The sequence below is a fragment of the Ciconia boyciana genome, chromosome 4 (assembly GCF_034638445.1).
Source record: "Ciconia boyciana chromosome 4, ASM3463844v1, whole genome shotgun sequence".
Lineage (NCBI taxonomy): Eukaryota > Metazoa > Chordata > Aves > Ciconiiformes > Ciconiidae > Ciconia > Ciconia boyciana.
Genome location: NC_132937.1, coordinates 15320619 through 15392707, shown reverse-complemented (window position 1 = coordinate 15392707; position 72089 = coordinate 15320619). Strand labels below are relative to the sequence as shown.

At 40.4% G+C, this 72089-nt stretch overlaps 1 protein-coding gene across 3 annotated transcripts; it reads right to left on the bottom strand.

Moving 5' to 3' along the window:
* Positions 1-17578: 17578 nt before the first annotated feature.
* On the bottom strand, positions 17579-70073 carry SMAD2 (SMAD family member 2). Of its 3 annotated transcripts, none has more exons than XM_072859082.1 (11): positions 70022-70073; positions 58071-58363; positions 33586-33675; positions 32271-32464; positions 31650-31784; positions 28445-28519; positions 26565-26618; positions 25285-25497; positions 23368-23505; positions 23054-23198; positions 17579-19500 (listed from the first exon to the last, which is right to left on the bottom strand). In XM_072859082.1, the coding sequence occupies exons 2-11, from the start codon at positions 58304-58306 to the stop codon at positions 19377-19379; spliced, it is 1404 nt and encodes a 467-aa protein (XP_072715183.1). In that variant the 5' UTR covers positions 58307-58363; positions 70022-70073; the 3' UTR covers positions 17579-19376. The 3 variants fall into 3 exon arrangements, with proteins under 3 accessions (XP_072715183.1, XP_072715184.1, XP_072715185.1); XM_072859083.1 differs by lacking the exon at positions 70022-70073 and adding an exon at positions 65476-65579; XM_072859084.1 differs by lacking the exon at positions 33586-33675.
* Between the last annotated feature and the right edge of the window lie 2016 nt (positions 70074-72089).

Sequence of the window (72089 nt, the reverse complement as noted above, 5' to 3'; positions counted from 1 at the left end):
GTTGAGCTTATTTTATCCTTCCAGTTTGCTGCATGCATTAGGTGAGCCCCAGCACAAGGGAGAAGGTTGAAAAGAAACCAGAAGGTAGAGGTGGGCAGAGACCAGCCCATGGCAAGGAGGTAGACAGGGAGGATTTAGGGATATCAGGAGGACCACAGGGACCTCCCCCAGCCCTGGCAGCATTCAGGGCTGTGAGACCCTATAAGCACTGGCAGCAGCTCAGGTCTGCAGGAGCAGGGAGATGGTTTTGTGTTCCACCTAATTAGGGTGGCTAGATCCACCTGAAATGTGTGCTGGCTCTTTCATGTGCCCATTCACCCTTTAACTCCTTTCCAAAGTGGTCTCTTGTGTCTTAAGACCCATCTTATTGTGTTTGGTCTGGCAGAGTGGAAAATTTAATTTTGAACTAATTAGTTTCTAAGTTGCCGAATATCCTCAAATTACCGGGCATCACCTTTCCCAAAGGGAGAGAACAACATAACTTACATGTATCCAACATTTGACACTGCTAGAGTCAAGAGCACGGAAACAAAGGATCCCAAATTGCTTATTGTCTTGGCTCAAAGGTCGAGAGTCATTTGTGACAAAGCTCTAATTAATAGTTTATTACCGGTAATCACTATAGTATCTTTTGTTAACATTTAATATTATTAGCTAAAGGTTTGCTTTGAATGCAGAATAAGGTTATCTTTGAAATCAACTTGTTTGGCTTTCCTTGGTCTTCAAACAAGGCTGCCCTCCAGCCCATCGCTGCCGTGTTCCCTGAGCATAGGCCTATTGGTGTCAGCAGCTTTTCACCTGACACCAAATCATTAACATGCTGTTGCTCTGATTACTTGGTCACTGAAAGGTCATATGGATATAAACACTATCTTCCAATTATTTGGATAAATGGGCCAGTAATCATGCCAGCTCTTTAAATAAAAAAATCAAGACCAGCCAGCTCTTTAAAGCTAACAACAGCAGCAATCACCATCCAAATTTGGTATCCCAAGTTCATCTAACATCTGGGTTACCCTACCAGCATGTAATAGTTTTCAAAAGATTACGCTGGAGTTTTTTTTCCTTCTTGCTTTTTTTCCTTCAGTCCTCTGAAAGACACCAAAAGGAGACACCAGACATTGGGGTATGGACACAGCACCTGCCTTTGGGATGACAACAAGCCTCCACCCCATGGCTAGTTTTGGAAGAGGCTTTAGGAAGTGGCACCCCATTTTCATGGCACCAGCCCAAAGCATCCTCTCTCCTGGCTGGTGATCTGAGCCGATAGCAATGGTGGAGACACCCTAACGTGTCTCCACCTTAGGGATTTGGGGAGGGAAGGGGCAGGAGGGGCTTTGCACTGAGCAGCATGGCACCCAGTGGATGCTTTTTACCTTCTTTATGTCTCTGCATAGTCATTTAAGAGTTTAAGGCACTTACAGATGAGCATTATATATAACAGGTTGGTGGCGATGCTGCGATTCCCATTTGAGACCTCCTGCCATCATCACAGCATGTTGTGCAAGAAGTCAGGTGGGAAGAGGCTGGGCTGAGCAGGCTTGGGAGGCAGCCCCTGCCCCAGAGACCTTTCCTATGCTAAAAAAAAGTTCCAACCTCCCCATCGCTGCCTTGATGCCATTCCTGCATGTGAGATCTGCACAGGGCAAGAGAAGAGAAAAGTTATTTTAAGAAAAAAAAAAACCAACATCACACTGTGCTCCCCCCACCTCTCCTTTTTCATGCAACTTCATCTCCTCACCTCTTGCCACAATATCTATTTGCTTAGTGCTGAATATGCCACAAGGTCTCAGTGACAACACTAATCACTGCAGATGTACAGCAGATTTTTCCATTTGCTGGCAACTGAAAAAAATAACATAACTGGGGAAAAAAATAGGAAAAAAAGAGCAAAAAGTATTAGTAAGTTTAGGAGTTAAATTGGGGGTCAAACTTTTTTCAACTGGAGCATTTAAAAGTATATTTTTCCCCAACAGAATTAAATTCAAAATAAAAAATATTTTTAATAGAAAGAGTTATTTTGCTTTGAGAGTGTTCCTTTGAGAAATTCCCTAAAGCTTTTGTTAAACCCCCCCTCCTGTGATCCAAACAGTTTGGCAGAACAGATGCTAAAAATCAAAGAATTGGGGTTATCCATCAACAAGAGTTTCAGTTAAGGAAGTTACCCCAGGTTTCCTTTAATGCAACATGCCATGGATGGCTGCATCTTCACGGCACATGGGAGGACTCACGTCCTTGCCCGTACTGGCAAGCCCTGGGAAGATGCTGGTGGTATGGACAGAAAATGCCATTTGAGCTATGCAGAAAGGTGCTTGCTCCAAATGGCAGTCACTGGTGGGTCTCACCCCTTTCCCTGAGATGTGCTTTGATACCAAGACTTCTCCTGCTATTGACAACTTCTGTCCCTTGTAAAACATCTCCCTAGCTTTGCTTCAGGAGCTCTCACACTTGAGCACCCTATGGTAAGCTCCCAAATTCCCCGTTAAATCCATCCATGTCCCATTCTCACTCTGCTCCTGACATGTCTGGCCACCGTCAGAAGTAGTGCCCATGGCTGAAGGGTCCATGTCTGGATCCAGCACCGCTTGCAGGGGCAACCACGGACACCCAGCCTGCAGCCATACCATCACAGCCCTCGCCACCTGGTTTTCAGAGATGCTGCCACATGGAAGAAGCGATCCTCCGAGCATGCTGGGCACTTCACGCTGCTCATTGCATCATGGCATCCCCAAGAGTGGTACCTGAAACCTGCGTGGCCTTTTTCTCTCCAGTAGTGCACAGAGATGCTGTTGGTGAGCTCTCCCTGGGGACAGAGGACATCGTCTTTCACCTTGGGAAGGCCACATCACCAAACCACACTCCATATTTCAGAAATCCCCAGTGCACATTCAGCACCAGACAGACAGCTAGGCTGGCCACCACTCACCCATTCCCCATTCTCTGCTGCCATCAGGTGGATATTTGATTTTATTCAGGTTAAAGCTGCAAAATCCCAGTGTGTTTTCCCTGGGTTTAACCATCTTGGCCACAGGCAGGAGATTCCCTGGCCTTTGGTCATGCAGGCAAAGCCATGGGAGTCTGGAGACATGGAAGTGTCCCTGATAGTTTTCCCCTTCCCAGGAACAAGCTGATTTTCGTCACGTCAGAGAGCGTGGCAAGACCCAACAGGCAGCACTGTTGGGTCTTGGTCTTGTCTCTAAGTCAGTGGTCTGGATCCAACCCCACCTGGTTGACTGGCATTATTTATTGCTCCTCTTAGCCATGCCATCAGCATCTCCCTTGCAAATTCCACCCCAGGAGGGGCAAGGTGTTAAGCAGTGGCAGGATTTAGCACTAGCACCCACCTTGGCATGAGCCCAGGGCCTAGAGATTTGCTGCACATGCTTGTTCAGGATGCAGCAGTCTCCAGCATGGATGCCCAAGACAACACAGGGCAGGGTTCATGTCAAGCAGGGCACCACAGCCTTTTGGAGATCTTCTGGTGCCAAATGCACTGGAAGTGAAGTTGCTGGCAGAGAAAGAAAAGCAATGCACATCTTGATTTCCCAGCTAGCTTTACTCAGATAATCCAGCAGCCAAAATCTGCCACAGACAAGGTCCACTCCTAACTAATACCACAAGTGCATCTTCTTCGTGATTCGCCCTCCCACATGACTTCTGAGAATTGCTTCAAACTGCAGCATTTGTAAAAGATTTTGGAATTGTTTTGCACTTCCCATGGAAAGCAGTAGCTAATTTAAAAGGTGTAAATCACCATTTTCAATGCCACAGCAGCAGCACCAAAAGCCCAGAGTATTATCTCAGTACTGAAATTTGAACAGATAGCATGCTTGTACAGAAAAACTTTGGTAGTTTGATGGAGGAGTCAACCAGTCTGATCCTGCTGAGACCCAGGATGCTGCCAAGATGTTTGGTGCTGATGCAGTATGATATGAAGTGTTGCCTATAACATGGACCAATGTGTTATTTTTGTACAGTAGTTAGCAACAACAATCCCAACTCATTCACTAACCTTGCACAGGGCTGTACAAAAGTGCTACATGTGCTGCTTCCCCATCACCACTGAGCATCCGCCTCTGGTGCTTTATTCCTGGATCTTCCATTGCATTTCAACCCTTTCCATCACAGAGGAAGTCCCCAAGGAGAGTTTTCCCACCCATCACATCTCCTCTTGCTAGGCTGCATGCTCGCTCCCTGGCCGGCCAGTAGATACTGGTTCACCAGTGGTGGACCTAACAGAAGAGAAATATCAAGCTCACTTTGCAGCAGGGTAGTGGTGTGGATCTTCCTTCTAGGTGGCCCTAGAAGATCCTACAAGGCTGAGAATCCTCTGTTGAATGTGACAAACTGGCGAGTAGGTTCAAAAGGCAATGGGAGGTGAGAGCCTGGACACAGCGCAGGCACAATTGTGCAAACTGAAAAACTGCAGGAGACATTTTCAAGTTAGGCAGAAAAAGCACAAAGCAGAAAATCAGGATATTGAAGAAGGTATCTTAATTTTTCCCAGTAGATTTTGATCATCTACGAGTCACGAAGCACTTATCTTCCCATTTTGGTGGAAAGAGGAGGTAGGAAAACAGAATCACAGAATCATATAGGTTGGAAAAGACCTTTAAGATGATAGAATCCAACCGTAGACCATGTAGACTAAACAAAGTGACCATGGTGCAGGAGCCAGCACCACTTCTTGAAGCACCAGCATCTGCTGAGCCACAAGCAGAGCGTGGCAAAGGCAACGGGAGAGAGAAAGAGAGAAGCAGCCACAGAAGCTGGCTCCTACTTTCTGGGTATACAAAGTGCTCATGGCCTGAAAGTCCTCTGTCAGCTCCTATTTTCCTTCTGCCCCTAAAGTAAATAGGATGCTCAGGCAGTGACAAAAGACTACCAGCAGAAAGCAAGGTTAAAAAAAGCAATAATTCAGCCAGTTAACTGCCATCATTGTTCCTTCCTATCTCTGCATTCTTGATAAACATTCATAACAAGATTTTACTGCTCTGTTCCCTGGAGCAGTCTATTAGTCTGTTATTCAACATGCACTACCAGTTGAAGCTGAGGTCCCACAATACAATATCCCTTAAGATGATCTCCTTTGCATTCGCTATGATGTAATTATGCTAATTATCCAGCCAGCTTTAATATCCTCATATTTTCCAGGATGTTTATGATCAAACCTGTTCCTTTAATTTACTTTCCCTGCCATCGGAGCCAGGGTGCTTTGATGCGCTCTGCTACATGTACGTCTCTGCAGGCTGTTACAGATTGTCAAGGCCACAGGGAGCTTAGACATAACTGTCCCAGCTGACAATAATTTTTTAAAAAATTCACTTCTAACTAGCATTTAGCTAATGTTTGATGGCTTCTCCCATCTAAAACATTATGCTGATAATGCCCATGCATTTCAAGGTTTCATCTTTTTTTTTTTTTTGTAGTGTAGTAAATTTCCCAGGAAACCTTCACATATTTACCCTTCCACTTGCAATGAACGCCCTGCCTGTTAGATTAACATTTATCTGTGGAAAAAAAAACCCACAACAACCTAGAAATTTTGGAGGCCAGATCCTTACAGCTAGTATAAAACCAGTGCACATTACAAAACTGATGCAGTGACTAAGAAGCTGGCCTTTCAATGTCTGGAATGAATTGCTTTAAGTAATACATATGAAAAATATAATTTGACATAAAAATTTAATTACCTTCCCAACAGCCTGAAATACAGCATGGTTCAAACCCTACCAGAGTGGATGATAGAAAGTCCTTCTCACTCAATGAGTATTAGCTTACTTAGGAATATTTTCTTTCATGTTTATAAAGCTTCAGTGCAAATGCTCTGCAGAATATGGTTTCATTAGCTTTTTCATTTCAAGTTTTGCTGTGTGCTGCTTTTTAAAAAATAAAATAAAATCTGAATTTTCATAGCTTGTACCACAAATTTTTCTCCCCATTAAATGTGATTTAAATACCAAGAACAGTTGGCCATAATCATAACAAAATAACCAAACATGACCCAGATCCCTTTTACAGAGGGTTTTTTGGTGTGCATCATTTCCATAAATTCCTGGTGTGTGTGGTGGCCTTTAGTACTTTGTAATTTGAAAGCGTTTTCACAAATCATTTCCTGTTTTTTTCCCCCCCATCCGTTACTGTTTAGCTGAATTGCCTCATATCACTATGTGAGAAAAATTATGTTCTTTGTAATTTTTATAGATTTATTCATGGGCTGTCAGAGGGTTTGCATTGCAAGTTCTGTGGCTCCTTGCAACAACCCCAGTGCAGCTCTGGAGACATGGAAATGGTGTGGTGACTTCTGCAGAGCCCAGACCAGCACCAGAACTACCCACAACTCAGTGCATGGATGGATGAAGGTCCATCACACCTCTCATTTTCCCTCATACAGAAACACAACTCCAGAAGACTCTGTGCAAGCAGATGGGAAGAGGCTAACCAGCACGCACATTCCCTACGTACAGTTGTTTCACTTACACTGGATCTTATTTTCAAGTGACAATCTCCACCTAATCCCAGCCATTTCCCTATGCCGTTAATTCAAAGGGCAAAGGGTCAGTCCTCCACGCCAAACGCAACCACAAAGCTGCTCAGCCCAACATTGCATCTGCCCTCAAGGCTTCAGAGACAGGACGCTGCTTGGGGAGATACGGAAGATGACACACCAGGCATGAAGGAGCACCTCAGCTCCTTCAACTTGAACAAGAGGATCTGGCAGCTGAGCCCGGCGGTGGAGGCACCTCAGCAATATGGCAGCAAGCCTCAACACACCCTCCTCGATTTTGCTTGGAATTGCCAAATTCTTACCTTGTAGCAACAGGTGCCAATGACCCACCAGAAAGACCTTCAAATGGGAGAACTTTCTTGACACGATGGGTGTGAAAAAGCGAGCCTTAGAGGTGTGAGGCTTGGGGAAGGAAACAAGATTAATCTCTTGGCTGAATTAGACACAGTCTTAGAGAAAAATGCGGATAGACTCTGAAGGAACACTCTTCCCTTGAGAGCTAAGCTGTGTCAGCCATGAGGAGTCACATTTCCCCTGTCCTCCCACCACAGGCTAAGAAAGCAGATGAAGGAAACAGATGCCCAACCCACAACCAGGCACAGGGACAGAAGGGACCTTAACAGAGCCAAGGGGGAAACCCAGGCTGCTGGCTCCACTGGGTATCCCAAAATAGTCAGAAGCTGTAACACGGAGATGGGGAGATTCAATTAGCTGCTCCTAGGAGACCCTCTCTCCACTATCTCTGACCTCAGGGGAAGAGGAGTTAGCAAGCAAAGAGACCTGTAGGGCATTCCAGCTGTGAGGAGCAGCATTTTAGAATCAGGATGAATCATGTGGGCAAATCTCTGTCTCAGGAGGTCAGAGAATAGCCCGGATGGACTTCAGGGACCTCAACAGTCTTTACCAGATTGTGATACAAAGACTGCCTCCAACCTGCTTCACTGACCAGAATCATTAGAGCATCATCCTGTCTTCAGAGCTTCACAGAGAAATAGCAAAGCTCAGGAGATCAGGAGAGTTCAGCTATGCAATCTGAAACACCTGAGAAAGACCCTGGGCACAAACCTACTCAAAAGCAGAAGCATCAATGTTTCCTGGTCACATGGGAAATAAGCAGGCTGGGTTTATTTACATTGGGCTAACTCCATATCACATGCCCTTGAAATAATTTCAAAATAGATCTCCTACTGGGGAGGGGGGAGAGCAAAACTCCACTCAATTCATCTCCTAGAGCGTTCAAGGACAAGCAGGAGGGGAGCTGCCAAGACAAGCAAATCCTGTTGTCTTTACACCAAACCCACAGGGAAATCGGGACTGCCTGACAGAGGAAAAGGTAATCTTTTTGATATAGCAAACAGTGGTTGACAGACCAGAAAGCTTTGCATGAATGCCTTTTAAAACAGCCCAGAGCTTTAAGGCATGAATGTGAAATTTCTGTGTCTACCAGGACTATACCAAGGCTACTGAAGTTGCCTGTATGAGCTACTCCAACCAGAAAAGATGGTGTTTGCTAACACTAACCTGGGGGGAGACAGGCTTTTGTTCCCAACCACTGAACGAGTCTTGCCACAGCATGAATGGTGACCAGGTTGTTGTGGGAAAGTCTGGCAGGAGAGTAAAGAGAGTGCAGCTCCATCTGGGAACACCTGAAGCGAAGCTTATATATGAAACCTCATGTGAAGAACAAAGACCATGTGCCCAAGAGCGACAGACACCATCTGACCATGGTGGTTGGCTGGGACATCTACTGCAGAATCACATTTAGCATAGTGGAAACCTTGCCCATAGGAAGTCAAGGTTGCCTTCCTAGGGAGTCACAAGATGCTCTAACAAACTCCATGCTCACAATAATACATGATTCGAATCAAGCTTAGCACCTACATGAGACCACAAGGTCTTAACTGCAACCACTGTAGGATGTCTTTGAAACATGTTTTTGTGGCCTTTTTCCAGATTCTAGCTGTCCTAGCCTTTGAGACACCTAGGGTTTTGCAGAAACCATCTGGAGAGGGGAAAATTACACCTCTTAATAACGCAGACCAAGAGATTGCTTCCTCAAGTTGTAAGGTAATGAGGCTGGAGAGTTAAATAATAGCATAGCAGAGAATTTTTGGAAGAGAGTCCTGTTGTTAGGAGGTAGGGAGAAGAGTGAAAACCATGAAGGGGTTTAGAAGTGGCCTGAATTCATACAACAGCTTTGAGAAAGAGAAATGCTCACATCCAAACAGAAGTTATTGTGCCATATTAACAACAGCTGGAGGAGCTTTAGAACCAAATGCCCACCCTATGTGGAGAGACTCAGATCATTTTCACGTTATATGGGAAAGGAAAATTCAAAGTGAGAAATGTTCAGTGGAAGACTTGTCAGAAAAATTTAATTTTGAAATAGCTGGAGACACATGGTGTGACATAAGCTCAGGGAGGTTCCCTGGCTGGAAAGATGACCAGGGACCAACTTGTCTGCTTTGCTTTTATTCAACAGTCCCATATAATCAACACTTTTCCATGTAACATTTCATCTCCATCAAAAGTGCCTGGCTTTTTTTTTTTTTCCTTTTTTTTTTAATCCAAAGCTAACAAAATTTGGTGGCTTCCTTTTGTGTAGATTGAAAACTATCATCCAGCACTGTTCAACAAAGGCTTTCTTGATATTATAAGTTTCTTAAAACACTGTAATCACAGGTACCCCCTGTTTTGTTTTTTGTTTAAGAGTAGTAATTTTCAAAGGATTCAGTTATTCTCAATGCAACACTAAACCAAGGTGCTAACTTGCTTTTGTTCTTTCACACTTCTTCACTCTTACAAGGAACAGGTTATATTTAAAACCCTGCTAGCTGTGAAACAGCATGTGTCACTGGTCATTCTCACCCACCTTCTCTGTGAGGCGAGAAGTACACACATTATCTATCAGATCGCTTTGGAAACATGCATTGGGTTGATGCCTAAGGTCAAATGAGCTTGTCTTACATAAGGAATCAAGGTCAGTGAGGGTCCCCAGGCCTTGTGCAAAGTAGCTTTACCCTTACAGTGAGCAAGGACAGCTTGTAGTAGCATCACATCTGCAAATTCCAAGACTACTAAGAACAAAAATAGTCGGTCAACTGATGTACAACTAGTTTCATAAATATCAACACCTGTTTCTCATTATTTTGCCTCTGAAGAAGATACTTTCCTATTTCAGCTGATCAGAAGGCCAACCCCATCTTGAGTTACAGTCTGGTCACAGTACCTCCACCACTGCCTCATTAACTAAGGACAAGAGAGCCACCCTGATGGGTCTCATTGGGCTGAAACCAGACCAATGCCACAAGCCAAAGGAAGGGGGACACAAAGCAAAACACATCTCTGTAGTCATATACAAGTCACTTCAAAGTTTCCATGACTCAGAGCTATGGGCTGCCAAAGGTGGTACCCTGTCAAAAAAATATTGTGGCTTAGTGAAATCAGCCTGAGGCTGGAAGGCAGGAAGATGTGGGTTTTAATGCTGGTTCTGCTGCTGCACCATTGGGTAACGGCAACCAAAAAATTCCCTAGGAGTTTAAACTTACTTGACAGTACGTAGGGTTGACACACACAAGTACCTGAGGACTCCAGCAAAACAAGGGCATAAAATACTACCCACTGACTGTACCTATCTGCTTTCCATCTTTACATAGATACCATTCATCATACTCTAACTCTGCCTCCCTTGGCACTTCTCCACACAAACTTTTAACAGATCATTTTCCCCCTACTCCTCCATAGCTGTGGAGGTTTGACGCCCGCGTCGAGAGAACCTGATGCCTCTGCTGTATAAAACAACCCATGCAAGCACCTTTTAAGGGAGTGAGGCTGAGAAAGAGATCTCCTGCTTTTAACTTCTGAAACTATGATCCTGTTACCTCTATCATATTCAATATCAGTATTTCATCCCTTTTTAATCTTCACACTTAATTATTTATTTTCTGTGGAAAAGAGGCTCTAAGGGACTTGGCTTGTGATTGAGCTGACATTGCCTTGACCACATGGATAACAAGAACACAAGATACAAAAAAAGATCCCAGACAGCTCAGTGAAAGGCCAGGTTTCATCAATGCCAGCTAGTGCACAGGACATTTAAGAACATCAAAAGAGGAGGAATAGCTCCTGTACACCTCAAAAGGCACATCTTAGAAATCATCAGTTTTGGAATTAGCTCAATCATGGCTGGGGAAAAAGGTGTCATACCCAGAGCTCCATGGCTGTAGACATGCCAATATTAGCATCTGATACATGAATTTTGGTTTGAACTGGAACCGCCACTTAAAAATCCCATGACACGGGAAGAAGTCCACCAATTCCTCCCTGCTCCCCCATTGTTTTAATCCCGCTACATGTTCTCTTAACTAGATGTCCTTCAATGATTGGGCCTAATATTGAATAAATACAAATGCATTTCAATACCTAGCTAACTCTTTAAGCTGGCTTTTGAAAGGGTCCTAGCAAATTTAGCCTACCAGCAGCTTCTGAAAGCAGACTGGAGCTCCTCAAGCCAGCATCTGAACCACAGTCAAAAAAGTCAGTTAATCCATTGCCATCTGTCTTTATTTTGTCAGCCACCCTGTTGGACATAACAGACGGAACATTAGCAATCAGTGTGGCCAGTGCTACCTACTGCAGGGCTAATTAACAGCACATTAGTTCTTCTAAACATATCCAGATCTTTTGACAGCACCAGACACAGGGAGGGGAGGTGGGGAAGGCACGAGGAGAAGCATCTTTGCTTACCCTAGGTCAGAGATTCAACTTCCCAAAACCCTGCTCATCCTCCCAATGTCATGATAAATCATTCTTTCTGCTCACTTAAGTGCCTCAGCTCTCAGAGCACGTCCAGGGGAAGCACTGGCTACAAACAGATCCCGCAACTTCACAGTCGCCTTTTGGTTCCCTAACAAGGACAACGCTCAAGGGTTTTGACTCCAAATAGCATCCGCTCAAGTGTAAACTAGCCACAGCTCTACTGACAGCAGGTAGAGCTCAGAGAGAACACACAAATTATGGTCATTGTCACATAATTATGGTATTACAGCAGCAGAAAAGCCTCCTGTTAGTCCCCCTTGATTTCAACTAGATGATCAGAAATAAGGTCCCAAGAAGGTACATGTGAACACACACATGAGAAATGGGACTACTGAGCTTTAGCTTGTGCCCTTGGGATGGTACCAAGATCAGAACTGCCTTCCCAGATGCACTGAATTAATTTCTTACATCACACAAAAGTAATAATTCAACTGATGGCTGACCTGTTTTCAAGTGTCTTCACTGGAGACAGGACACCTTTGCCATACTGTTTGTCAGCCAAACAAAACTACACAGAACAATGGCGTCTGTTGACACAGCAAACTAAAAATATAATGCACATTTGTGATCAACTGTCCTACACTTGAAATTAAGCCTCTTCGAGCTTAACTCCAACTAGGCTTCGGTCCATCAGCTAGGCAAGTTTCACCCCAGTGCTCCCAAGCCAAACACAATTAAAATATTTAGACTGTTACTTGCACACTAATTCCTTTCCTACCTCCCCCCCTTACTTAAGGAGATAACTTTGAAGCTGTCCCATCCCCCCCAATATGACTTCCTGCTGTTGGCAAATAAGCATTTTGGAAAAAAATCCTCTTTAATATTCTTCCTCAGGGTCTCAGAAGAGCATAGTGTTTTCTCCACATTTAACAAGCACAGCTGCTGTTTGTCATGCAAAAATCCACTAACTTTGGATTTCAGCATTTTTAGAACAAAATCAGGAGACAAAGAAGTGTTGCAGAGTTTCAGTAAGTCAGACTCTCTGCTAAGTCCCTAAAAAAATCCCCCCTCCCAAAAACCCACAACAAAACACCTTCACTTCACAGGATATGTACTATTTGCTAAGGAGCACTTGAACACTCCCAAGAACTGTCCAAACATTCTCATTAAAGAAAAAAGCAAAATTGTCTTCTCCAGAATCAAAATTAATTTAGATACTGCAGCAAACCTCTTCCCACAGAGGCTGAGGGCTTTTTATTACTATTTATTTCTTTGTAAGACTGCTTCTCCTTGTGGTCAGGTAACAGTCTCTTCCATTCAGTGCCAGGCTGTGTCAGTTCTTCAGTCTTGAACTCAAGTTGCTTCTCAAGGGACTACATTGAGTCTCAGCTTTGACAATAACAGAGATGCAAAACTAGATCTGTGCTCCCCTCAGCCCAATTTCCATTAAGCCTGCTCCTGTGCTCCAACAACTCTTTCAGTGCTGTAAGAAAAGGAAAACTAGTTTTATGATCTTTAACTAGCAGATACATATCAAGAGCGTTCAGACAACTGGTAAGGGTGCTTTTGTGACCGTGTATCACTGCTGAAGCTGAGCATCAGCCACTCTTTTCAGCTCCACCACTTTTCCTGTTCTACCAAACCTCAGCATTTCTCAGCCCTGGCTCTTCGCCCATTTTAATTTCCTATGCTGCTCAAACCTCAAAGCCTGAGTACATTATGAAGATATTTTCCCTCACATCAGTGTTGCTAATAGCTGTGGTTTTTCCTCCCATTGGACTCTCAGGCTTCTGAAGCTGTAAAAGAAAAAGACAGTGTACTTGTCTAGAAGGGGATTATTGTTCCTAGATTAAAATTATCATTTCCAAGGCTTAACTACAAAAAGAGGAGAGAGGGTTTATGTTGGCATATGAACGTACACCTCAGTGATATATATGCAACTTTTCTGTAAACCAGAATCCTGTTAGGTGTATCTAGTCTGGGGGTGGATGCGCTCCAGCACAACCATGGTCCTTCCCAACCCACAGCCTGCCTCAGTGCTCGACAGTCCTCCCATACATCTGAGACCACTTAGCTCCTCAGATACATGACAGTCGTCATACAAAACAATTTCATTTGTTCCCCACCACAAATCTAGGTTTTTTTCAGATTCTCCTCTACCAAACTCAATGCTCTTTGCTATTCAGCAGACTGCTTACAAAAATACGTGGCAACTAATTCTGAAGTCCTTTCTCCATCTTAGACAGCAGTCTGGGTAGTGAACATTATTCAGCCTTCAAGCGGACTCTGTTGAGCTCTTATGCATCTACACTGGCAGCAGAGACAAGCCCAAGTTTCATCTGCCTTTGCTAGCTTTGGAACCAAGCATGTAAGGAAGCACAGTACAGATGCACAGCACAACTTGGCTCAGGTCCGTAAGAAATTTCACTAGGACCTGTACCTGAGCTAACCCCTCTGAAAGTACACAGTCCTTCTCCACAAATTTCAGCACTGCCTGCGCCACTGTTTTGTGGCAAGATAAATTCTGCTTTTCTCAGAGCTTCAGTAGGATCAAGTCTTGCTCCTCTCCCAAGAAGCCTGCCTCTACTGCTTGAGGCTTTTTTTTTTTTTTAAACCACAGGCTCCATCAGTGACTCCACAGGAAAAAAAATACACCAACACCCAGCTGTGAAAGCCCTGGGGAGTTCACGCTGAATAACCTCCACCCAAATCTCAGCAGCTTAAGCGCATCTTCTTCTCAGCTTCACTTTGTGAATCCTACAGATCAACTCTTCAAGGACATGCAACACAAACAGAAGAGACAGGACTTCTGAAGTGTTTCTAAACTCATCGTGCAATGGTTTTATTTCGAAGTAATTCATGCACCTAGACAACCTAAGCTTACCTCTATACTATTCCCTATCCAACTGTTTTGTATCTCTGAAGAGTTTGGAGCATATGACAATTAACCCTGCGGAGCATGCAATTCCCTGCTCCAGAGTATGGCTCTACATCTTGACTTGCCTCTACTCCAGCTTCCTTGTAAACTGGATGCATGCTTGAGGCTCCAGCCTCCCTGTCTTGTTACTCCTTGATCAAAAGGTGACCAACTGCCTAGACACCTCCTCTCAAAGATTAAATAAGAACTGATGGACAGCACCCACCCCTTTACCCGAAGATAAACTGCAACTGCTGGCAACCTAAGTTTAATGATGTTCTATGCTTGGTGCCACAACAGTTGTTCTTGGAATTTTACTTCAAAATGAAAAGGCAAGTAAGTAAGACTTTAAAGCAAAGATAAGTTTTAAAATCAAATGGAAGTTGCAGCCTCAGGTGCACACTGCCCACAAGCTCAATTAATTCAAGAGGCATACATAAATTTTTTACGATACCTTACTACAGCTTTAGACAAGCAAATAGCTAGATGCTGTTAACACAGAAAAATCAAGAGTGACAGAACCTTTGTTTCAACTTTCACTGTTCCAAAATAGAATAAAAAAAAACAGTAGGGCTGGAACATGTATGTCCATTGCCACTTTGGATCCTATTCTAAAAGGAACAGAACAAGCAACTGGGCTTTACTGAATCCATTCTGACTAGATCTTCTACATGGGGGAAAAGGATCAAGAGCATCAAGGTCTGAAGTCTTTACATATCTATTATTTATCATTCATTTTTCTTCTGCCAACTAACTAGATTTAATCCTGATTACAGTTAATGAAACAACAGATAATGTAACAGACTGTTCTCAGCTTTGAAGCCTTGATTCTAGTTTTTGTAGCTGTGACAATCTAGTACTAGAAACTTACTCCACAAACTGTGCTTTCCCAAGAGAAGAAACAGCAACCTTACTTGGAGAATTTTTTACAGAAGAGATGGAAAAGAGGACCAACATGACTGAAGGTTATTTTTAAATGGCCTCCTTTAATACAGTTTATGATGGTTATTTACTAGCCAAGCTTAAGTGGTCAGGAAAACACACATTTCATTAATATTTTCTTAATAGTAATAAACTTTCAGGCCAGCTGCAATTTAATTCCCTGATCAGGTCCTTCTAGAAGCATTTTGTAATACAGCTGGCATGATATTTGCAATATGTGTAATTCTTCTAACGAAGACAGTACCTCACTGACTCTTCAGAGCTAGCATTGAAGCTTCAGTGTCCCCAAAATTAGGTTATAGTCGAACTTGTTTTGGTAAAAGGAACACTGCTTCACACTCAAGTAAAACACTATGTGGGTGGAGTATAGTGAAATCCTGTATTTCACAATATTTTAACTCAAAAACCAGCTGCAGTACAAATTTCAGTTTGCAACGCTAAAAAAAGCTGTAACCACAACGAAGTATGACAAGTTTGAAGGTTAAAACAAAACACAGTTCACTGTGCCAACAGTACAGATGATTATCAAGCCCCCAAACGTCACACCCTCCCACTTCAACATGAAAAGTTGGACACATAAAAATAAAAAGCTTAGTGAAGTACAGTAGTTGTGATTTCTAGTTTTTACTGTGTAAATTAATTTAAAGCTATTATTCCTGAACATCTAAGCTGACTACTTTGATAGCACCCGAGAACTTTAAGGCAGATATTCATACTTACTTTATGCATTTATATCAGGCACCTCAACCAACAGCCTAGGCTCTCTACCAGAGAGCAATTCAGAGCCCCAAATTCACTTTACCTCTCCCTACTGATTCTATGGGGAGTCTGAAGTTAAACTATTTGCATTGTCTGCCTGCAATCAGTCTCAAGGAGGTTAAGTTCTGATTGAACACAACATCCTGAATAAGAACAAGAAAACACCACAGCTCTCACCATGTTCTAGATTTGTATAACAGCACCTGGAAGCCAAACGACTCTAAGCAAGATGCTAAAGTAACAGCAGAAATTCCTGTTGCAGAGAGCTTCCCCACCTAGATAGGAAACACGCACAAAGGAAGGGAGAAATACACAGAGGTGATGTTCTGCTATCAGTTCTTACAGTTTAAAGGTGCAAGACTCCAAGCATTTGACATTGCTCTTGAAGCCCCAGCCCTGGCACTGCAAGAACTCCTATACGAAATTGGGTTTTTCTTTGGAGGGAGGAGGGTTCTGAAATGTCAGCTCAGTGCATCCAAGCTGCTAAAAAGCAACTCAAAAACAATTTTTAGGCTCAGGTGTTCACACCAACTACCTGATTTTTGATTACTTGGCTTTGGCAGTACTATGAAAATCAAGCTCAGACAGGGCTAGTGACAAGAGAGAGATCAGAACCCAGGCACAAGGTATCTCAGTCCAAATTAAGGCAACAGTTACAGAGTTTTTCCAGCTTCATGATACAGATAAGCAGCTAGCTACCTATACTTAAAGTATCTCCAGTTGCGTACTCCCTGCTTGGTAAGTATTTTATTTAACAAAACAGCTGCATCAAAAAAAAAAAATTCACTTTTCATTTGTACTTTGGCCATCAGTACTTTGACTGGCAGAAGAGAAGAGGGATGAAGTCACATTCCTTATGTACCACAGGCATTCCACACTAAGATGTGCAGGCACTGGTCAGATTTTGAGGAAGAGCAGAACAGCAGTGGAATAAGTCAGAAGGGCACTGGATTAAGAAACAGGAGTAAGTTAAAGTTACTCAAGAACTGCCAAAGGCATTTAAATGAAATACAGCCAAGAAAACATTTTGAATGCAGGTAAGTTCCCTTGTTCCACTAAGCTGTGGCTGAAACAGTAATGGCAGAAGAGAATATTTTAGTGGTACTAACAGAAGACAAAAAAAGTGGCTTCTACACAGACTGAGATGGTCTTGCACACAGGCAGCACCACAGGTCCACACAATGTCTGCAGCGTCCTTGTACACTGCTTGGAAGCGCACACCAAAAAAAGGTACAGTCAAGGTTGCCACAGTGTTCCAGGCAAAGCAAGTAATGTCGCCATAAATGAAAGAACACATACAGAAATCCACAGTAAGGAGAGTACAGAATTAGGTCACCCAACTGATTCAAGTTACAACCTGCTCATAAATGCAATGGAGTCTTTCACCCAGACAAGTTGCTCTTATCTAGCTGTTTCAGAGGTGAAAGTAAACATCTGAGCTAGTAGGATGTAATTTGATTGTGACAGAAAAAAGCAACTGCTTTAATAAACTTGATCTGGCGTAGAAGTCTGTATCATTAAACACACACAGATGCAGAACCTCCACGACAGCTGTATAAGAAGAGGAGATTTTAACATCTAAACTATAGCTTTTCAGCCACACCATGCAGGACACTTGTGCCATTTATTTGGGTTAGAAAGATTCCTAACCTTCAACAGAAAATATACACAGCAATTAATAAAAAACCCAACAATCATGAGAATTAAAACTTTTATTAGTGTATTCACATATTATGCAAATGCAACACGCATGAAGCTTATTTCTTAGGTTCACAAGTTCTACCAATACATTAGTCTACTGGTAAAACTAGCACAAACTGGTAACTGCTTTGCCAATTTTTTTTAAAGGTGTCTGGCCCACTTTTTCAAGGCTTGATTTTTGGTATTGCTTCTATGCCCTAGTCATTATGGCATAAAAATATCCATCACTATCATCAATTCAGTCAACTGATTAAAAGCTGTAACACTGGCCACATTTTTGTTCTCAAAGCTAAGTTATCACTAGCTGTACTTACAAAGTACAGTACTAGTGTAATGGATGAAACAATGGGGAAAAACAGACAAAGGCAATCCTGCTACTGCCACAGTAACAAAAGAATGACAGACAGCTAGATCACAAGATTGTTAGTAAGATGTATATTTTTCAAGTCAGAATAACCCTTCTTATACAGTTTCCCAACCCTTCCCCAACCCAGACTTATTTGTAGAATATATTTCAGAATATTTTTAATATGGTGCAGTTGTAGTGTCCAAGGGTTCACAATAACATGCACTGTCATGAAGAACCTAGAAGTCCTCCTTCGCTGGTCATACCTCAGCAACCACTATCCTAGAGGTTTTGCAGAAGCAACTACTTTTAATAACAAGGCCCATTATGACATAATGAATGCATATGATCTGGTATGTAAGTAAGCTATACAAAGCCACTCAGATCAGAAATTTAAATTGTTACTGAAATATGTTAAGAAGCTGCATCTATTTAAAACCTATACAAAAGAGTCTAGTTTACCCTGGGAAAGGATTTTTCAAGGTATTTGGCTCCAAAAACTAAAACACATGATTTTTAGCAACATCTGTTTAATGAAAAACTACAGATGTAAGGGGTAAGCCAATAACCTTGTGTACATAATCCAGTATCCAATGCTACGGTAAATTCTCATTCCATGAGAAAACACACTGATTTCAATGATTTGAGGTACAAAAATGTCCCAAATTACATCAGTGCCAGCAATACTTCTGGTAACAGATGCATCAACTCAGATGGGTAGGGAAAAGTAGACTCCTAGTGTGATGGATACTCGGAATTTAAAATATGAATTCATTTTAGGCCCTATTAAGCATATAAAGTGTCTTAAGATTTCACAGATGAATCTCAAGACATTTCTTTCTCTTCCAATGGAGGGATTTTCTTTTTCTTTAAGAAGGCAGCAAAAAGTTAAGCTTTTCTACAAGGAAAGTCTGCTTGTTATGTTTAGGACAATTCGAAAACCTGCTTATATAAAAAAATATAAAAGAATAAAGGAGTAGAGTTTTGGAATTTTATGAGAGATTTGCCCCAATCAAAAAAACAAACAACTATTTATGGGAACTAAAATGTAGAACAGCACAATACTGTGATATTTGAGATCATGATACATTACCTGTACATATACTTAGCTATTCATGTTATTGATAAACCATTAGGACACTCAATTATATACCCAATAAAAACACCATTAAGAGTCTTTAGAACTGTCCCTTCTTCTTTCTGAAGAAGGCACTTCTATACACTAAATTTTCATCTAGTATCAGAGTATAGGAAACAGAATCCACAAGGTGCTTTAATTGATGAGACCTCAAGTGCTGTTTTTCTTTTTTTTTTTTTTTTAAAAACCTTTTTGGATAGTAAACAGTTCATGGGGACCACACACAAATACTACGACAGACGAGCTGTTATATTAAGTCTGTTGATTGGACTCGATATTTAGCCCACTGGTAACGGAGGAAGGAGTTTTACGACATGCTGGAGCAGCGTACTGAAGGGGAGCCCATCTGAGTCAATACTTTGTCCAACCATTGTAGAGGTCCGTTCAGATGAAGTTCAATCCAGCAAGGAGTGCTTGTTACTGTTTGCCGCCTAGAAAATAAAGAATAGCAGCAAAGTCAGAAAGGGGCTTTGGCTGCCATAAAGTTCTCCATCATATGATCAAATACATTTCCATCCATATCTATTTCACAGAAAGATAAAAATCTGCAACCATTACTATAATTTACTAAGCTTTTTTCAGACAGTCTTTGAAAAAAACAAAAACAAAAAACCCCCAGAACACCCCATATCTATAAAACACATCAATAGTTACATGCTTGTCCATAATATATCGAGAATATTCTGCTCTAGAGAATAAGACAACAACTGCAGCATTTGTTTCAAGTGCCACACCAAAAGCCTTACTTCTAAAAAGAAATTCAAAACTGAAGACTGCCCAACCAATGTGGTGTTCACATCACAGATAGTTGTGTGCAGCTGTATCTCAACCTTCAAAGAGTCTGCATGCATAACTGGGTTTGAATTTTGTAGACAACTACTGAGAAATACAGAATAGAAACAGTTGGCTCAGCACTGTCAGCATGGCCAAACAGCACAATACTATTGCAATCATAAAGTCTGTTTTTTTTGGAGCAATTGACAAGATAAATGTATAAGGAAATGGGTAGACGTTGTCACAAACACTATGTCAAAACACAGTGTGTGGTTATACTGTGCTAAGTGATGCTATCTCAAAGGAACACCAAACTTTCTCTGATTTCCTGTAATCTTACACTTCTACATGTTCTGTACTATAACACCCTCACACAAACAATTTAAATAAAAATTGTGTTTCCCTTGTCTTCTATATAAACTTGCCTATAATTTTCCACAATAGAAGCCCTTAAACACCATGTAGAAAGCCTTGGTAAAGCTGAAGGACTGACAACCATAAAAGCTTCATTTATTCTCCCATATATCCTTGTTTCAGAGACCTGTTATTCAAAATCTTCCTTCTCATCTTCAAAGTAAAGAAATCAGTATTGGACATACTCTGCCTGAGAAATCCTGTTATTTCACTGTACCCACTCCGAGCATGGGAGTTTTCCCAAACTAGACTGGCAAGACTACTGTTGCTAAGCCAGTTTTTCCTAGTAATTCTAGCTATCCCAAAGTCAAAGCAAGGAGGCATTAAGATTCAAAGGCAGATTAGTCAGACACAAACCCAGCCCCCTTCATTTTTACTGTCAGCACTGCAACCCTTCGCTTTAAGGAAATCTGTTTATATAAACAGAGGAACTGAAAAGGCAGAAAGATTAAGCCAGTGAAAGAATAGATTTCAGAAGTTGTCTGTGGTTTCACATTTTCTAGGAGAAGAAAGTGGCTGGGGTCTGTGCTCTCTCAGCACTCTAAAAATCATTGTTATCTTAGCCCCAAATGCCTATGCCAAAACCAAGTGATCCAATAAAAGAACAATCTAAACCACAGGAAGTATAATTCCATTTAGTCTCGAATCCTCTCCCAAAGAAGGAAGTTCATTATTCCACCACTGTCAACTCCCCTACAATGTGTTCCACAACACACTTCCTCAAAATTTTATAACTGGTTCTGTTCAACAGCCCTGGCTTTGCACTACACCGGCAAAAGTTGATAAAATACTGACAGTCACTTAGCAGCCATCTCAAAGCTAACACTCAGCCTCTTCTACCCATGGATTTCCAGTTCACATATCACTAAGTCTCTCTGCTGTAATTACCTCTACTTAACTTTCTTCAGAAGATGATCCTAGCCCTGGATAGTTCCTGTGTTAACATGAACACTTGATTGCCAATCTGAACTTCTACCACCACCTTCAATTCAAGCCAACATGTATCGAGCAAAAAGCTATAAGCTATTTTGTCTACCAAGCTCATAAAATCTACCACCTTGCCATATCTACACCTTTATGCACATATGCCTAAAATGTAAGTAATGCTTTGGCTTTGACAAAGCCTGTTCTACGAGAAATGTTTTTGATATAATAATGAAGCATAGAAGTTTTAACAAGAATGATGGACTTTACCCTGCTTCCTGGTCTATTTTGACAATTCAGACTACATTCATTTAAATTCAAGGTTGCGTTTGCAGGAGCAACCTCTTCTTGCTTTAATCACAACTGCAGCATAACTTAGAAGTTTTGTGCATCGATAATTTATTAGCACCATCTTAGAGATGCAAAGAAAATAGTTCAGCATTATGTCAGTAATCAGTTCTGTGCTGTTCTGGAAGTGTTTCCACTGGAGCTTTTCCAACCCTATGATCTCTGAAGGGTTTATAGGCTACTAACCACCAACATTCTCCCTCCTTAGAAATAACTTTACCAAAAGCCTCCCCACTGTTTTAACCCAGCGCTTACACTCAATTCACTTCAAGTTATCTCCGTACAATCTGACTGATGAAGCCTTTCTTCTGTTCCGATTTGAATGTTGCATTTAATTATGCGTAAGTGTATACATACTCTTTTTGAGCCAAATCCAGCAGTTCTTTAAACTTGAGCCAGATTCTTTCTTGTGTACCTCTTGCTAACAAAGAGGTACCAATTTATTCCATTACTCAAATTTCTCATTTCATCTAATTAGGCTTTTACAAAATTGGCTTCATTTAGCAGAGAAGCCTCTCCCACATACTGATGCTACTATTTACATGTATATATTTCAAGAGCAGATAAAAGAATCAAAACCCCAGGATTTACAGTGGAACCTATATGCCGTTATTCAACTTCAGAAGTTATATGGATTTAAAAAAATCATTATGTATTGCAATAGGGTAATTGATATGTCAGACTTCTATTCTTTCAGTGGACAATTTCTAGAGAGGTTTAAGGGATTTGTTTAAAACTACATCTCTAGCTCTCCAAAACAATGAAATCTTCAATACTGCTCAGTTAGAAGTCAATGCCTTTTCTTCCCAAATTCTCATACTACATTAAAAACAGGCACAATCCTCAACTGTAGTTCTTCGTTTGTGCTAATAGAGAATACAACTGGAATCTATTCAAAAGCAGATAAACTATTTTTTCCACTCAAAAAAACTGCTTTTAGCAGTTTTACTACATAAACACAGTCATCTTACTCCTGTGAAGTTTTTTCCACTACAAGCTCCAAAATATTTGCCATCCCTTAAATGTGTGTTCTCCAGCTGTTTTATTCTGCAGAATGCACTCCAAGTGACACCCAATTCTTTCTGTCAGGTACTTTCAGCTGCATCCCACACCACAACCTAATGAACTCATTATACTCCATATAGAACAGGACAGAGACCAAAACAACTGCACATCTAACAAACAGCAAATAATCTCATAGCACAAACTGAAACTTGCAGATGTTGTCAGTGGTTTCACCACAATAAGCAAGCAAGGAGGACCGAGGGAGGAAACAGAACTTTGATGACATTCCTTGCTCAATAGCTGACTTCAATGCCAACACTAAAATCAGTTTACTGGTCTTTATGACTTAGGAGCTCCACAGCTGGAGCGGGGGGGGAAATATAGGTTCAACTTGCAGACAGCGTATCTACAATAGCAGTAAAAACCTTGTACGTATGGCTTTCAAGCCAGACAGAAATAGTGTGTTAGTGAAAGAAGAAAAATTATTAGCTCTAAATTTAAAGCAAAGGTTTTTCTTACCTGTATTCAGCTCCCCATCCTTTAACAAAACTCATTCTTATGGTACACATTCTAGTAAGCTGATAAACTGCTTCAAAACCCTGATTCACAGACTGAGCCAGAAGAGCAGCAAATTCTTGGTTATTAAAGATTTTTAGATTGCATCCTATAAAGAAAAAAAGTCAAAAGGGTACAACCAATGAATACTTGTGTTTGCTACACAGAAGCCCGAAACTATGAAGAAACCCCTTCTAGGTATTAAAAGGAAAGCAAATGTCATCCAGTGAATACATTCACTAGATATTTTTGCGTGAGACCTCTGGTAGGCTACTAACCTGGTGGAATTTTGCACACAGTTGCAGGATGCCAGCCATATCTTTGATTACAGTTGGGGCTCTGAACAAAAATCGCGCTATCACTTAGGCACTCAGCAAAAACTTCTCCACCAATGTAATAGAGACGTACTCCCCTTCCTGTAGCAAAATTCAAAGGAACTCTAGTTATGATATGACCCAAGCAGATTAACAAACAAGGGAGTATTTTGTTTCAGAGAAGGCCAAGGTTTTTCTTTACAACAGCAACAGAAATCAATTATCTACAGGACCACACTGCTGAGCTGACAGCTGTAGCAGAACACAATTAACTTGCATTTTTCTCCCATGAACACACAGTATTTGAAGGAGAAACAGAGTAATTTTTGGTAAAGAGTTAGACAGAATTTTCTAGCCATGTAGTGGCTTGTAACCAAATCCAAGTTAGGAAGCAGTGTTCATTAGCAAATAACTTTTTCACTTAAAGAAATACCAAAATTGAAATAAAAATATTAGATTAAACAGAATTAAAACTTGTGCCAATATTAAGTGTTGTATGTGAAGTGGCACAGGCCACAATGGCAAAAAGGGAAAACACAAGTATACCACTTCAACACTCTGCTTACATGCACCCATACTATTTCGCAACACATTGCAAACCCCTTCTCTGTACTACTTCGACAAAAACAACAGGACTTCACTTAGCCCTATTACAAAAAAATACCCATAAGAAATCCTATTGTTCACTTTTAAATTGTGATCTTGTTCTCTTGCTGAGTGGAAAAAAGTCTGTATGGGTTATTTCTAGCACAAGTAAGCAAAGTAATGTACAATTGATCTCCCAAAGAAAACTATTTATAATTAACAGGTCCTTTAAAGGCAATAGTTTCTCTTCCCCTTTTTCTTTAAAATTATTTTTCAAACAAAATGTGAGCTGCTCTATAAGAAAAAGAGTGAGAGCTCCTTACATTTTTGCTTTTCCTCATCATTGACCATTTTGATCAGTCAGCACAGGCATAGGCTGGGTTTCTGCACATCTAAAATTTTATTAGACAAGCATTTGGATTTGACATAGAGGGAGTCAGAAGGTTCTACTAAAGAGGTTGAACTTTTTTACTAAAAGTATAAACAAATAAAATCTCGTGAATGTTGCTAAATAAAAGAATCCAAGAAAAAGTAGTTTATTGAAGAACTTAACATCAAGATGCTGCACTGTGGAAAACAATATTCTTTACTAACCATTACAAAGAAAATCTTGACCATGTCAAAACAGCATGTTATTTCAATGGCAGCTTTTCCCATTTCAGAAAAGAATTCAAGAAGTACTACCAATGTCCATTCTGCATTTTATAAATTAGAATAAACTAAGCAACATGTTAATATTTTGTAATTAAAGCTTAAATTTCAATTATAAGCAGCTCTGAATATAAATGCTACCCAGGGCAGAGTGATCCAACAAGGAGCCTGAAAGACAAAAACCTGCCCCCTTGGGATGTTTTGGTGCACCATCTTTTTCCAGAAGGCAGAGAACAGCAATGTGAGCAACAGAAATCCCATACAGTTGAGTGGCTTCCTCCTGTGCTGCTCTCAGCCCGACAGCCATGTGACTGCTGCTGCCACCAACTTAGTGACTGATTGAGGAAAGGCAGCTCCTTTCAGCTCCAGCCATCACTACATCTCTTCCCAATTGCAAATGGCTGTGGTAGCAGAAGCTGCTACATTTCTCCCTGATTTCAGAAGCGGTGACCTCTGTGTCTTTCCTCTTCTGTCATTAGCAAGAGAGCAAGCTCTCCTTGGCAAACCTCGAGAGAGAAGTTCAATGGCTGGCTGCACAAGGGTGAAAGGATCCCAACACACAGATCTGCCCATCCTACCTGGATCACTCCAGGTAATTTAATGGCTAAAATTAAATTAAATAGTTAAAAGATCAGAGATTTTTACCTATGTGTCGCCTTGTCATTTCCACTGTAGCATTTCTGTTTACATTGGAAAGCAGACCTAGACAAAATCGTTCTGAATTTGACGGATCTGTAAAGCCATCTACAGTCAGGGAAGGCTGTGATGCATGGAAGGTTTCTCCCACTCTTTGATTCAATTCATAATATGCTATTGAACACCAAAACGCAGGCTCTGAATAAGTAACTGGTTGCAAGTCTAAAAAAAAATTTTTAAAAGACAAGCTTAACACAGAATTTGAGGCTGAAAAGAAATCTATCTGCCCTGCTATTTGTCTCTTCCAGAAATGACAGCGGTAGTCTCCTCAAACTATTCAAATTATATTTTGCTTGCTGTCATTTTTACCTACCCCAGTAAACAGAACAGAATTCAGTATTCCATGCAAGGGAAGGAGGGGTGATCTAATCTGACCACAGCTCATATAGTTCAGTACTTGCATTTTGCTCGGTAAAACGATTAAGCTAATGTTGCTGTGAGTACCAGACATTGAGACATTTCTGTTGCCTTTTTGTAACTCGCAAACATTTTGGCAACGTTAAAGAAAAGATTAAACTATAAAACACTAAACCACAGAAAGGAAAAAAAATATTAATATGAAAATGATGTTCCCTTGTATTACACTGTACCTTGCATTACACTGTCTCTTTATCTAAAGGCAGCTCTAAGCTCCTTTTACTCTCCCCTACCAGAGCTCAGTATCTTCACTGTGCATCTTCAGTTTTTCCTGTGCTGCTTCCCCTTTTTACCTACCCTAATTACTTACTCAGCATTCTGAACAGCATTTTCCTGTCACCATTCCTTAAACAAACCCAAGGGAATCTGATCTTCCTGAGGCATTTATACAGACACACAGCAATGGCACCTGATCAAAGCAGGTGGGCAACTAATGTGGGAGCAACAATTGTGTTGTGGTCACAGGTGAAACAGTACATGAGAAGAGCAGCAGAACACACATACAAGGGAGACAGCAAGCCTGGGCAGCACTATGGATAGGCTAATGTCCTTTAAACTATTTATAAATGCTATTCCTGCACACACAACTATATCATTCTTTCTCTTTGCTAGAAGCTCAACAGTTACAGAAATAGAGTAGTTATTACCAAGTTATTAACACAGCCCTATTATGTTTATCATCAGGAAGTTAATCTGATAGTCTCCTCCTAATACAGCTCTTTTTAAAAGTACCTTTTCATTTTTTATGTAGTTATATATATAAAGAAGAGTTATCACACACAGAGAAACTATTAAAAGTATTTCCAGCTTACCCAAGCTATGATTAACTGGGGAGAGAGTACTAGGAGACAGCTCTGCTGGAGATCCTGTTGAAGCAATACAGATTGTTTCAGAGCAAATTATTCTTGTTATTTCAGATAGGTAGGTATGACCATTATGTAGATATAGTTTTACATTAAAATTCTTTGGAATAAGAAACCTCAGAAATCCTACAACCAGTTTTCCAGCATGTCACATGCTTATTCTGAATTAAGATTACAGTTAATTTTCCAGACTCCTGGGAACCTACCCCTCCTTGTAAAGACTCGATTAACATCTTAGTGTTGTATTTGGCAGAGCTCTCACTTCATGCATGCTCTGTGAACATAACTTTATTTATGCACTTCTCCAGTGAGAAGGTAGTGACTTCTTCCCAAATTCGGCAAAAAAAGCTAAGAAAAAGTGGACAAGACAATCAAGATATTACCTCTCTATTCTCAAAGGAGAGGGTTTATCTCTAGAAAAGAACAAGCTGGATTTCCTCATTTGAGGAAATTATTCTTTCCTGAAAGGAGGAAGGAAAAAACTCAGAAAAACATGAACTCTCCAACACAATTTGTGCAGTAGTAGGCAAAATACAGAGAGGCTTTGCATAGAAACATTCCTACAATGACTGCTGATGTCAGGGGTTTTTAATTAAGGTACCTATTGTCACATAGTGGGAAAATATTGCAGTTCTTACACAAATTAGTGCAGTTGATTCCAATTAACTGAAAAAGGTTGCTAACATTAGCTAACCAAACACACACTCAAATCTGTCAGCACATAGGAGGTTCTTATCCAGCACATTAACTGTGCTTTGTCCAAGTCTAAGGCCAAGCAGATTATCTAGAAACCCTTTCATACAAAGGCATAAATGCTTAATGTTTCTACTACTCTCTCAGAGCCTTCCATACAAGAATTAATTTGAAACATGGCAGAAGTGATAAGGTTGCCAGAGTTAAGAGACAGGTTCTCAAAATGCAGCATTCCTGTAACTTTAGGCCAAACAGACATTTTACTTCAATGAACCTGTTTCCAGAAGGTAAAGTTAGAGGTAAGTTGAAACCAGTCAACTATTAAAATCTATTTTAAGATTTCTGATGAAGATTTAATTAGACCTGTATACTTCTTTTATGAAACAAATGAAATGTGCTTAATATGGCACAGAATGTTTTAAAAGCATTCCCCTAGCAAAAAATTATTTTGTTCACAAAAGATTGAAAGTAATATTTCAAACAGAAAACACCAGGTTGTACAGAGGGCTACTGCCATCATTGTTCAGGCTGAATTCATGCCACTATGCAGAGGGATCACAACTAGTAATCCCAGGTGTTGCGGTTTAACCCCAGCCAGTGACTGAGTCCCAACACAGCCGCTTGCTCACTCCCCCTTGGTGGGATGGGGGAGAGAATCAGAAGGGTAAAAGTGAGAAAACTCGTGGGTTGAGATAAAGACAGTTTAAAAATTGAAATAAAATATTAATATTATTAATAATAATAGAAACAAAGCAAGTGATGCGCAATGCAATTGCTCACCACCCAATGCCCAGCCAGTCCCCAAGCAGCAGCCTCCTGGCCAGCTTTCCCCTAGTTTAGAGAGGAGCATGATGCCATATAGTATGGAATAAATAGCCCTTTGGCCAGTTGGAGTCAGCTGTCCCAGCTGTGTCCCCTCCCAACTCTTTGTGCACCTGGCAGAGCATGGGAAACTGAAAAGTCCTTGACCAGTGTAAGCACTACTTAGCAACAACTAAGACATCAGCGTGTTATCAATATTATTCTCATCCTAAATCCAGAACACAGCACTATACCAGCTAGTAGGAAGAAAATTACCTCTATCCCAGCCAAAACCAGGACATCAAGTCTTGAAAGTAGTGAAAAATAAATGTTACCTGTATCCATGCTTTGGTTCAACTGCTGGTCACTTGTTTCTCCATCTTCACTGATATATCCTGGAGGTGGTGTTTCTGTCAAAAAAATATCCACCTATTGGTTCAATGACTGGGGAAATTTGTAAGATTTAGCATTTGGGGTTTTTGTCCTCAAGTCTTCACAAGCTCCATATGATACCTGAATACTGAATTAGAATTTCATTTTGCTGTCCCTTTTTCATTCCAGTAGGACTTCAAACCCGTTACCTGCCTTACTGCCTATGTAAAATGTATCATCTCTTGTATGCCAGTCAATTGCTCAAATGTGTTATATAATTAACAGATAATCCTTGTTTGTTCCATTTAATATAAGATACTTTTGCTACAATGAGTAACAATTTTGCAATTGTGATCAACAGCTTTCACATTTAGTAGAATTACAAATGAAAGAAGCCATCTGGTGACTTCTACAAAACAGTGAGCTGTCTATGTAGTATAACCATCAGATCAGATACCCTCCCACACCTTATAAAAGTTGCTAGATTTAAAAGTTATTTTTCAGTTCAGTCCCCAAATTCATTTTTCTTCAATACCCAACAGCTGATTTCACCCATTAAAGATAACTATATTATCAAACTAGTTACACTGCACAAGCTCTATTATCATTATTATTACTTCCAAGCTCCATTAAAACGATCATCTATTCTTTTAACTAGCTTTCTTTAAAGACAGAGTTTCAGAGACCAGAGTAAACTCAGTAACAAGTTTGAAGCATTCTGATACTATAAACTGTGTCTAATTCCACAGAAATATCTTCAAAACCCAGGAGAGTATGGTTGTTCCTTTTCTCCATTCAAAATGTACTTTGTAATCCAGATGAGTTAACCAACTGCCTTTCAGCAAATAATTTTCTTTGAACTGGACAAATGTCTTTTCCTCTATATTAAAGGCAAAACCTGGATTTCTTTAGTGAAAGTGTTTGAAGCTAACTAGCTCTACAATCGCCTTAGAATTGTCTCAGACATCTGAGAGATTAAACACATTTAATCACATTATCACCAAACAGCAGAAATTTAAAGATAAAGCCTTTTGCTTAAGAATTAAAATCAAGTTATATCAAATGTGTCTGAGATTTACAGCAATATAGTAAGATCAGAAGGAAGTCAACAAGAGGAAAACTAGATCAAGTCAGTTGATTAAATAAAAGTGATCCAAAAGAATTGTATCTTGGGTTCATTTGTAAAACTAGTGTGCTAAATATAGATGTGACAAAATTCAAGTGAGAATTTAAAAGGAAGATGAAAGGAAAACTTTACTAGCAAGAAGTATGACGACAAAAATCATACCTGTTTTGAACATTTTTACAGAATTCATTGTGATAAAGTGGACTCCACCCATCTCCAAATAATTTGTTACAATTAAGCCCACAGCCATGGTAAAAGCTTAATAAACATTTCCAGTCCAACCCATGCCTCCTGTTTCCAGTTGCTAATCTAGGCTCTTTGGCACAGATTATTTTCTGTATCTAGTCTCCGTCTGAACAGACAAGATTTCCTCCACCTAGTACTATTAATACTGTTTTAGAGTCAGAGGTTGAGCACCACCACAGCTGGAAATAAATGCTCAAGTGCAGCATCAAAAATTCTTAGCAGAGCTTGAATGCTGCCTGAAGTTTGGACAATGCAGCTCAGCACATCCGTAATCTGAAAAGGAACATACAGCCCCGAAGGCCACCCTGTACCTTAACGATCGCCATTTTCCCAGCTGTAGGCGAAACCAACCTCTCTGTAAACCAAGTACTGTGACAGTATTGTGGTGCAAAACTAGTGCCATTGTTAGTCTGGCCTACCACTAAAGAAAACAGTTCTCTGAAACAGGCTGTCAAGACACACGAGACTTATCAGAACCTAGCTAAGTATTCAAGATTAAGTTAGCAAGGTCAAATAAAGTAAGATGCCATGATATGAATACAACAGGAGGGTATCAGTGACAAAGAGAAGGAGGCAAGGTGTGGTTAGCTGCATAAACATTTGAATATCACGTGAATACCCGCAATCACCTTGAACAAGACTTCCTGCAAATAACTACCTAGTTGCCTTAGCTCATTTCCATAGCACTGGATTTTCAAATGGCAGCTTTCCAGTATGTTGTTTGCAAGTGTTATCAAAAGCCCTCAGATTGAGTCAAAAAAGTATACATAAGTTAAGAAAGCAACACCAACTTCTAGGACCTTAGATTGCTCTTTAAAGATCTGCTGTCCCTAGGTGGCAACACATGTGGCACAAATTAAACAGATGAGATCAAATTCATTGAAATTTTTTGGTGCCATTTCAATTCTTGGATACATTTAAAGAAAAACACAAGCAACATCCTGTTTAAACATGTAGATACAACTTGTACATTGCACATATTTGAGTTTCAAGTCAGTCATCTTATTCTTTGTGAGAGTTCAGATCTGAATTTTCAGCTTGTTCTTAACATAGCTGCATTAAACATTTATGAGAAAACTTCAGCTTTGCTTGGTTTTACACTGCAGGCAACTTCCTGAAGAGATAGGAAACAGGAAGTTGGGGCAGGAAACAAAGGTCACTGATTTTATGTTTCAATAAGGGTACAGGCTTTTGGGTGTGCTGTAGCAGATTAGTCCTGGTATTTGTTTTGGGGTGAGGAAGAAGCAAAGAGGGGGAGGAGGAATTCTTAAAGGATTCAATATTGTTAGGTTGTTCTTTCATACTAAAAAGACAAAACTGTATGCACACAATAGTAACAAATACACAAAACAGACCTTGATCGATTGTGAACTACAGATCAAAACACTTTTTAAGTCACCATTTTGCAATTTAAAGTTTTCTCCACATACTACATGTGGTGAGACTGAGCAGCAGTTTACTACTCAATCTCCAATACACAGCATTTGGCAACCCCTATATGTTTGTAAAACGGGCTTAAAGCATAAGGGGAAGGTCTACTTTGTCCTTTGTGCATTTTGAATCTTAAATAAGCTACTGAAACCAAGCTATTGTGAAACCACAGCAATGTGGTTTCACACAGGATCATGTTCTGCAAACAACAGTGTTCAGGTATTTCCATTGGAATTAATACAGGGAATCAATTAGATTTATTGGTGCATCTTTCAATTAATTTGATCACTTAGGAGGATGAAGTGACCATCTTTGTTCCAGTGGCACAATGTTAAGTGTACTGTTTGTGGTGGGAGTTAAAATACCTGGTATGTAATTGCTCTGTGGTTCAATTCCAGCTGGAAAGTTAGTGTTCTCAGGAATGGAATGGGTATAGTCATCAAGAGGCGGAAGCTCCGTTAGAATCTCAGTGTGCCGTGGCACTAGTACGGGAGGCAAGACTGGAAAAGCAAAATTCAAAGCATTAGTAAGACCCTTAAAATACACACTTCTGTGAGCTAAAAGGAAAAAAAAAATCTAAAACATCTAACAATTTATTCAAATGTTTTGAAATTTTCTGACTCTCAGTATTGCTAATACTGCAATTGTACTGCTAGTTACTGGAAGAAACAGATTTCTGAGGTGCCTCTTGAGTAAGACTATTCCACATTAGCAAAGGTAAGTCATCTCTATTCTCCTTGTCATGGAAACTGCTAGCAGTACTGGAAGTGTTTATCAGGTTATTCAACACATTTGTAAAGTAAAGATTTTTCAGTATCTTTACTATTAAAAACTTTCAGGGGATGGTATTCTCAAAAGCTGTATCTCTAATCAGCTTGTAATTCTGGCATGAGAAAGCATCATCTTTCTCTATTTTTCGTTTAAAACATTATGCTGAACAAGTACATACAGATGCTGCTACAGAAAGTCAGCAGCAGTCTTCCTACCTGGTGTCTCCACTCTCTGGTAGTGGTAAGGGTTTACACATACTTCATCCTTTTTAAGATTAAAAGCATATTCACAGTTTTCAATTGCTTTAAGTTCATGATGACTGTGAAGATCTGGCCAGCGCCACAAACGACAGTAAATAACGTGCGGTAATCCTTTACGATGCGATACCTGTAGACGGCCATCGAGAGATCTATATGGGAAAGATGTTGAGAAGCATTTACAGACTGCATGCTGTCTCTTAGTTGCTCAAGCAACAGCATACACACATGGGATGGGTAGTTTATTCTCAGAATTCAGTGGATTGACACTGTTAGTGACATTTATACTCTTGTTAAAAGGCTTCAAATGTGATAAAAAATGATGGTATCAAGCAGTGTCTTAACTTATTTTTGAGCTGCTGAAATTATTGCCAGTGAATTTAGAGTTCATTAAAAGCCACTTTACCTCCAACCAAGTATATCTAGGGTGATTGCTTCATATATTTTTTTTAAATGAAGACAGTTGTTAAAAAAATATATAATCACACACTTAATAGTCTCTTCCACTGCTAAACCTCAAGGCTTTGCTGTGGCATGGATGCTTTATGGCTTTACGCATAAGAATTCACAGGACTGCAAATAAGCCTATAAGCAGTCGGCTGCCCAAGTGATCCACATGGCAGTATAACTAATGCAAAAAGCATGAATGCTCATCTTGTAAGGGCTGTACAGTTTATCTTCTTGACTTCATCTGCCTTGCTACCAGCTGAAAACGTTTTGCTAGTTTTAAGACAGGCTGCATATGCTTACACAAATGCAGATGTTTGATTGTTATGGGATGGGAGACAAACCTCAATACACAAATCAAGTAATGCAACATGAAAAAATAAAGACCCTGTTTAGAATTCGCCCACCATTAACTACTGAAGAATTTACAAACAATTTATAGTAGCTCGTATCTGAGCCAATTAGCAAGATTTAACTGAAAGCTTGTGGCATACAAAGCAGTTTAAACACTTTGTAAGATTAGGTCTAAAGAATTAAGTATCCCAACTTTGTTAATATAAATACCAAATCACATTAGAGCTTGCATTTAACAAGTCTTCCCATTCTTGAAAAAGGAATATTCCAGAATTAGAGTTTCATTGGTCAAAACATCAGCTGAGAACACTTGAATTTCTACACTGGCAAGCAAATATTTTAAAATGCTGTACCATGAGAGGCCTAGGAATCACTTTAGTCTATTTTACAGCTAAAGCATCCCATTACAGACCCTCCAAAGCCAATCCCTCCCACAAGATTTCTATGATGCGAGAGAGGGCAGAATATTCACCTGGTTTGTTCAGAGAAGCTGTAAAGGCCTGTTGTATCCCACTGATCTATCGTGTTTGGTGTACTCAGTCCCCAAATTTCAGAGCAAGTGCTGTGCATAAATTGAAAACAAAAACAAAAAATTGATATGAATATGGAACATGGTTATTCAAAACACCATGATGTCAAACATGGAAAAGTGTACAGAATACTTCCTTTCACATAGAAGATAGAGCATTGTTAAGACTTGCATTTAAACTGACATCTCATGCTATATTTTCTATATGAAGGAGGCTATCAAAATGGAACACGTGATTCAAGGTAAGTGATAATGTTTTTAAAAGGTGAACAAGTTCTCTGATTTTAAGTAGTCAATACAGTTGTAATGTTCCTTAAAACAGGCAAAACTTCCTCAGCCTAGCTCTTAACAAAATTCAATTTTAAAGGGTAGTTTCTGGATTGGGTTTTTTGTTTTTGTTTGTTTTTAAACATAAGCTTCCCTAAGACTTCAGACAAAGGCCATGTGTAGCTGAAACTGAACATCACAATCTAACTTTCAGGTACCACCACTTAAGCATTAATCTCATTCTCCATGCACATACTACTTTGCTGCTTTTCCCAAAACAGGAAAATTCGGGCTCTGAAGAGCAACACATTGTAGCTGATACTTCTCACCATTTTCTGTACTCTCCTTGATTAAAAAAACAAAATATTCTTTTCCACTGTATACAAGACACGGAATGTTTAACAGTTTTACAGTACAGTATTTTAAGTCTTAACTATAGAATAACAAAACTTTAATTACCAAATCAAGCAGGAGGAAAGGAAATACAACTACTTATTTACCAAACTGGTTCAATGACAAGATCACAACAGTAAAGAAAAAGGAGCCTCCATTGATAGGCACGAACTAAAAGCAGCAGCAGACTTAAGTAAAGCAAGAAAACAGCATGGGCTTGTAAGTGGGCAGCACATCTTCAGAATCATAAATCAGCTCTATCACAGACTTGCTCTGTGACCACTGAAAACTGACAGTTTATTTTACAGAATTAACACACAACCAGACTTAACACCTCAGAAATGAAGCAAATTTGGTTGATGACCAACTTACAACTCCACTCCCCAATTACAAAGCCTGAAGTTTGACTGGCTGCTATGTTACCTTTAAAATTAATAGCCTCTGAAAAGTTGCAACAGAAAGAAAAGAATCCAAGTTCACTAAACTCCTGGTTTTAAATATAGGCTTTGCTATTTAAATTTAAGATACTAAGCTTAGCTGATACACTCACAAGTTTGGATTGAGTGTTCAAGGGAAGAAAAGTGAAGCACATATTTTTATTTCTTTCCCCTACACAGAGAAAATTCATTGGTGTTATGAAACAAAAGAGCAGACAGCACAGCACAGCACTTAAAACCACTTTCAGGGCTGAAACCACCTCAGTTCCATGGTGGCTTTAATAAAACGTAAGTGTGGGCTACTGACAAAGGGAACAAATGGTTCTCATCCCCTTCTTGCCTTGTCCCACACGCCTCATTTCTAATGCCATCCTAGGGAGGCTGAAATGTCTGTACAATTGAGCAGCAACCCAAATCAATGAACCGGCTATCTGACCACAGAACATGCAGCTGAAAATTAATGTTTCTAGTTACTTTTCAGCCAGATCAGTTCTTCTATTCACTTTGGAGCTACATAAGCACTACAAAGGAGGAGCGAGAGCATAATTTTGGGCAGCAGCCTGCATTTATCACAAATAAAACTGTTGAATAAAATATGGCCTTTGACATTTTACTGATTACAGACACAAGTAAAATCTTGTACTAGATGACTTTTTGTCTACTAGAGAGCAGCAGAGCCACATGCGAAGGCCCATTCTGACATACATCCAGCTATTCAAAAGAGCCAACTGTCCTGAACAAGTTACATCCATCTCAGACACAGGCAGCCTCACAGCTCTCCAGAAACAGAGTGGGCAGAAGAGGGATACCGACCATCACTGCATCAGTAGAGCCTGCAACCTCTCTTTTTCATATTCCTAAGACACCTCCAGGACATTGGGCTGCCAGAAGCTGCGTAAGGATTGAAATAGTTGCCCTGAAGACACACAGGCAACCTGTGGGACACCAGGGAGCATCCCTGCACTGTACTGTGTCCTTAAATATGCACCACTACTGCTGGTAAGACAGATAATCACGCACATTAAATTAGAAGAACAATCAGCAGACACAAAGCCTGCTGCATATTAATTGACACAGTCAGCTCTGACAGCTTACTACCTTTGGGCAATGGATCCTTTATACAAAGCAGTGCTCCAAAGCTGATGTTGTCACACAGATTACATGTTCCCAAAATTGTGGGGTGCATCACTGGTGTAAATGTGACATGCCACGCAGTTGCTACACAAGACTTAAGACAGCACATGCAAAAGTAAAATTTTATAGCCCTTGACAAAGCACAATGAACAGGAACAGTATTTTATATTGCTAACCTCTTCTCTCTATAAATACTCAAACTATCAAAGCTGACAGCATATTCCATAACCTACGGAAAGACAAACAGTATCCTGAAGTGATTGTGTGACAGAGCCATAGCTTGCAATGAAACTCAGGACACCACAGAGGGAAGGCAGGTCAGGAGGTACAGAAAAAGTGATCACTTAGAGCAAAACTGCTCCAATGTTTAGTGGCTTATATGACATGCTGTCTTCCAGGATGTATGTCTGCTTGGAGCTGGGATTAATATCCATGTTTTACTGGCTCATCTACACTAGGACTATACTCCAATCCCAATAATCCACAATCAAACACTGAAGAGCCTACAGGAAATCCAATAAAGTCAGCTCAACACAGCTTTTACTGTTCACTGGAAGAAACATCTGAGGGAATGAAGCGGTCTCCCCACTCTCCTGCTCACATAAAAGATCCACTGCCCAAAAGATGCAACCTAAAAGATGTAAGACCATCCCCGCACCACATCACCCAGACAGTAAACTAGGGCTCTTAATATTCACACATGCACACACACCCACCCCCCAAATCAGAATTAAATTCCTCACAACCTAAAAAGCATACTTCATACACAGAACTTCCATGAAAGGCCATGGTATGTTCATTCATACACAAGCAATAGCGTGACGGAGGGCAGACACTCCTAGTCATCCCAGAAAAGTAGTGGGCTGGAAAGAAGGTGACTGCATTCTGGAAGATGTTTAAACAACCACTAAAACCATCTAAAAGGGAGACAGGAGGTACAGCCTCTTTAGTAGTACAGAATTACTGCCCCAAAATAAATAGGAGGCATTCTCTCCTAAACCTACCATTCTGAAGTGTCCCAAATCCCTTGTGATGTGAAGAGTCCTTCTATGCCTTAGTCCATAAAGAATTTGGAAGAATCAAGGACTAACATCTGTACTCGTAAGTTAAGTCTTGTCTGGAAACATTCCCAGGCCCTGGAACATGATCATGTATACTAGAAAGCAGCTAGGACATTCCCCAGCACTGGGCCGTGCCAATAACTGTTCTCCCACACAATTCCCAGGTTTGAGAGTCGCGCACCATTGGGACCACTCGCACTGGGCAGTTCAGATGCAGCCACCCTGCTCTGGTAGCTAAGAGATTAGTAAGAGTATGGACAAGGCAGTCCTGAGCCAGTTGGCCACACTGCCTGGGAACTTTCCCAGGCACATTTAATTTATTAGGAGGGAGGCAACCAAGACATATCACCATTTCATCTTTAGAAAGCAGACCGTCCTCAAACCGACATCTAGAAGCACACTTCATGTTTTACCAAACAGGGGTTTTTGGTTTTGAACTCACTGTATACTGCTGCACTGGTAAGCCATCATTGTTTCCAAAATATAATTTGGCTCCTCAATCCAAGCTGTACTAAAATCTTTCCTGTGTAGACAGCACTTAAATATACTCCAAAAAACAAGCTTAAAAGCTAATTACTTCCTCCCACCAGAGCAGATACTTTCATTCCAAGGAGCATTTTCATTGCTGTTCTCAAAACTATTTGTCTGTTGACAGAAACGAGGTCAACTATACAAAAAGCTAATATTTTTATCTTTTCAACACTAGCTTAGATTAGCAAGTCACCATGTTCTGTGGCCTCTAGCACTCCCAGAGCAAGCTTGCTTGAATACTAGATTGCTGCTTTTGGAGACTCCACAAAATAAGTGAATTTATTATAAAGGACTTGAGAGATATAAAGCATCGAATTGGCTCAGTTTCCCAGGTGTTTTGAAGTTCTAACAAAAGAAAACTATTTCCTAGAGAAATGAGAAATACTCAAAGGATACTTGCAAGGAATAACAACTACTTTTTGAGAGCCAGGGATTTTTAGGGAAGAGTCAAAGTCTAGCAGACATCTGGTTAAGCTGCTACACACTAAACCTGGGACAACTCAGTCCCGCAATTCCTACCTCGGGACCGACCAGAGGACTGATGTGGTGAAGCAAGGGTCACACAAGCTGTTACTGGGTGGAATCAGAGCTACTTCAGTCAGAGCCTTTCCCTAAGTGGAAAGGGTTGCATGAGTTGGTGTTTCAACCTGACTTTTCATCTGCTTATAAGGAGCAGCATTTCAGATTATATTGTACAATTCTGGCAAGAAGAATCTTTAACGTGGCTATCAGCATGCAACAGCACACAGTATGCCTTCACTTCTTCCATTTCATCATTTCCTTTAACAGGAAAGTCTGAGATCCAAAAAACCCTACTCTGGGCAAGAAATTACCTAAACAGCAAAGAGCTGTAGCAATGCTTCACAATTTTGAGACAAAGTGCCAAAACTGCCTTTCTGTAAGACAGAAAATACTGACACACACAAGAAAAATGTGGACACAGGAAAAACCTAAATATCAGAGATGACCAAAAAGTATTTGCATTGCCTAGCCTACATATCATGGATGATGTTCCCAATCAGCATCAACAGTGCAAACTATCTTAGTGGAATAATAGTATCTGTAAGTCTACTACAAAACTGGACTATCGAGTCCCTGTTCAAATACAGATGAATTATTGATCTGCCCATGAAGAATGAACATGGACAAGTGTGGTTTGTGCCACACTCATAAGAAAGCAATGATTGCTTGCTTTAGTGTATTGTATCCCTATTGGAGGAATCAAAGTCCATATCAAAATCCATAATAACCAGATATGAACTACATGGGATGAAACAGTCTAAAGTAACACACTATAGTCACATTCAAGAGTCCAAAAATACAGATGGACATCATCTCAACTGGAACACACTGCCCAAAAATAGATTCTTGTATTTGCAGTATGATTAGGTGGCAAAGGACGCTGACCCACCTAGGTGAAAAAAGGAACAGGATAAGGCTGAACAGGTTAAGATGACCATTGCCAACCAGCATACTAGTCTGTGACAGTATGACCTCATCTTAGTGAGTATAGAAAGCCATCTGCATCCTGGCTTGCAGTAGCAGTAATTCTGAATGAGAAACTTCAGTAGCTGGAGATGCAGCTACACAGAACAATCCACAATCCCCTCGCTGATGTCCAGACACCAACTAATAAAAGCCACTTCAAGTTGGTACTCAACCTAGGCTGCTTGATTAGGTTCAGTTTCTTAGCACAGTTAAAAGCCAGAAGTACCGATTTGTAGATCCAAGCAAGTACATGCAAGTACTGTCCAACAGTCATGACCACAGCAAACAAACTGGTGCCTATGCATGGCACTGCACTGCACACACTCCAAGACATCCCTATGTTTTCCCCAAGTGCATTTGCAAAATAGAAGATACAACCAGGGATAAAGGTGGTAGGTCTCATCAATAATACTCAGTTGTGTAGAGATGCTGTTTTATTTGAGGCTATAGTTGAAAGAAACCGAAGTCAGCAGAGTTTTAAACAGTACCCTATGTGCACCAAAACTGTCACACACATGCTTAGGCTGGTATCAGTATACTATAGGTTGTTGGTACTATGAATTTATTACCAGTTTTTACTGAGAGACAGAATGAACAAAGCAACTATCCTACCACTAACACTATTTACAGTACTGTAAGTCCTGTACACTAAGTACAGTATTGTAGGCAAAACTGCATGATCTAGGTACTTTTTGTACTAAATCAAGTGCTCACAAGTACATCATCAGATGAAAGTAGGTAGAACCACTTCAAAGATATTTACATACAAAGTACCAGAAACTCTATGCAGAAGTTGTTAAATATTGTCACAATTCATACATAACTACAATTCCACTTTCTTCTTTAAAGTCTTGCAAAGAAGTGGAACAGCTCTAAAGGAGTTAAGAGACACAGATCAGTTGACAGCCTCCTTTTTACCTGAAGTGGCAGCACTAGAAAGATGACAAATGAAACCCGAAATGCAAATTGCACCACACTAGTCAAAGCCCATATTATACAGGAATCATTATAGAATGGTCTGGGACATTTAACTGGCTTATTTGTGAAGTATTACACTGAACCTCTAACATTTTTCCGGAATCTTTCATATATTTCAGAATCTACAGCCACTAACAAGTTTGCAAGTCCATGTTCAAGGAAGTCTTCTCCATTTGTCTCTCCTGCATCTTATAATGACAAGCCTTTCTTCCACTGAATCTAATTTGTCTGTCCCTATGTTTTCTGAGGCATTTGCAGTACTGGAGCTGTGACTGAAATGAAAAATAGTTTCAGTAAACTGTGATAGTACCCCATTTATCTGTTTTAAAATGGGAGACGAGAATGAAAGTTAGTTTTCAAATTCTAGAATTCTCATGCAAAGTCTCCTCTATTGATGCGAGACTGACATTTGTTTTCACTCACGTTTTCACTGAGACTAAAACAAGAAAAATGCAACAACAGAAGAGATCATGTTTTCACTTGAACTAGAAAAGTTACTTCACACACACAAACCTTTATACCAGCCTAACATTTCTTGGACTTACTACCTTGACTGAGATTTTGTCAAGGGGGCAGAAAAGAGGTGCATAATTTGCTTCAAGAGCTACACCAAGCTATCCAAAATGGAATTACAGCAGTAAGAAATGGTCACTAGATTTATGGAATTCCATTTTTTCATAACAAATGGGCAAATGTCATTGCTTTAACATTGCTCATGGCTGCTTCTGTAAAATTTGCCTGAGAAAACAGGTAATAGTCTATAGATTGAAGATCTGTACCTTGTATACCAACTTTTTTTGTTTGTTTATTTTAAATCTTGCTATGTAAGATCTTAGATCCAAGACTTTATACAGCAACATACTGAGCAGTAAACCAAGGTGGGAACACTGCTATATTGACTTAGGCTCTGGTTCATCACTGGTGTAGCTGGATTGAAGTTGTACTACTGTGAAGACACTGTCCATTACTCCACTGATACTAGCTTTGAGAAAAGGACTGACTGATGGATGAAAGAACAGCATCCAGTTATCTTCCTCCTGACGCAACTGGGGTTCAAAAACCCATAAAGCTGATATATCAAACCTTTAGAAATAGCTCAGAGGGGGTCTCGAAGACAACAGTAACAGGAAAGATTGATTTGAAAGGCTTAGGGGTAATACACATGAATTGAAGTCAGCAATTAAAAAAGTTCATTGGCTTACTTACATACAGTATTGTATTCAGCACAGATGACAGTTCCTAACAAATCTGCCTGATCATGGTTTCCTTAATTCTGGGTTTCAAATGAAAATATATGTAGCTGCTTTTAAATTCTGACTTGACAGTCCTTTCTATATACTGGAAATTAGCATTTTTCCCTACTACAGCCTAAAACATCTATGTACCAGCCAGTAGCAATCCTAATTATACTATCTGTCAGCAAACACCACCTCGGCTAGCTGTATAGCCAGTTGTCTGAACAAAAGCTTACTGTGAAGAGTAGTTTGGCTGACCTAAGTGCCTCAACTACTGAAATGTATGCTGCTCATGGATTCTTTTGCCCATGCTGGGGGTGGCAGGGAAAAGGTTATTTGTACTATGCTCAGTTAGAAAACATTAGAGATCTGCAATAACAATACAAATGTTGTTGCTTTCATGAGATATCTACCCTACTCCTCTTTGAATCCTACATCATTTCTGTATCCCTGCAGAATTGACCGATTGTTACTTGCATCTCCATCATCCCATATTACAGTGACAAAATGTCATCTATTCACTTAAATGTACATAACCAGGCATACACATTCATCAAATAGCATGACTCAAAGCTACAGCAGTTCATTCCTGCTTGTGAATTATGAGAAGTTACACAGAGGTCCTGATCTCATTTTCTTGCAACAGAAAATGTAAAGATTCAGTTATTCAGCATGAAATAATGATTCTTCTTCTAAGCACCTGCAAGAGGTATGAGCTAATATCTTGACCAATGCTGAATAAAAAGCACAAATGTGAATTCCTCTTAAAAACGATATACACAGATTGCAATGGCACTCATCCTTAAGAGGAGCTGGACAAGATTCTACCATGGAAACCATTCTGTGATAGACACTGGGGTAGAAAAGCAGACCCCTAGGAAAGTTCTGTTAAGGGTAGTATTAGCAACCAGAGTAAATGGATATTTACACATAAGTACAGGTGGGCAGTTAGTTTGCTAACAGATTCTCCCATTCTTCAAAGCAGAAACAGAGCCTGTTAAGTCTAGGAAAAGGATATTAAGTAATGTCTAAGAGTCCTGGACTTCAGAAAAGAAAGCTCTCGCAGAACTGAAAGCACAGGTTTCTCAGTACAAACTCAACAAAACAATAGTAGAAGTGGCAGCTGGGGCACTCAGCTCCCACAATTATGAGTGCTTCCCCAAGCGTCTCCAACCCCTTAGGTTTACTTTCATTTAAGCATTTGGTCTGATATACATAACAATAAAAGCATCTTGTTTACCCTCTCCCCCAGAATCCAAAAGCAGACATTTTTTCTTCAAGCATATGCAACACAGAAAGATTACTTGCTCAAAACACTAACTGTACCTTCTTTCTGTGCCTCCCTCCTCCCTGCACACACATTCAGGACATACTACATCCAAGGAAGAAACGTTTATGTATGTGAATACTTAGTGGAATATAAACCAGGAACCATTATACAACTTCTCATAATCAGAACTCTTTTATGAATAACATTTACATATAATTTTATACAATACATTCAAAATCATTACATCAAATACAAAATGCAGCATCTGAACTGAGAAAAAAAAGATTTAAGTAACCTTCCTTATAAATGGATGTATGCTAAAAATTAACACATCGAAATAGCCAGAAAAGCAGGAGACACAGGATACAAGTAACCTCTCTAACACTGTGGGAAAAGAAAAGTCATTGAACAACTCCCATTTACTTCAGCTTAAACTTTAAGGATGTCCACAGGGGACACAAAAGTGGAATGTGAGGTACAAAAGACACTGTTATAGCCTAACATCTGAGCCACCCACTGCTTGTTTCAGGGCCAGTAGCTAGTTTCTTCCAGTTTTGCAGAGTGCCACAGTAACAAGTCATCTTGATGAACAGTATATGCTTCTGTTGCCTTTTCTAAAGGCACACTTCTTCCTGGTCACATGTTCAACAAACTGCCTACAAAGGCAAAAATACACATATAACGCAGGCCTCTTCAAAGCACTTTATCCTCCTCCCTTCTCCCAAATCCTGACATACTATCCCAATGCTGTCAGCATAAAGCAGCCAACAACAATCAGTGTTACCTTTATTTTTCTCTTGATGCTAGGAGATGCTGGAAGGATAGCACCTCAAAGTTCAAGAGCAATTTTTCCACGGATGCCATGGAAACCAAGCAGAAGTCAAATATTTATTTCTTTTTTTGTTGTGCATATGGTCTGTTCAGATGCAGATCCTATCAAGGAGTCTTTACTCTCTGTTCAAAGTGAGGTGGAGAGCAGCCTGCAAACTTGTAAGCTTCTAAATGGCAAGGTCAAGCAGCGCAGAGATGGTGTTCAGGCCTGAGGAAAAAAAAGGCATGCAGTACAGCTTGGCCTCACTTAAGAGTCAGCAGGGAGCTGGCCACAAGTCTTATGGCAAAGAGACTGAAAATAGGGAGCATCAAAAAGCAGCCTATGGAAATCATGAGCTAACAGCTTTGCTGGGAAACTTGCCCTACAGTTCCCCACTCCCAACATAACACCACAGCTTTCAGCAGCTGCAATTTGTATCTCAAACTCTGAAGCAGTCTTACTGGAGATAAGATGAACCACAACACAGATTTACTCCCCTCAATCATATGTTCAAAAAAAGCCATCAAAACCAGCAACTTCTAGATGCCCTGCATCTAGTGAGGATGACAGATGTACAACAGCATTCACAATAGCAGTTCCATAGAGACTAACCAGGCAGGACAAAAACAAACAAAAACAAAAACTATCATGTGGACCCACAAGCTCTGAGGATGTGGAAGTTTGTACTTTAAGATGGCATTCTTGAAATAACTTTGAATTCCTACACTGCTTTCATTTGTTACACTGATATCCAATAAAGGTTTTCTGATTGCTATATTATTTTGCAGTTTCTCACAGTATCTTCAGAAATGTAAATACAGCACTTCAACTGAGATAGAAGTCTGCAAGTTTGAAATTCCCATAGCTGAAAGTACCGTGTTCATTACACGTCTGAGTGAACTCATGTTGAAGATAAGTTATCTTTATTTCATCTGAGAACACCACACCTGAAAATGTCTTCAGACTTTGACAAAAGCTTTCCATAAAACACAAGACCACCACCTCCTAAAAGAAATAAAGTATCAAAACTCTATTATCGGAGTAAAGGAAGCATAACCAGGAACACACACTCCAAAAATGCCATTTAGGACAAGAATCAGAGCTCCGGGTAGCTAGCGAAATGTTGCACTGCATCATGTAGCAGGCAGCTATGAAGCAAGTATGTTCAGCAACTCAGTCTAGCTGAGAAATCACCATCTGTCCTCCACACTCATTATACCATGCCTATGAAAACAGTTGATCAAGCAATTCTTTTCTAATATTTAAATTACCACTGAAATGCTCCAACTAGAGAGACAGATGACTAGCACACTCTTCCAGACCGGGAACAATGTCAAGCTGCTAAATACCTTTCTTTTACTTGTGAGTTACATAAGGAATGAACAACCTAACAGATTCATCTCAATTTCATTTCACACCACATGTGGTTACTTTTTCTTTTTTCTGTTTTGTATTAGTAAGCAATATCATGCAGTGGGTTAAGATGACATCCAATGCAGTTTCACAGATTAACATTCTGTATCATCCTTAACAGACCTAAACAGAGTCAGAAGTATCAAAGGACAAAGTATCTTTATAGGAAGACACATCCATCACAACACTGGCTGATCTATCCACAACAAATTGGTTTGTTAACAGCAGATAGCAATCTCATAGAAGATCATACTTTCAAAAGACATAAACAGAGCTTGGCATACACATTTCAAGACTAGCACCAGACAGACATTAAAAAAGTGACCTTTATCTCAAGGTTCTCTAACCACTATTAGTCATAGTAGGTGCAGTGAAAGCTTTTCCCATAAGCTAACAGGTACAGCTACCAAGGGCTAAGTCAAATAATTTTTCCTCAAGTTGTCTGTCATCCTTCAAGTGGGTGAGTGGCTGATGCTACCATGAGTGGGCTGTTTTGCAACTGATGGACAGCTGAAAAGAGATTTGACATTTTGATTAACCTTCTCAAACTAGTGGGTATTTGGGGTAGTGAGGGGGAGGGATTAGCTCTGCAAGACATTCATCTTGTCCACGTTCCTTGAAAAAAAATATGCTAACTTGGCAAAAAAATTACTCTTAGAACAACAGTTACAGGATCTTTTAATACCTCATTTCAAACTGAAGCTGCCTCTGGACAGCTTCCCCTGTGAATTACACACCCACCTTGAGAAACCCAGGAAGAAAGTGAACACAGGATATATAATTTAATTTTATATAAAGTGTTGAATGCAGGAAAGCCACTACACCATGCCAGAACGACCCCTGCTGCAGCCCAAGCCATGTATACCTAGAAGAAAACTGGTGGAACAGAATACCTTGAACATGATCTATGTCCAAACAAGAGACTATCTCTAAAGATGAGGGATATGAAAATTCAAAGAAACATCAAGTATTATATAACTAAGGCATGCAGTGTTTCCTGTAAGATATATCAATTTAAGTTAAGGTTTGAGCCATAGAGGAAGCTTCCCCAAGCAACGTATTGAGGAAGAGAAGTGAACTGTACTTTGGCTGTGACTGTTACATCATTTTGATAAATATGTAAATACGAAAATTAAGTCTGACAGTAATGTATCTTCACTCACAGCAATGCTCATACTTTAGGAGAAATATTAAGGAAAACTCACAACTAGCAAGGAAGCCATAAAGAGGCTTGAAGAGTTTCAGTGTTCAGGTACAAGAAAGCAGTATTTTATTTTTAAGATTAACTTAGCATGTTTGCTGAGATATTATATTGCCTTATATGCTTAGCAAAGGCAAAAATCAAGAAAGCAACTTAATAGCCAAGGTGCCTAACTACAGGCCTCTGCTCTCCTCAGGCCCAGAACAGAATACAGGACCCCACATTAGATACTACTGACAGAAAATCTGAGTATGCAGGGGACACCCCTACAACAAGAATCAAAATCTGCTTCCTGAGCTTCGCTGCCTAGAGCTGGACAGAAAGGAAGTGTTAAGATAGTGGACAAGTCCTAAAGTCTTCATCATCTTGCTCACGATCCACACCCAGAACACGCATCTGAAGATGACGCCTACAAGCACTCTTGCTTCATATGCAATTGCTTAACAGGTAAAGCACTTTCCCAGGACATCCAACAGTTTCTTTTCCTCACTCCACCTAACAGGAGTCAACCCTGATCTACCCACCATCTGCCCTCTGCTGAGGTGGCAGTTGCTCTGCTCTCTCTCTGTCCTACTGTGCCCAAAAAGATGAAAGTTTCAAAGGCTTGAGGAACATTAGCATTTAAGTAAACGGTTATGTGGCTTCTCGCTGCAAGGAGAGCTGCTTAAATCCCTCCTGAAATGTCTGTGGTTGTTGGCCAAAACGTTGAAGGGTTCCCACATGATGAACAAACACCTTGACACTGGGCTCCAGTAAAAATGTCTTCCTATCATTGAACAGACTATTAAGCATTTTTAAAATGGCTGCCACCAATGCAGCTTGCAACAGGCAAATCACTTTAGTAGGCCTTCTTTTCTCCTACTATATTCATCTAATTAAGACATATAGGGGACAGCAAAATATTGATTTTTGGTTACTATCTGTGCTTACACAAGGCATCAGTCTGCAAGACAGGTACATGGGACATACGCAGAACATGAGACACCCAAAATTTAAATACAAATGAACTAAAAAGGTATTTTCATTATTAGCTTGTGGAATTAATCAGAAGGGACACACTTGAATTCCTCCCCCAATACGGCCCTTAAGTTTATATTCAAGTCTCCCCCGCTGTAACAGAAGGGGAGATTTATTACAGAAAGATGTAAAGACAAGACCTATCAATAAGCTTTGGTAGTTGAATGCTGCACTGCTGTAAGCTCACACAAACACAGCAAGGTTCAGAAGTGGTTCTTGGAAAATGCAGTTGAAGTCCATGAAATTAACATTTGAGTTGTCTACTAAAGAAAAGACTTTTTCAAGTAAACACCCAAGTCTCAAACACCATTTCAAACACAACTTTCCATGCCACAAAGCTGAAAGATTCCACATTCTTTGGTCAAAATTTCCAGACTATAGCATGAGTTAAAATTATTTCAAATATCAGAGGAACTTGATTTGAAGCCTCCCACAAAACTAAGAGGAAGTGAAGACCAGTTCTGGGATGTAACTCACCAATTCTACTAAACAGTAACTTAGAAATTCTGCATTTAAGCAAAACTCAGAGTTTGCTGCTTTTGCATCAGGCTTCTCTCTATCCAGTATCTAAGAAAAGATAACCCAAGCATCCAAAGAAATGGTCAGTTTACCTACAGTTGCAGGCAAAGGCTCCAAATGAAAGCTTTCAATTCTTGACCTATTGAAACTTGCTTGTATGTTTCAGAATAAAAAGCCACAATTTGGGGGATCTTTTCTGAACAAACACTGAAGTCAGATTACTGTGCAGCACTTGTCCAAGGGGATTTCCCCAATCTCATTGTTCTTCTGCCAATTTTTAAGCATATGCAGTGAGATGTGAACTTACTCCAGCTCCCAATTGTTCTCTTGTATCCTGTCGGTCTGCTTCAAACAATGCAGCATGACAGAAGCCAACGAAAGCTGTTCATTATGATACTATGGCATTGTATACTGTAAATTTTAGAAGTTTTCCACCAATCAGCACTGCAACCAAGTCAGAGTAAGTGAACAGAGACAAGTAGTAAACAAGACATGGGAAATTATTAAATTAGCAGGTGTAGATTACAAGCAAGATTAAATCAGTAGGGAACCCGTTAACTAGCTATTTGTGTTCAAAGCTGCAGCAGTAAGAGAACTGCAGTACGTTGTTTATCTTATAAATTCTTCCTAGACTAACAGCCTGAGCTACACAATTGGGAAGTTTTTCCTGTAAAATTGCTCTGGTTGTCATAAAACATTCACACTATTAAAAAACAGTGCTCAGGTGTTTTGTTACAGTACCAAGAAAACTAAATTGGCTGACTTCTACAAAAGAAGAATATAATGAGGAGAGGAATCTTCGCCACACTGAATAGCTGGCCTGATATAAAGACACTAATTACCACAGTAAACCAGGGAATAGTTTAGCATTGACTTGGGCTGACTAAAGCCCCGATTCCTTTATTGCAGAAAAATAAGTACTATTTATGAGATAAAACAGGGCTCAATATTGACAATAAAGCACAGTCAACATATTTTTCTTGAAAGACCAACATGTCTTCTTAATGGTAGCATGAAGTATCAGATACAGATATTATTCTTCCTAGTTAGAGCTTTGTACCGGGATCCACTGTGACCAGGTAAGTCACTAAAGTAATCACAAGTAGCTATTTTTCATTTGCTTAAAATTCAGCAGCCCCAACATCAGTTGTTAACCTGCCAAACAATTAATGGCATATAAAAAAAAATCAAGCAAGCTTTAACAGTTATTTTTGATTCTGACTCTTCCTGCTTCTTGCCATTAAGGCAATCCTAATGAGGAGCAACAGTAAGTTAAAGCTAAAAAACTTCCACAAATTCCAACAACTTTTCACTCCTAAATTTGCTTTCCATATCACTGATACTCCTCCAATGGGAACAATGCCTTAAACTTACACTCCCTAAACAAATAATTCAGCTTATACCAGGGAGGTGAAGAGGTGGCATTATCACATGCCTTACAAAAATTCATCTCAATTTATAGACTGAAAAGTGTCAGCAAATTAAAAACTTGTAAGGTTACCTGGGAAAAAGCAGCAGAGCCAAGGCCAGAATTCACATCCCCCAAGCCTTTATCCAGTGCTCTAGTTAGTATACAACATAGTTCTCAAAATTCAACAATTTTTCCTCCTGACTCAAGAGGCAAGCTCCCTTAAGCTAGGCAGCATTTTGCTATTGGCTAAGTATCTTGCACATTTATATTTTTACATGTTGACCTACCTCAAATGACATATCAATGCTTTCTGCTTGGCATACCAACACTGTAACAAATTATGTGGATAAGTCACATGGCTTCCAGAATTGCACAAGCTTAAAACTGGCAGCCCTAAGTTTCTTTGTTTAATACTCTAAGACTTCCTTTTTCAGGATGACATCAATATTGTAAGATGCTGTAACCTGAACTATGTCTACACTAAAGCTTAACCTTAGTTACAGCAATTCAGTCCTCAACATCAGCCACAGCTGTACAAACCGAGTTAACAGTTATGTTTTAGTATTTTTAATAAAATCTTACAGTTGAACACAATCACTACTCAATTTCAATCAACACTGCATTAGAAGGCTAGAAAACTTAAGTCTTCAAATTCATCTTCTAAAGAATGACTTACCTGCACTAGAGCAAGGCCCCAACTGCTGTAATACAGTGTCTAGGCAGTGCCCTACTGATGCATATATATTCTTCTGTACACAGATATCAGAAATATGGTCTTGCTGCTAAAGTGGCCTTTCAAGTAGGAAGTGTTGGTAGAGGAAAAATATGCTATTAGAAAAAAATGTATTATCTTATGCTCATATTAATCCTGCATCCTACCCTACATATCAAATACACCAATGCTATGAATCAAACAGGAGAAAGCAAGCGTAATTTAACTTGAGGCTTAACATAGTTTTGTAGTTCAAGGAAATGTGTAAGAGTAGATTTCAAACAGAGGCAGGTAGTGTCACCAACACTGTCTTACTGATTGCTTACCTCAAGTTTAGAAATTAAGTTTCATAGAGATTGGAAGTCAAGCTTGACATGAATTTTTATTTCCCATTGTATGTCCATGCATCATGTAAAGGTGTTCTGCAACCCAGAATTTAAGCGTGTCATTTTACATATATATAATTAGGGCCAGCATCCTTCTGTCTACAATGACACCATTCTGAACATTTGGAAACTAAGAAGGGCTGGACCCATTTATCTTTGGGCAGGAGATGGTCTTGGAAAACCAGGTGCCAGCTTCTGCCAGCCCACCTCCAAGACCGACCCCAAGGAAGTTAGTGCAGTCTCTCAGAGCACTCTTGTTCTCTCTCTGCACACTAATCCAGACTGCACAATACAGCACTGCAGAACATGGACCAGTTCAAAGCTGTCATTGTAAAATTATTGAAAGAAACTCTCAACACAGATTAGAAGACATGGCAAAGCCTCAGAAAAACATCCCCAAAGTCAAGTGCTTTGCACCCGACACTTTCAGCAACAACAGACTGTTTCTCTTGCAGGATCATCTCTTCACATTTTGTGTTCAGGCTATGCAGGTGGACTCTATTTACCCGGCAAGCAGCTGCCTGGCTGTTTGCTAGGCTTGACATTTGGGCTGCACAACACTATTTACTAAGAGAAAGTCAGGTACTACACAGCAAGCTGTTAGATGAGTACGTACACACGGGGCAAACTCTGAGATGAAGAGATGTCACATACAACAGGAAGCCACTGCAAAGCACACCATCATTCTGTCCTTACTACCCTGCAGAGGCCAGAGCCAGGCACGACACAATTAGAAAGCACCAAGAACTTCCTTTAACCTTTTACAGAGAATGCAGAAACAACATTCAAGTCCCACCATAATTACAGGACTGAGAAGAGCAAGGGCAATTTGATCCTCCTGCTACACCTTTCCAGTGAACACATCCAAAGTCTTCATGGCACCAGCTATCACAAGGAGGATCAGGGGATTTTGAAGCTAATCTTGGCCAACACTCCCCAAAATCTCAGCCATCTCTTGCCTTACTTCCAGGGAAGATCTCTCTGGCTTTGTTCTACAGCATTATTTTTATCGAAATTCCAACAAGAGAAAAGCAGAGGGGGCTCTGCTTCATCCTCAGTAATCCTGTCATGAGAAAAAAGAGTCAGCCTATCAACAATTTACAAGCACGCTCTTCCTGTAATCTCAGCAATAAAAATGGTGCTTTAGTGTATTCTGATGTACTGTCTTAAATATCTACACTTATTTTAGCTAGCTTAAGATGTTCAACTATAGTCTTCAAACATTTATAGAACCAATTTACATCTAAGTGAATGCATCCAGAGTGAAATACGGTATATGGTTTGAGGACGTTCTTTATACATAGCATTTCTCAACTTGTGAGCTATGATTAAGAATCAATGTCCATCCCCAACTTGAACAGTGAATTATCCCAGCTCTGCTACAAACTAACACACAGTGCGAAGTTCTGTTTCTGGGAAAACAGACTTCACCTCTGTCTGGACAGCAATGTTATTTTAGGATCTACTGTGCCAATCCAACTGCCTGCTGTTGTCCTCTTAGCTAACTCGCTCATAGCTTAGCAGATGTTGAGCACTCTCCTAAAACAGTTTCCAGAGGAACCTTCCCCCTCCATCCCTACCCAGTGTAATTGTTGAAATCGCTTATCTCCTACGGCTTCAACCTGAGAAGGAACAAAGGAATTCCTGTATTGCTATCCTCTGAAGTAACCTATTTTGGGGAAAAATCTTAAAGCTTGAAAACAAACTATTCTAGAAGCCACATTAGCTTGACAACTCTGCTCTACTGGTGATCAAAAGCATCCTTAAAACTAGGTTACTGCATGCAGTTATATGATCGCTTTCCTGACAAATATTCCCAAGAAATTCAAAAACACATGCTAACTGGTAGCACAGGTTATATTCAAGAAGAATTGTGCCCTTTACACCTAAATTAGAAATTACTTTTTACTCAGTTATGTGAAGAAAAAAGCATCAAAATGTCATCATTTTAAAAGATTTCCTTGCTCTCAAACAGCAGTTTCAAGCCAGTTGTCCCATCTTTAAACAGGTCTTTTCTTTGCCCAGTTTACTTCTGCCATTAACTCCTTTGTAGACAGTTTGATCAGCACTAAGTTCCGTGTATGGAGGCTCGCATTAACTAATACAGCCAGCCTTCAGGAAACAATTTTTAACATGTGCCATAAGTTATGCCTAGGCTGCTTATCTTATCCATAATGCTAACTCACAGCAGGGAATGAAGAAAGGGCTGCAGGACAAGCAAGCTGAGGAATAATATTAGCATAATAGAGAAATTCATAGTTTCTTTAGAGACTTTTGACCATGTCAAATGGTCTTGCCTTCATGTGTTTGATGAACTTTCACCAGATTCTGCAGTTTTAAGTATCTGAATCCTTGTAGAATATATCAGAAATCCAACAAAATTAAGATGTACTGGATTTATTTCCTGGACACTGTAAGCAAGTACAAGAAAAGCTGTCAAGTGTCAACAGCATTAGTCACTTTCACATCAAGAGGAGCCTTTTAGGCTCAGAAGTCACATGGAAAAACTCCTGGATATGTAGATTTTTGCTTCACAAAAAAAACATTACAGCCTTCAGAAGCAGTCAATACATACACTACTACATTTTTTACTTAAGGAAAAAATATTAAAAAGGTATTCTGGACGCAATGCTTAAATACCACCACCACACTATTTCCTCAGGAGAATCAAGGTGTGATTGGTTCCATGATAGCAGTTTAAAAAGTTACCAACTTTTACTATTGGCTGAAGTGAAAGATATGTAACAGGTATGGCTTTAAAATACTACTACTTCATCCTAACAAGCTCTAAGAAACAGCAGTGTTAGTGAAACTGGTCAGTAAGTAGCTCCTCATTTCAATGCCAACCAAACACTTCACTTGCAGCTGCCTGCTTCGCATTCCCAACACTCACAATCTTTCATATTCCCAAAAGCATGGAACCCATTGTAGGGTTTCTTCTTTGCCTCTGGATAGTACAAAAATTCAGAATTAATCTCATATTTGAAGCAGAAACCAGGTGCTTTGGAAGTCTAATTGTTGACTGTAAATTCCACAAAACAGCTATATTCTTCAAAAAACAACAGCAGAATTTGAGCCCCTCTTGCTATCTCTCTCACTTAAGTCAGAATTGGAAGGCTGCAGAAAAGACAAAAATAAGCTTCCGAAAACCAGGAAACATAGCACAGGGATGCTATCCTCATGTTAAGCAAGAATGACAGAGGACAGAGATAAGACTACATTTTCTACATATATATTGAACTGTTAAGCAAGAAAAAACATTTTTCAAAATGTTTTTTGAAACATTTTTAAACTCTAAAACTCTAATGGGACAGCAGGCTGGAAAGCAAGGGTTTGACAGAAGCATTAGCCTTCTCTCTGCACTGGAAGCAACTGCTGCATTCCGCCTAAGACTCTAAAGAACTTGCACAGTACTAGCACCCCAGTAAAGAACCTCTGAATTGGGATTTAAGGAAGTTGGTCTTAAAACCTTACTTCAGCCAGAAATCTGCCAGGTCACTTTTTCATCAACACTCAACATCGCTTTGCTTTTGTGCTGCAGTTTCCCCTAACATAAAGCAGTCATAAAATTTGCCTCCTCTGCAGAAACCCATGAGCTCCCATTAAAACTAAGATTCAAGTGTGAAGTACTGTTCCACACATAGTATCAAAAGCAAGTTTACATAATAACTGTAATATAACTACTACTATTAATGTCAACAAAAATTGTATCTGTTCAAGAAGAAAAGTTTGTTAAGTTATCAATCAGGAAGTTGTTTGACACTGTATTAAACCCTTCTACAGTACCGAGATGAGTACACAAACATGTGGAAAGAGAAAATAGAGGTATACTGTTATAGATGCACCTTTTAGCTGCCCCCTTCCTCCCAACTACAAATAGCCTTTGTCAGGACATTCATGAAAGCTATATTCACTATGCAAAGCTAAAATGAATGAAAGCTAGAGATGCTGAGACAGACAGGAGGCACCTATCTCTTCTTTATCCTCCTGCATATACTGGAAGAAAAAAGGTGCACCTATACACTGAGTGATCTCATATGGCTCAGTTCAGCATTGCATCGTGCAGACGTGTCAGCAGTAGAACAGGGAAGCTGCCAGCAAGGACATGAGATACAGCAGTGCTCTCCGGGTTCAACAACGGGTAAGCAAAAGCACAGTGCAAGACGGAATCTTCTCGGGAAGAATGAATGGGTTACGCCATGCAACAAATGAGGACTACAGTTGTACCTGGGGAGTACTCCATATAGGCAGGTCATCTCCATTACGACTCATCCTTTATATAAGATAAGGCCCTAATACAGTCATCACGTTACCCAAATGTTGGCATGGAAGCAGAATTCCATGTGTGATATGGATGTACCCAGTTACAGCTCAGGAAGGACACAGTCAGTTCTTCATTAGTTTTCAGATATGTATGCTCTAGAGGAACATAAGACATCACAAAGGAGTCTAAACCCAATGCTTCCCTTCCCCTAGCTTGCTTTTTTTAATTTTAAAAATATAGGAGCTACAACAGGTCAGGTCAACATTATCCCAAACCTACTCCAACTAAACTCTTATTATTAGTTGTACATTATCAGGCATTTTACAAAAGCAACTGCATTTTGGTAAGTTTTATTTAAAAGAAGCAAGAAGAAAGCATGAAGTATATCTTATTCTCTTTTTAAGACAGAAAAAACACCCAGCTGATCACACCAAAATACTGGGACACTGAAACTAGTGATTTGTGTTTCCCTACTTTGGATTCCAATACTCTGTACTGTCACCACTGAAACGACTTTTTAAATAATGAAGATAGACTATGAATATGGCAGCTGATTATTTACTACATGGCGTGGTTTGGTTTGTTAAAGGCTTGGATTTTAGCTATTGCTAGTTACAAAGTATTTAGTTAACAGAACAATCTATGCTAGTAAGGAAGAAACTGCTCCATTAGAAGAAAACTTATATAAATGGATGCTCATGCTCTGTTTCTTCACTGACTGCTTCTGGTGTCCCACTTGTGTCAAAACTGCAAGGGAGAGCATTAAGACAGGATCTTAAATCCTACCGAATTCATTATGTATTTTAGAAAAGTGAATTCAGGTGCCAACATTTAGTTTCAGGATACACAGGGATTGTGCAATTAGAATCCCACTGGCTTGCTGGGAGGATTCAGCAAGATAACTACAAATTACTTAGAGGGCTAGTGTCAAAAGGACCTCTGTACTTATTTAGCCTCTGCTCTAGATTACTGACCCACTTATGAAGAGCTAAGCACCCCTGCTGTGCAATGCCAACACCCACTCCATCTGTTTGCTTCTGCTTTCTCAGAACCTCTATTAGTCTGCGTAAGAAGTTGTGTTAATTACCACATGAGCAGCTTTTGCATAGTACACACGGTATCAGCCTCACTTAGTATGTAGTCACCTTGACAAACAGCACAGAAACAGAACAATCCTAATCGCAGCAGGATTACATATACAGTACAGTAAGTATATGTAGATTTCCAAAGAGGCAATTTAATTAAACTTTTGTTCAAGCTGCTCTCAGTTTTGAGAAAAGCTTGTAGGTGTTTAGTTGGTTTAGGTTTCAATGATGAAAAAGTATACTAGAGTTAAGTACTGTATCAAACTCTCTGGAAATCTCCAAGGGGACCAGAAACTTGTGAAACCACAAGTGAAACTTCTGTTGAGGGAATAATGCAACAGTTGCAAACAGAAGCATCCCACAACACTTGTCAATATTTGCACCGAGTTAAACAGTATTAGTAATTAAACCTAAAGTTAGTTAAAAAAAAAAACCCAAAAACCACAAAACCAAACTAAAACCCTCCCCAAGCAGAAGAAGGTTTGGAAAGTTAGCCCAGCCACCACATCAGAACTGCATGTCAACAGCTTAGCACCTCAAACTTCCTGCTGACTAGGAAGGAAAAAAGTTTCAAATTCAGCATTTTATTATTTATCCCTGCTTATCTGCAGATCTTTAAGAAATTAATTAAAGTGGGCCTCAAGCAGCAGTTTCATTAACTTACTAAATCCAGGAACAAGAATCTCCAGAAGTCATTACAGTACTGAGTTGACATTTGTTCTTTCTTGGGAACCCAGACTACTGCTGTCAAAGTGAAATAATATCAACAGTCCAAAAGCCAACTATGAAACTCAAGAATTCTGTATAGCCCTGCTAGCAACACTGATATCATCTCGCCCCTTAATACCAAAGCCATTTCTTAGTTTAAAATTAAACCTTGTATAATAGCCAACACCACTTGAAGAGATCTCTAGCTACCAGCTTACTCCTAAGGTAGTCACAAAAAGTAAAACCTAGGTCCAGTCCTTTTTACAGCTGACTGGAGGATAGATGAGAAAGGTACATCACAGCCCAGCAAGAACTGCTGGTCACAGAGACTATACAGAGTATAACAGAGCTTCGTATTCTGTCTTAAAGAATTATTTACTATGATTACTTTAACACAAAAGGTCATGCAAGCAGGAGGAGATACTCAAATACAGGCAATGAGGAGACTAGGAAAACAATTATGTATTAACATACCATTTGTATCTTCTAACATCATCTGCAAAATTAAATTTAGACAATTATTCTTCTGAAGTAGCAGTATTTACTGCCCCAGCACCCCTGCAGGAGAGCTCTAGGAAGTCTCTCTAAGAGCTCTAGAAGTTAGATACACATTTTATATGAAGTGTATGGCATATTTAGCTTCTGTCATATGAAATGCCTTCCAATTAAGCATTTTGTCTTTGTCATGGTACGAACTTGCTAAATACACAGAGTCATGTCAAGTCAAGAAATAACTATCCCTACAGGTTTCAATCTTAGTCTACTGATACACACTAAGACAAGAAAGCTCTAATTTTATTTCTGATTGTTTTCCACCTAGCAAAAGGAAGAAAGCAGAAGGGAAACCCAGAGAATTTTGGGACTGCTCTAGGGAAGAAAATACAAGCAGAGGGCAGCATTAGAAACAAATTTGTGAACAGAAAAGAGAGAACAGAATTAAAGTAGTCATTCAGAGCATACTCATTTTCCCAGAAAGCTGTGTCAAATCTAAAAGAGAATGCTAAAACCATTATCAGATAACACCTATAACATTTGATATATGGAAATCATTACTGACACCAGTCAAATCTAGCTTGTGCTATGATTAATACAAAGTTTAAAAGTAGCTGGCTTGAATGTGCTAATATATAAATTAAGGTCATAAACCACATGCAGTTTCTCTCCCCTAGAAATTATTTTAAGTGTTGAGGGGCTAAGTGCCCAGAATATTCCCGTGCCACCAGATCCTCTAACTTTTTCCATAGAAAAACACACCTGTGAAGTGATTTGATACTTATGTCACACAATGAGCTTACACATGCACCTTAGTGGGATTTCTGTACAACATGAATCGAGAGCAGACTGCATTATACTTACAAACATAACCCTTGCCTCTCGCACAGCAGTTGCTATGAATTAAGTTGAGAAAGTCAAAGGGATAGAATCCAAGTCGTTCACCTAAATGTATATACATATTGGGAGCAGAAGAGCAGTTCTAGAAATATTCCAAGTTATTAAATAAAAAGCACTTTCATTAACCAATAACAAATAATAATTACAGTAAATAAACTGGTCTTCAGACAACCTGCCTCCAAAGATAAAATTTCCCTTCAAAAGGGAGAATGGATGCAGCTTATACAACTTAAATGAAACTATCATATACAACTGAAAATAATTAGACTGAAGTGTTGACCAAGGAAAAGTGAGTTTGTTTTTGGTTTTTTGTGGGTTTTTGTTTGTTTGTTTTGTGTTGTTTTTGTTTTTTTTTTAAAGTGGAAATGTAGGTTCAAGTATGCCCCTCCGATTATAGACAGGGTTATTAAATAAAAGCATAAGGCAGTGCTACAAATGAAGAGCTGTGCTAGGCACCACCAGAATACATATAAATTGGAATCTACGTAGCAATGAAAACTAAAATGTAAAGTTATTATTAGAAACTGTGACTTTACAAAGCATGTGATTCAGTTGTAAGCAAGCACTATGTAAAACCAAAATAGGTTTTAAAGAATTTTTAAAGAATCAAAAGCATGCAACTGATTTTTTTAGTCATTTGTTCACAGGATAGCCTAAACATCCATTTAGTCATTTCTTAAGTGGTTGTAACAATTGCAAACACAACAGCACTTACCTTGGTATCGTCACACATTTTGTATTGCAATTCTGAGTGGTAATTGCCTTCTCAAGCTCATCCAGCTGTCCTGTTTTCTTTAGCTTCTTGACCAAGCTTTTCACTGCTTTTTCACACCACTTTTCTTCCTGACCATTCTGCTCACCACCACCAGCCCCTCCAGAGCCACCAGCAGATTTTTTCCACCCCAGAAGTCTCTTCACAACTGGTGGAGTGAATGGCAATATGGATGACATCACTGTCACCAGACAGAACACTGGGCAAGCAATAAATTAGAGATTCCTGTCTGATCCCTAAAAACACAAACCAGAACAGACACATTAGCACTGAGGTTTCACATGAAACAAATACCTTGCTTAGGACCTTTCATTACCAAATGCCATAGGACACTGCATCCCAAAACAACACAGAAAATAGTTCAGAAGTAGTCTGTATCACCAGGTACTTTATCAATAAAGTTAATGTTTTATGATTAGTCTGCTGCAGACTCTTCAACAGTTAGTGCAGACTAAGGTTACTGTTGGATTAGACATTTAATTTTTCCTCAAGTCTTTCCTGGCTAAAGTAAACTCCAGAAAATACAGAAGTTAACTTGAGTCTAGCTTTGCACCTAGGCTGGCTGGTTGTAGTCATGTATCAAAATTTTCCACAAGTGATTGACAAATTGTATACACATATATGCACATCCTCCCTGTCTCCAAATTAATTTAGCAAGCAAAATTGTGTTCGGAATGTCATTTAGTCATTATGGCTTGACAGAAGTCTTCCAACAGCCAGCCATTTCACAAGCCTTTTCTCATTTTGTTTGTCATGTTTTAAATAACTACCAATTTTTGTTCCACTAGGGACACTGATTTGAAATTCACTCATAAGCTTGGTAACAAGGTTATTCCCACCTGTCAATGTGGAGTTCAATGGCCTACAGATAAGGAATCTTCTCAACTGGCAGTACTTAAAATCATCAAGTCTTTCAAAATTCATTAAAGGATATTTAAAATCTTAGTTTGCAGACATCTGAGTAGTAGAACTGTCTGTCTTCAATTTTGATAGCCTTTCATTCAGTATCAGCTACCTGACCAGAAAGTTTCTATAAAATGAAAGATTAGAAGGGATGCTGAAACCTGGGCTATGTTTAGCCTTCACTGCAATTTGCACTTCAAATAATTTAAAAGAGATATTTAGGAAAAACATCTTGTTTTTGCAGCTTCTATTAGGCTAGGTTTTGGTATTAAAACATAAGCCCCTGATCAACCATATTATTCCAGGCAGACAGCTCTTAGAAATTGCTTGAGGACACAATGGTCCTACAGATAGAAGTATGGCATTGAAGTCAAAAACAACCTTATTTCCACGCAGCAAATGGGTATTCTGAACTCCAGAAAGTTACTTTATTTCCAAGCTGTATAAGTTAGTTCAGTCAGCTGAAAAAACCTTGTTTTAGCCAAGAGCTAACACTACCTTCAGACTACTCAATTTGAGCTTTCAAGGCAGCTTACATGCCTCTCCATCCTGTACAGGCACACGCCTCACTTCTATCCAAAATATACCAAACTTCATCTTATTGAAATTTCCCATCTGCAAAACAGCATGGTTGATTTGGAATACTGCAGGGTACAGTATTCATGGCTAATTTATGCCTTGTCATGTATTTGCTGTTTCAGTGAGGACCAACAAGTCAACAAACACTAGATTATATTCTACAGGCAACCTTTAAATCATAACTTTTCAACTTCCACAAAACAGAACATTCAGTAGGAATGACATTTCAGTTTCAACTAAATTATACCTCCATACACCAGCTTGAGCACACCTAAAAATACAACTGAAGCAAGAGTTATTTTCTGGGGTCAAGGAGATAAGAGGTTTCAGTTAATAAGGACTCAAGATTAACACTGGTAACTTTATGCAAGTGATTCAAAATAATCAATCCTAAATCAGAGAATCACAGAATGGAAGGGACCCATAGAATGGGTTGGAAGGGTCCTTTAAAGGTCACCTAGTCCAACCCCCCTGCCATGGGCACATTCATCTTTCACTAGATCAGGTTGCTCAAAGCCCCAGTCAGCCTGACTTTCAACAGTGGGGCATCCACAACTTCTCTGTGGGCAACCTGTTCCAGTGCCTCACCACCGCCATCATAAAAAATTTCTTCTTTATATCCAATCTAAATCTACTCTCTTTCAGTTTAAAACCGTTGCCCCTTGTCCTGTCAGTAGAGGCCTTGGTAAAAAGTCAAAGCATTCATTTTCACACAATACTAATATGAAAAGAAATTTTATTCTTTCAATAATGTTACATTATTATAGAATTGTCCCCAATATTTCAGACTGTGGGTTTTGCAGATTGCAAAAGCATTGCACTGGAGCCCTGGCTGCAGCAAACAAGAAAAATAAACTCAATATCCAACATTTTCAAATTAAACACCGACTAGGACACTCAGGGTAGTTTCATAGGGAGCCAAGCCAATGCAACAGCTTCCTGCCACAGGAAGCCCAGCTCTCCTTCCTTTCTTTCCTGTGGCACCACCACCTCAGCACCAGTGCCAATACCTTTCCACAAAGACTCAGCTAAATAACCAAGTAAAAACTGAACAGGTTTTTTTTTTTTGCTGAGTTAGTTCTCTTTCAGGTTAAGAAGTTGCACCAGCTCACACATGGTAAGTACTCACACTGATGTCAGGTGAGTTACAGGAATGTGGATGGAGGACTCCAGCCCCAGCCTTCAGCAGTGGTGTTAGCAATTGACTGCATCACTGGAAATGCAACCTAGACATGTATTTTAATTTAGATCATTTATTTTGGTGGCAAAGCCAAGTTAAGCAGTCTTACTCCCTTTTCCACGTGTTCTGAACTGTTCATGGGCCTGGGAGTGAAATATATCAGACCCCTAATGCAGTACACTGGGTAGCTCCAGAGATGAAACAAAAGGCTTGCATGGCCACTGCTGTTTTAAGAAACACTCACACTAAGTTTTTGAAACAGGGAACAGCAGTCACTCTGAGCTTTATAAAAAGACTTCAACATTTGAGCAAGACCAACATTAGATGCTTCAGAGGCATACGCAAGAAATTCAAAGAGACCAACCCAAAGAGGATAGCCTCTGTTGCTTCAAAGATCACATTTTAAACATTAGCAATTGATGGTGTAAGTATCTGAACATTAAGTTCCACACTGACAGATGGAGGCAACCAAGTACCGCTATCACTGCTTATCCACACACCAATTCTTCTCCCATTTATGGAGCTCACTGACACATAATATGTATTTCCTGTTCTTTAGCTTCAGATTTGACACCTTTCAATACCCCAGAATACTCCTTTGATTGTCAGCCTTATAAAACATACACTTCAGCAGGGTCTCATTTACCACCAAGGTGAACTGCCTATTCTTCCAGGCCCTCTCAACATTCTCAATGCTTTTATCTAATTTTTCAGCTTTGCAATATTCCTTGTGATGAGGTGTCCAATTTTGCAGTATTCTCTCCCTTAAGACATAACACTGATCTATATATCATTTTCTGTATTCTCTGGTGTTTTTTTTTAAACTAAGATTTGCCTTTCTGCTTCAAATGCACATTGAGTGATTTAAGCCTTGCAGCAGGAAAGAATTTAGAAACCCCATACATTTCAGTTTTTCTTTATATTTGTCAAAATAGTATGAGAGTTCATACTCAGATGCAAGGGGGGGGTGGTGGGGGGGGAATCTTTCTTTTCCCATTTCCAGAAGACTGTAGGCTCAGACCTAACTAATCAGAAATTTCCAGGCATTATACTTAGTTTTAACCAGTTCCCTTACAGATGGGTACTCATCCAGCTTCTGTAGAAGCTGTCAGAAAGCACAGGTTGATCTGCACCCCTGTGAAAATTAGCTTTTTTTTAAAAAAAAAACCCAAAACCCAGAAAGGGACACACTTAAAGAGCCCTTTATTACAATGATTAGTGCAGCTTAACAACTATTTAAAAAAAACAAACCACAACATACACCACAGCTGCAGACTAAGAGTCTGGGAGGCTTACACTAACTTGTTCCTTCTAGCTATTGTCTTGCCATGTCAGGGATTTGCCAGGACTATCAATAAGAATTTCACTAAATTATTCCAGTAGTGGCCCCGTATCTTTCAAAGGCTGAGCAGGGAGAATGTGACACAAGTAGGACAGGACTTCATTCAGCTCAGTACTTCAGCTGATTGTGCTGAGTACTTATAGGAGAATATTTCAGCCAGTTTAATTTATGCAAAAGTGGCACTCTGCTCCAAGCCTAGAGGAGGCACTGCAAAGTGCAAGGCATGGTTAGCTTGAATTCTGAGCAATTTTGATAAATGCAAATCATGCAAGGAAAAAGCAGCAATAAAGAAATTAATAAGAAATACCCTACTGGGTCAGAAGAGCAGTGCATCTAGCCTAGTGCTCCATCTCCAAAGGTGGCAAAAGGACACGCTACTTAAGGAAAGCACATGAGCCTGGCTGTTTTATGTAGCCTGTTCTCCTCACAGTTCTTCAGCATCTTAAACTGTTACAGCAGGAAACTGGAGGCTACATTCCTACCTATTCCCTTTAGCAGCCATTTATGGACCTGTTGTCCACAAATTCATCTAACCACTTTTTGAACCTGCCTCCACAACCTCTTGTGGCAAACAGCACCAGAGTTTAGCTGCCCACTGTCTATAGAAGTACTTTAAGCTGTTTTAATCTGATCTCTTTCTAGTGTCAGAAAGTGCCCCTTGTTCTACCACTGCAAGCTTTGCTGAAGAACTGTTTGTATTCATCTCGTCTGCAAGCTTCATGATTCTGTACATTTGAATCATGTCCCTCCCTCAAATATAGGACCATCCGCCTTTTGTCACAAAGAAAGTATCTGAACACAGCTCATACAGTTTGGAAGCTCCTCTGGACAGACGCCAAGCTTGAAAGCTTTACTACTTCAAATAAATTACAAGTACTTTAAGACATTGCATAAGAACTGATCTAAAGACCACAGAAAAATTGTATCAGTCTATGGTTATCTTTTCACTTATCTTTTTGGTCATATTATCCTAAAGCTCTCAACATTATAATTAAAATAAAAAGTACAAAGAAATCCACACCTCATGAGGAATTTGGAGATAGAAGGTGGACAGCACATGTCTGCTGCTGAACATCTAGCAGGAGCTCAAATAAAAATGGAGCTCTACATTTGCATTGGGTTCTAACTGTATTCACCTAGACAGTCTCAGACACCATGTTTATACTAATGGGTTTAGGAGTCACTGTTTTGGACCAGCAAATCCCATTTCAATTCATCACCTGTAACTTTTGCCTTCAAATTGATACAGTAATATAAGGAGTTTTGATCTTTGTTCTGAAAGAATCATCCTCTCACACAGTGTTCACTGTTGACACTAGCCTCTTGCTAAAAACATTCCTCTAGCTTTTTCCTTGTAGACTTTCTTCATCCACAAAAAGATACAAAATGCTTTTTCCCTAAATGCACCCAGAAAACAATCTTTACCAACACTGCAAGAAACATTTCCACATTGCTAAAATGGCCACAGATTAAATACATGCTAAATATGTAACACGCCTTCTTCCTTGCAATACAGTTTTTCTGATTTCCTTGTAGCCTACAGCCAACCATCTCCAAAAACTGAGCACTCATTTACAGCCTTTGCTTTTGAGGACCTTAAGTGTGCTCTGCCATTGCTTATCCTCTGCACTGTCTCTCCTTTGCTTGCTCCCTTCTACTGAGGCCCAACATCATAGCCCAAATCTGATCTTTTACCTTCCTGTGTACTATTCCCACTGCAACACACAAACATATTGGGACTCTGAGTAATTGCAGGGAGATTTTCAAGACCCCTGTCTGAGCTCAACTATAGTTGAACTATTAGTATCAAGGCAGCAGTGTGATACACAGCAGAAAACTTCCACTATTTTATCCCTTTCCACGTTCTCTGGATTGTGCCTTAAAATCACAGCTTTGAACACTCAAGGAGTACTCACTCTGTTGCCCAGAGAGGTACGAGTGTTTCTTTAGATTGCTTGAAGGTAGGGAGCATGTGCCGTTATTCCCAACAGAATAATACTGGAAAATTTACAAATTGCCTAACTTTGATGGCATTTGTTTTATCTCTGCCCTCATAGTGTATCTCTGCCTCCCGATGCACACATGTTTCTATAGTTGGTCAAACAGTGTCATAGTTGGCAACTTTTAAAGTCACAGTTTGAGTCATGTCTGCTATTATTCCATTCTACTGTGGTTCTCTGGAACAAGTATTAAATATTAAGCCCATGATCCCAGCAATAACTAAGCATAAAAGATGAAGAAAACCTTAAGGGCAGCATGCTAGCAGACTAAAAATCTTCAAGGGAAATTTTCCTTTCCTAAGTGTCTGGAACATACTATAAACACACTGGTGCTACCAAAAATATCAAGTGATTTCTGGCTAATTTATTCTAAAGCCTTATGCAACATATTTCATATCAGTCTGCTTATTCATCTTAAACTTGAAATAAAGAAATCTGATCTCTCCTGGTTTTACTAGAAGTATTCTGGCTTAGAAAAATTTCATTTGCGAGAGCTCTTCTGGAATAAAGAGGACAGAAGTTAAGCTCCTGAGGAAAAAAAGACAGAGGAAAATAATTTATGGCATTTGAGAGAGTCTACAAGTTCATTTCCTCCCTATTTTAGTCCCATTTTTGTGATTTTTTTTTAAAGGCAATTTTTTTTCATTAATCCTGGAATTTGGACAAGATCCTTTATGAATTTCACCAAGTGCACAATGTTACAGATCTTTTAGAAGAGAAGGGAATATCCACCCTTTCCCTTCAGATGTATCCCTGTGATATTAGTGGCTTCAGAACAAGGTAACATTAATTGAAGCACAGTCTATTTAAGGCAGTATCAAGACCTTATGTTAGGCTAAACAATACTGAGAGTTGAAGTTTTAAAGGCATAGCTTATGCAATACTGCATATGTCTCATATTAATCCAAAGTCATTAAGACTTAAAGAAACAATAAAACAAGTATTTCATCTTGCATTGAACAGAAGCAAAACTAATTTATGATCTGCTTCTGGATCCTTCAGGCTGTGTTACTCCAAATAACAAGGAGGCAGCTTATTCTCAGCAGAATCTGAGAAAGTTTTCCCCAATGTTAATGATCTCAACTCGCAGGAAACCTGAATTCTGAATGAAGTTCAAACTAAAATCAAAGCCAGTCTTTTCCCTTTCAGATAGAATACACTCTAGTTAAAGCACTCAGTGCAACAGACAAGACATTTCACTTCTTCTATTGTACCCACAACCCCTCCAAAAAAATGCCTTTTGAGATTCCAGAAGGGTTAATTCTTTCTTCCCCTACAAATGCATATTAGAGAGACCTGGTTTTGTCATACTGGAGAAGCTCAAACCTACTACCACATACATACTTTTCTGAAGAACAACCACACGAGAAAGTGAGATGGTGTCCATCCTTCTCTCCTCATATTCAGGTCAGAGTAGGACAGCTTCAAGTATTCCCTTATTGGTTTTTGGGTGTTTGCCATTGTTTGCTTTAGGGAAGGTGGGGGTGGAGAGCTGGGGGAAGGGGAATCCAGCTCTACTGAGCAATGCCCTCAAATCCACCCCCCAGTTCAGCTTTTCAGCCAATTAGGCCAGCACTGGGGAGTGGCTCTAAAGAGCTCCCTCCCAAGGGGCTCCATCTGGCTCTCAGCTCCATCTGGCCAGCTCACAGGCCAAAGCTCTGGGAAGTGAAGCCACGGTCCGGGTTCAGCTTTGACACGAGCCGATGAAGTCCATGCCACGCTGCTTGTGATCAGGGGTGGACAGGAGCAAAGAAAAATCTTCCTCTAGGTCAGCTTTAGAATGAGGACTTTGTAACGTGCCTATATACAGAATCAATTTACACATTAATTGTTATTATGCTCTAGTATTGCAACACATCTTGAAACTCTGCATAACTGTATTATCTTTATATAGCTCATTGAAAATAGAATTACCCACGTACTTTGAAAGTAGACTCTTTTCCTCTCACTCATTTCATGAAGTTTGATTATGAATCAAATGAGAAAACTCATGTTTCTCATACGCAGAACTAAAATGAGCATGATCACAATGTTATGAAAGCTTCAGAAGCTGGATTTTTCTTCAGTTACTAAGGTCTACTGCAAATTACAGACAAACGTAATAATGAAAAACTATATTGCTATTAGAAAATTAGCACAATGTATTAACACATGCATTCATAGTATACTAAAATTGCATGCAACTGGAGACATGAGAAAGAAGAAGAGATGTTAATTTTACTGACCTTTGATTAAACTACTAATAGGACAGATGTATTTTAGCAACTCTCCTAGAATTACAAAAGAGGAAAGTTACTACAACTGCAGTCGGCCAATCCACCTGTCTCTGCAAAGCAGCAAACTTCTTTCACATACTTAGTATTATGAACGACCTCACAGTATTGCTCCTTAAAACTAAAAGACCTTAATAGCCCCACAAAAGCACCGAATAAGCACTCCAAACCACAGCAGTTTAAGCCCTTCTTACCTCATTTGTTTTGACTAAAGTTTTCCATGTGTAACAGGCAAGTGCCAGATTCATTATTTTAGAAAATAAATACTCCTGGGCTAAATTTGTCAGGAATTCTCACAGAACTCATTATCAGGTACCTAGGTACGTGTTTCAGTTTTTATCTGTATAGCTTAGCAGTTTCTCCACTTTGTTAAACCATAAATAACTGCATTTAACAATTAGTTAATGCAAGTTCACTTTCAAAGCAGGCCTAACCTAAGTGTTCTTCAAACACACCAGCCCCCCCACCCCCTTGATAAGCAGAGTTCACACTGCACTGAAGTGTGTCTTATGTTAACCTTGTATTGCTCCAGTATAATTACATCAAGCTTGAACCCCAGACTAAACTGATAGGAGACCCAGGAAGTGCTCTCTCGCAGTCTCTTCTTGGTCTTACTTCGCGCTATGGCTGTCAAACACACATAGTCATAATTAAATGTTATCTGGAACAAAGCCTTACTGTTTGTAACACAGTTTCTCTACTGGAAGTGGAGAGCAATGTTTAGGAAGGTTTTCTGCAGCAGCCAATTTCTTCTAGCCCAGAGAGTATCAAACACAGGGCTGCCTGTACTCTCCATTCTATTACAAAAAACTAATCCCATTGCATGACCTGCGGCAATTCAGTTTAACAAATCAATTACAAATATTTTGGCAAAGTAAGCTTAGGTATTGTTTGCCTCTCGGAACAGTTCACAACCAGTTGTGGCTTTATGATAAAAGTCATCAAATCCAATCTGAAAAGCAGAATTTACAGCTCATTTAGCAAGTCAGGCCCATAAATGTATGCTTTCAATTACAGGGCATTTACATGCACAATCATTAAGGCAGCGTTGAATACATTTGAAAACTCTAGAATACTTTTTATAATAATTAAAACTTTGCATACTGTTCTTTATATAAACAAAACTTAGGAATTCTCTTCAGTCTCAAGCAGAGCTCAAATTCATTGTTATCCAGAACCTACTACAAAGCCTGTTCTCCCAGTACTTTTGTGGGAAAGGGATTAGAGAGATGGAAACAAGTTTTGTTTTTTTAAAGTTGTTCTCAGTAGCAGAGATTTTTCTGAGCTCCAATAAACTCAATTATATCAACTGGTGCTCAACACTTCTGAAAGATCAAGTGGAACAGGAAGATGGAGGAGGACCCAGGAGCACCTTTCATTTGGAGAGTCACTGTGTAATTCAAACTTATTTGATTTTGTTCATGAATCTAGCTTCTGGGTGGAGAAAAAAAAAAAGAGATCAGTTAAGAGACCAGTTTTTTTAACCTCATTTTTTCAATTGTGGTGTTCTTTTTATCATCAAACAGAATCTCAGGAAAGTTAACAAATTCTTCTCCAAGATTATATTACACACACCCAGCTTCTTCCACAAAGAAAACTGGATCTTCAAACACTTTTGTTCGTTTTGGTGACTGTCAGCGTAGTCCAAGTCTGACCCACATAACTGCAGAACAACAATCAACTACCAGGTTACTCTATTAAACATCCCAATGTATTGTTAAATACGTGCTTAGACTCATCTTTGAGTTAAGTTTAAGCCACCTTAAATGAGATCCTCCCCTTCCTCTTTTTAAAGGCATTTGTAACTAATGCTATCTTTCATCATGATAGTGTTATCCCACAAGTGGCCCTTACATCAATGGTGCTAAGCAAACGGCAGGAAGGGACTTCAAAAACCTCCCCTTTACTTACATTCTCATTCCCCTCTAAATCACTAAAGTTTTTAAATGTTAAAATTTTAAAGCTACACCTCAAAACAAACACACACACACAAATAATCTACTCACATACCATGCAAGCTCCAACACTGCGATAAAGCATAGGAAAGTCTAAACAGCAACCTTGCTATGCTAAGAGAAGCCTTTCGCCTTCACAACAAGAGGTGGTATTTTTCAGTCTGGAGAACAGAGCAAAGACTAATCAGTCTCTCACTACAGAGTCCAGCTCCCACAGAAATAATGTCATGAATCAGTCTGAAAGTACAGCTCTCCAGGCTAAGAGAGGAGCGCTTAAGAACAGACAAACCTGCTGTTATGTGCAGTCTCCTAATAAGCTGTCATTATAAGCCTCTTGCTACAGATGGAATCTGACTCGTTTATAACCATGAACTGTGATAACATGAGCTCTACATGCAACATACACAGATTGCAGCATTCACTAGCAGCATTTTCAGAAATACCTGTTTGGTAAACCCAGTAAGCAAAACTTTTTCTTAATGCTATCCACTTGTTTGTAAAGTATTTGAAAAGAGCACCACACACGTGTTGGGGTTTTTTTTAGTCAAACACTGTGACAGACAACCAAAAAGACATGAGACTAGGCTGCAGTCTGGATCCCAGCTGTTCAATTCAACAGCTCTCCAAGACTATCACAAGGGCTCTTCACCCACCCACTATTTTTCCTTCTTTTATTTCTCCAGAGTGAAAACTAAAAGACCATACTGTGTCACACTTGTTCTCTTCCCCTCCACTCCCCACAAAAAATTACAACTAGGAACTCTACAACTCTGTAGTAACACCAACTACTTGTACTTATCACAACACAACTTCTCCCATGTGCTTATCTAGGTAGATGAAACACTTAACAGATTATGCTTGTTTACATCTTACAATGCATAGATAGCTACAGCGTTAAAACTAGCGCCATGAAGAAAACCACTAATCTCAACTCCCATGTACATGTCTCATGTAGACAGTGTGTATTTCACATCCATGGCTCTGGACTAGGAGAGGAACAGACAAAAGGGCACTGGCTGAAGCGAAGCCTGCAACCCTAAACGCTTCTTTACAACTTGCTCCTAACTTTCTCCACCACCCCGGCACGAAGTTTTGCACACTTGATCTCTGCAAGAAAAAGAGATCGGGCAGAAAGGGAGAGGGAAAAGAAGGAGAAGCAGAACATTTTTTTCCCTCCCCTCAGCCCTCATACGCACACAGGGAGACACAAGCCGGCCCTTCCCACCCTTCGCCGCCCCGCGTCGGGGGCTATTCCGGCGTGTATACAACGGGGGGTGACAGCGATCTTCCCTCCCGCCCCGCTTCCCCTCACGCAGACCCAGCGAGCAGCCAGCAGGAGCCGCCCCCCCGCTCCACGCGGCCGTTTCCTCCCGCCGGGAGAGGCAGCCCCCCCAAGCCCCGGGCCACCGCCGCCGGGGCCCACCGCGGCCGCCCGCCGCCCTCAGCGCCGGCCGCGTCCCACCACAACAAAGGGGAAGGAGGGCGTGGGGAGGCACCCCCGTCCCCCGCCGGGACCAGGCCCGTTCCGTCCCTCCCCGGCCCGTAGGCCGCCGGCGGGGCACCCCCTCCCGAGGAGCGGCCGCCCGGCGCCCCCCTCCCGCGGCGCGGCCAGGCCAGGCCAGGCCAGGCCAGGCCGCCCACCGAAACCACCCCAGGACCAACCTCTTCCTCGGCGAGCTGTGCGGCCGCCCTCCTCCCTCAGCGCTGCCTTCCCCTGCGCGCCCGCCCTCCCCGCGCCCATTGGCTCTCGCCGTGCCCCGCCCCCGGCGGCGGGCGGGGAGGCGGCGCATTGGCTCTGTCGCCCGTCACTTGAGAAACAGCGGGCAAGGATTGGGAGCGGGCGCGGAGGCCCGGCCCGCGCCGCCGATTGGCGGATTGAGCCGCCAATCGAGTGCCTGCGGCGGAAAAAAAAATAAGGAGAGAGAAATAAAAAAAAAAAGACGCGAGGCGAAGGGAGACGGAGCCGGGTGGGCGGTGCTGCGTGCTCCGCGCGGCGTGGGCGGGGCGGCGCTGTTCATTGGTCGCGCCGGCTGTCACTCTTCTCCCCACGCGCCCGCTAGGGGCGGTTGATCGGGAAAGGCGACGCGGGACGCCGGTTTGAGTGACCCGCAGCCGCGCAGCCGCACTGGCGGTGTGAGCGAGCACCGCTGCCGGATCCCGTAACCTTCCGCGCCGGGCGCGGGTGGGAGCTGAGAAAAAGTAGTACATACCTTCCTGCCAGAAATTACCTCAGGTCCCGCGGCGCGCCCGGCACGGGGATACCCCCGGGCCGCCTGCCCTCGAGCGGACAATAAAGCCACAACTAACCCGAAGTTTAAATGCTCCTCGGACAAGGGAGGGCGAAACCTCTTCCCTCAGAGGACCGGTGCGGGATGGCAGCCATGGCGGCCCTTCGGCACACGACGCCCTTCTGTCCCCACAGCCATGGCCTCAGGGCGGCATGGTCCTGCTTCCCCAGCCCCTCACCAGGCCCTGTTTCCCTGATCTCATCCCAAAACAGATTTAAACTGCCCGAGGCTTCGTCTCCTGCGATCACGTACAGCTTCAGGCTAGGACGGGCCCTGCGGAGCTGCTGCGATCCCCAAGGTGTGATGCTGAGATAAGGCCACCCCAAAGCCTGGCCGGCCTCCCTCTGCCTGCTCTGCTGCTGCCTGCACCAGCCTCAGGGCTGCGGGCGTCACCGCATGGCGTGGGGGCTGCCGCCCTCACATTCAATGGCTCTTAAGAGAGCGGTTTTCCCCTCAAGTTTTTTGTTTTTTTTTTTTTTTAGCAACTGCTTTCAGTAGACTCTTCACAGCTTTAACCACCTGTGGTGTGGTAATGATGTAATATAACCGAATTCCTGCGCCTAAGTAAATGCCCAGGCTCACCACAAGTAAATCAGGGCCTGTTGGTGGCCAGGGACCCAGCAGGGTGCAAAACCCATCGCTGCTTTGTCTACAGAGGTCCTTGCAGTGATGCCCAGCAGGTTCCCCGAAGCATGAGTAGGAAGCCACAAGATGGGAGTTTAACAGGGTTTGTTTGGGGTTTCTTTGGGCAAAAAGGTCTGTTCCTGCTTTGCTGTAAGTCTGTTGGAGATGCTCTGTTTTTTCGCTTCCACTTTTTGATACTTTTCCTTATTCCCCCCCCCCATACATCTCAAATGCAGGCCACTTCTCTTATACCTGAGGTCCCATCTCACCAGCATAACAGCTTGCTTTCCAGAGGCACACTCCTCTTCCAGACTGAAACGGTTTCTGCACTCGGTGACGTAGGTGTTATGATTCAGCGTCTTGGGCACGTATCCCATCTCAACAGGCTTGGTATTCTCAGGAGCCAGGTGAGGCACCTCTCCCATCATAAATGATGCCCTTCTGACAGAATGATAGATGTGGACTTGCAGAAATCTCCCTCTTGCCTCGTCTGTGCTTGGATTTTCCCAGCTTGAAGCAGACATGTAGCTTAATCAGGTTTTTTGTTGTATTTTTCCCCCATTTCTATCAGTTTGACATTCAAGCCAGTCATGAAATAAACACAAAAGTACAATGGAGAAGATACCTGCTGCAGACGATGCAGAGCTGCTAACAGATTACCATCATGTTTTTGAAAGATAAGGAGGTGTTCCGGGCATGTTGTACCTGGAAACAGATACAGGCTATTCAGCCAGCACAGCACTTGCTTTGTGGAGGTTTCACTGCATTCAGAGATAATTTTTTCTATGAGCAGCAAGTTAATTAAGCTCAGTTTTTTT

Excerpts from the sequence above, each read along its gene's own strand:
- SMAD2 (XM_072859082.1), bottom strand. The coding sequence starts at position 58,306 with ATGTCATCCATATTGCCATTCACTCCACCAGTTGTGAAGAGACTTCTG. Across the intron at positions 32,465-33,585 it reads AGCTTCTCTGAACAAACCAG|ATCTCTCGATGGCCGTCTAC; the intron begins GTGAATATTCTG and ends TTTCCCATATAG. Across the intron at positions 19,501-23,053 it reads GGATGGGGAGCTGAATACAG|GCGGCAAACAGTAACAAGCA; the intron begins GTAAGAAAAACC and ends TTTATTTTCTAG.